General features: G+C 32.8%; 3 protein-coding genes across 4 annotated transcripts; 2 read left to right on the top strand and 1 right to left on the bottom strand.

The window, feature by feature from the left end:
- Nucleotides 1-16,321: 16,321 nt before the first annotated feature.
- Nucleotides 16,322-20,350, top strand: LOC7492033 (WAT1-related protein At5g64700). 2 transcript variants are annotated; one of them, XM_002300170.4, is made up of 7 exons: nt 16,322-16,607; nt 16,731-16,793; nt 16,996-17,112; nt 18,385-18,637; nt 18,975-19,133; nt 19,657-19,808; nt 20,003-20,350. In XM_002300170.4, the coding sequence occupies exons 1-7, from the start codon at nt 16,435-16,437 to the stop codon at nt 20,169-20,171; spliced, it is 1,086 nt and encodes a 361-aa protein (XP_002300206.2). In that variant the 5' UTR covers nt 16,322-16,434; the 3' UTR covers nt 20,172-20,350. The 2 variants fall into 2 exon arrangements, with proteins under 2 accessions (XP_002300206.2, XP_024437783.1); XM_024582015.2 differs by lacking the exon at nt 18,975-19,133.
- A 13,690-nt stretch (nt 20,351-34,040) lies between these two features.
- LOC18095210 (legumin B) lies at nt 34,041-35,803 on the top strand. Its single transcript, XM_024592589.2, has 4 exons — nt 34,041-34,376; nt 34,463-34,713; nt 34,802-35,287; nt 35,394-35,803. The coding sequence occupies exons 1-4, from the start codon at nt 34,046-34,048 to the stop codon at nt 35,781-35,783; spliced, it is 1,458 nt and encodes a 485-aa protein (XP_024448357.2). The 5' UTR covers nt 34,041-34,045; the 3' UTR covers nt 35,784-35,803.
- A 12,348-nt stretch (nt 35,804-48,151) lies between these two features.
- On the bottom strand, nt 48,152-51,449 carry LOC18095213 (terpene synthase 10). Its single transcript, XM_006369722.3, has 7 exons — nt 51,191-51,449; nt 50,712-50,979; nt 50,237-50,615; nt 49,409-49,627; nt 49,161-49,299; nt 48,810-49,058; nt 48,152-48,727 (listed from the first exon to the last, which is right to left on the bottom strand). The coding sequence occupies exons 1-7, from the start codon at nt 51,413-51,415 to the stop codon at nt 48,425-48,427; spliced, it is 1,782 nt and encodes a 593-aa protein (XP_006369784.2). The 5' UTR covers nt 51,416-51,449; the 3' UTR covers nt 48,152-48,424.
- Nucleotides 51,450-72,089: the final 20,640 nt, after the last annotated feature.

The raw sequence follows: 72,089 nt of genomic DNA on the forward strand, positions 1-72,089 counted from the left end.
ATGGCAAAAAACAACGCAAAATAAGATAAATTAATTTTCTATTTTTTAAAAAAACTTTTGAATCCACAATCCTAAAACTAAAACGTGTCAATAACCATTACCAGAAAATTGATATATACAAACAAAATATTGACAAAAATTTTTCTTCGGTATATTACAATGAACTTTATCAACAAAATTTTATATCCCTGTATCTATTGGTAAACACTGATAGAAAAATTTATTTGGTATATACTGAAGAAATTACAGTGAGAAAATAAGAAATGAAAAAAAAAGTCATCCTAACAATACAAGGGATGTGGTAGCAAAAGTTACAATAGAATAACTCTATCGGTAATCCCATTAATAATTTTTAATTTATGACTTGATGATCGATCCTTCTCTCCCCTTCTTCATTTCTCCTTCTTCGTTATGCATTTTTTTTTTGCAACAAATAAAAACCCACTCTCTTTCCAATCTTAACACAATTCAACTTTCCACAACAAATCCAGCCACCACAACACTTAGTTTGTCAGCATCCGTGTTCTGATTCAAATTTTATTGAGGATTCTTCATTTTAAGTAAGCACTATCCTTTTTTTTTAATTTGAACTCAATTTTAAAATGTTAATTTTTCTTGGATATTTTTGTAGTATATGTATTTTGTTTGGGTATTTACTTGTTTTATAATCTTTTCTCATACATATTTGTTAGGATTTATAATTTGTATTTGTTAGGGTTTGTTTTAGATTTTATAAAATTATATTTTTTTGTAAATTAATGAAACTTATGTCGAATTTATGACTTAAGTGTTGTGTGATAAAATAAATAATGACTTATTTATCGGGTACATTTTATATTCTGAAAATTTTATTGCCGAGTTGAAATTTTCGATAAATATATAGAAATTTGAATTCATGTAGATAATTGATAATGAATTAAGAGTACTATTAAAATAGATTAAATAAGCTTCAGATAAATCAATATTTTTGTAAATTTATTTAGTTAACGCAATTAATTAATACATGTTGTCATCATTATTTTATATAGGTTTGATATAAGTAACAGATGAACATTCATGAATGTATAAAGATTCATCCCAAGAATTGTGGAAGATTGATTATTGTAATGGGGTTCAGGATTATATTAATCACGCACTATCTAATCCAAAAATATTAGTGGAGGAGGTATTAAATGTTCATACAAGAGGTGTAAAAATAAAAAGTTTCTTGATCTAAATATTGTAACGATGTATCTTCTACAAAAAGACTTTATGGTGAAATACTTATGTTGGTATGCACACGGAGAACTGCATGTTCCTCACGATACAATGGTAGAAAGGATGTTTGGGTCAACTTCTTGTTCTAGCAATGTGTATGGAGTTGTAAATGAAAATAGTAATCTTATAGGAATATGGTTATGGATCTGATAAGAATGAATCAGGTTCATACTCGTCAATATCCAATCATAGATGAAGAACCTAATGTAGACGAGCCCAAGTTTTTTTTATCTTTTGAAAGATTCTGACGAACTATTATGGGATGGTTCACCATCAAGTCAGATAATGGGTTGGGTGAGGCCGGTTATAACATAATTATCAAATGGACGAGAAGCATTTTACCTGAATGGAATAGACTAAAAGAGAACTTTTATACTGCTAAATCAATGATGAAACCCCTCGATCTAGGATACTAGAAAATTAACATGTGTTCAAACTTCTACATGTTGTACTACCTTGAAAATACAAAGTTGATCGATTGCAAAATATTTGAGCATTCTTGTTATAAACTCATGATTAGCAAGAAAAGGACTCTTGTCACACATAGAAAACTTAGATACTTCCCAATCACACTTAGACTGTAAAGGTTATTCATGTCACCAAAGACTGCTGAGCACATGACATGACACCAATCACATGATGTAGTGGATGGAGTGATGGTACACTCTTTCAATGGTGAAGCCTAGAAACACTTTAACAATGTGCATCCTCAGTTTTCAGTGGAGACAAGGTACATGCGTCTTGGATTATGTACAAAGGGATTCAATCCATTCGGATCATTTGTTGTTTCTTATTCTTGTTGGCTGGTGATACTCACAATTTACAACTTGCCACCGGGGATATGTATGAGACCAAAATTTATATTTTTATCTACAGTCATACCCGATCCTAATAGTTCCGGTCAGAATATAGATGTTTATCTTCAACCGTTATTATTGAATGACAAAGAAATATTTATTTTATTATTGTGATGTGAACTAGTGCTATTGTGTTGTGTGTGCAATTGTGAATTTAAGTATTTGCAGGATGAATATATAAAAAATACAAATATAATTTGAAATCAGAAACTGTTTTACACCGATAGAAATAATGATAGATTGTACATTATATGAGGGTATACCAGCGGAATGTGTCTGTCGGTATATTCTAATGACTATGAAAACTGTTCCTCTTCTCCCTGATACTATTCATGATATTCATTAATATGAATATACCGATGAAATTTTTCTGTCAGTATATTTTAGAGATTATAAGAACTGTTCCCTTTCTCTCTAGCATTGCTCATGATATTAATTATATAGGGGTATATCGATGGAATATGTTTGTCGGTATATTTCAGTTACTACGAGAATTGTTTTCCTTATTCATGACACTATTTGTGGTGTTCATTACATACATGTATACCGATAGAATGTGTTCATCGATATATTCCAGAGACTATGAGAACTATTCCTCTTCTTCCTAGCACTGTTCATAAAGTTCATTACATATGGGTAAACCGATGAAATGTGTTCGTCGGTATATTCCAAAGACTATAAGAATTATTCCCCTTCTTAATACGCTAATAATTAATGTTCTTTTGACTGTTGATTTTTTTTTTCCAATGACATCACCAACACAATAAAAAGTCATCAGTAATATTTAGAGGGGCTTTTTAAAAATTCCATTTGACTTCACTAAAGAAATGGAAAGTTGTCGATAATTCTATCCGTAAAACTAAATGAAGAGACCAGAATCAAAACAGACAAGGCTTAATCTTCCTCTTTCTTCATCTCTCTTATTCTCTCACAACTCTCTCTCTCTCTCTCTCTCTCTCCCCCCTTCTAGGTTGAAAATCAAGCATTCTCTTCTCTTCTCATCCTCATGTATGTTATCTTTCTTCATTTTTCTTTTTATTTTTTTTTTGGTTTATTAACAATCTCTTTTTTCTTTAATTATCAGCAAAAATTAAGCACGCAAATAAGGTAAGAATTTTTCATTCATTTTTTCTTTTTTTTTTCTATTTTTGTTTTTGCATTATTTTTGTTTTATGTCATTATTTTTTAAAAAACTTTTATGTGATTAATATTTTTATGAATTAATAAATGTGTTGAATTGTAGTTGTTATTGAAATAATTTTTGCATTATTTGGTGAATTTTAGTTTTTTTTTTCAAATCTGTTGTTCAATTTCAATTAAATGTGTATGATTAATTTTAATTATTATTTTGTGTTTATTCCATTTAGAATAATATTTTTTTAAAATTTAGGGTTAAAAATGTTATCACTTATAAATAATTTTTTTGAATTTTTGTTGTTTTGTTTTTCAATTTTATTGTTCAATTTCAATTAAATGTGTAGGATTAGTTTTAATTATTATTTTGAATTTTGGAATTTTAGAATATATTTTTTTGTAGATTTAGGATTAAAAATATTATCACATAGAAAATGAAAATTTTCTATGAAATTGAATTATGCTAATTTGTTAGAAGAAATTGAATAAAACCAACTAGTTTATGACATATATATTGGCATATAAGTTTTTTTTAAATAGAAAACATTTATTTTTTTAATTGTTAATTTGTGTAGAAGCCTAAGAGAAAGTCTATTGCACGTCGTGATGATATGATCATTGTTAGTTCTTGTAACATTGATGCTAATGACCACAAGTCATTAGGTGTCGACCAAGAACAAGCACTTGAGGCACAAACATTGACTCATGATGCAGGCTTGTCGAGTGCAATGCCACAACATCGAAGGGAGGTCCTTTTATAGCGAGATCCATTTACCTGCAAGTACAAGACGTAGTGGAAGGATGACCTTTCAATATAAGTTTGTTTTGTTTTCACAACGACATGTTTAATAATTTTTGAAAAAATAATTTCATTTAACAAATGCAATTTTAGGTTTATAAATATTGAGGTTGTGAGAACAATAACATCGACCTTTAAATCATCAATGGAAATCTTATTGTTTCAATAGAGCTAAGTTTTCAAACATCCTGAATGAAAACCGCAAGTCGATGTATGGTTTTCAAGGTTAGTATTAACTTAAATACTTTTTTATGTTAATTTGGTTAGTTTATTGAAATTTTTCTTTTTATAAATTTTTACTTCAAGGAAAAATTTGAATGGGATAGAGATGATAATAATGTTACTAGAATCAAGTTGCAATTAGGTAAGATCGAATTTAGGATAATGTTTTTTATTCCAACTATTAAAGTTTTATTTTACTAATAAATGATTAATATGTATCATATAGGTTGCATAATTTTTGGTACGAGGCACAAAATAAAGCAAAACAATATGCGAAAGAAGAAGAGCTTCTAGGCTAGAATGACGTGGCGGTTTGGAAGGATTTTAGGTTGCCATACATCTTAGAGACTGCATAGGTGGAATACATTTAGCACGTGATATCCATGCATTTCATATGACGGTCACAATCCGGTTCAAGAAATCAGAATCGGAGAATTCATGGTCCTTTACCACGAATACCGACGACTCTGTTCCGTTCATTTTGCACGCGAAGTGAATTGTAGGATTTTTTTATTACATCCATTTTTTATTAATTGTTTTATAAATATATATAACTGAAAACATTTTTTTCTTGGAGGCTACGGTTTTTGGATGTGAGCCAAACCTGATGGAGTTTTTTATTGAAACACATGTCGAAGTAATGTCCACCAAAAAGGGGTACAACAATTTGTGGATAGCCGAACGCAACACTTTTAAGATATGTTGGTTTTCAACCATTTTTTTCTTAAGTTATTATTTCCTTGAATTTGATGATTTTTTTTTCAGGATACATATAACAGCCGGTTGAAGGAGAGATATGAGGAGGATCTTTCGATCCATCTAGATCTCGATCCTAATTTGTGGTTGCAGGCAAGATTGTCTGGTGGATCTAATAGAAATCGAGTGTACAAGCTCCCTAATAGTACGACCGAGAACTTGCAGACAACCCGTAGTGCTTCGATAATTAAATACTCGCAATCGATTCTGATCACTCAAACTCTGGAGTTTGCAGTGATGTTTAAACCAACGAGTACAGGCTCAAACGACTCATCTTAATGAAAAATATGAACGACTCACTACTGATTATGAAGAGTTCCACCAATTGATAATGAAGATGAGATCACATGTAGGTGGTACATATGCACCTCCTAATTGTCCCCACGGTCCCAACATCCTCCTCCTCCTCCTCCAGCATTGTCTTTATTTTAGATTTATTGTATTTGAACGTACAACTGTTTAAATTTGTAACAAATATTTGATTTTTATATTATTTTAATTATTTTTCTACTTCTATTCAATATTTTTTAAAAAAATATTTTTAAAATATTACTAACAGGGTTATCGACAGAACAACTCTGTCGGTATATTCCAAAAAGAGCTAAAAAAGAATTACTATAAATGTCACTACTACTGTTAATTCATCGATGAAATTACAGATAGTATTCTATCAGTGATATGTTATATTTACTGATGGATTTACCAACGGACAAATAAAAACACCGATAGCATTACACGATTTTCTTATCGGTGATATGTTAAATTTACCGATGGAGATACAAACGAAATAAGGGGGTAAATTTATTTTTGGCGTGTTTTGTCCATCTGTAAATCCATCGGTATATTTATTATTGACAAACTCACTGATTGATCATAAATTATTAACAAGAATTTTACCGATGACATATTTTTATCCATAAGCCCATCGGTAATATACATACCAACGAACTGAGTATAAATACCGATAGAAATTGTTATCGATAAAATTGTTAAATTTAGTAGTGAACTTTTTATCCATATTTTTTGTATGGTTAGTAACATCCTCTTTTTAGTTTCTACATCACTGGAAAATAAGTTTTTTTTTTAATTATTTAAAAAACACACATCTAAATCAGCCGAGGTGCATTTCTATAGCTAAGTGATATATGTGCGTGCCTTTTATGGAAATTTCTATGTTATTGTTATTCTTATGTGAAAAAACAATTCACACTACAGAATCTTGTGAGTATACAAATTTTGTAACCGACATTATAATTTGAAGTATTTTGATGATATTTCAACAGATATTTCAATTCTCAAGTTGTGGCAACGACCAAGGACACATGTTATCCAGGGAATTCATAATTCATTTCGCAATCAGTTATATATATATATAAAAGTTAAAACGTGCCCTAATTTGATGCCATTCATTTATTCATGGATTACTGGGAATTTCTATGGATATAAATCATTTCAATTAAAAAATTTAAACTTTATTTTTATTGATTTTTTTTTTCAAAAATTATCTTAAACTAAAAAGCCAAAATGAAGTTTGAAAAATAATTTTATATTAATTATCCAACAATAATATAGTTTTGGCTTATAAAAAACATAATTTTATTTTGCATTCAGGAATTACCCACAAATGCCGGTGTTCCTTGCATCAAAAGAAATTCCACCATTAACCTCTCTACCCTGCAAGACTTGCAACAAGAATATGCTTCACTATGGTTAATTTCCTACTGCAAATTTATCAGTCGATGCTGCCATGGTAAAGGAATAAATTAAAATTGTTCGACCATTTGATTTGTTGCTTTTGTGATTCTGTCATACTGAACTTATTGGTGTTCCTGATACGATGCAATCAAATTTCTCTTACAACAAAATCTTTGATCGATCTTTCATGAAAGTTTAATCACATTTGATGTTTCTAACTAACCATATATATTGTGCTGACCATGTTCAAACAAGATTTGGGGCCATACGTCCAAGTCCTTTTAATGAGAAAATTAATGAGGCAATATCTCGAAGAAAACATATTCTAATAATGTGTGTATATCTCGAAGAAAACGTGATCATTAAACTGTTTTGACATTTCAAAGAAGATTCAGGGATGAAAATCTTTTTCTGACCACTAGATGCTCTCTTGCTTTAACAAAAGATGTTGCTATTTGTCTCTCTATCATCCATAAAACTTGAGATTGACACCTCGAAGAAGAAGAAGAAGAAGAAAACTAGAAGGAGAAAAAAAAAAAAACTTGAGAATTTGAAGGCAATATTGCTGAATCTCACAACTACGCATTACATGATATGGCTAAAAGTCACACATGCAAGTGGGTGTCACCCTTGGTCCTTTGTTATAATATTTGATTAAATCAAGTATTTTACTTACAATTAAACATGATTTCCATTTCATTCAATTATTATCTAATTAAACGGATACTAAATGCTATGTATTATGATGTTATTGGATGTAGGGTCTTAAAAATAATAGTAGAGAGGTTTAGTTGACCTAAATTAAATGACTACACCTTTTTTCTTTTCTTTTTTCCATATGAATGTGCACATGTTTCATGGGTTTAATAGGGGTGAAGAGTCCATTTGTTCTTTATCTTTATTATACCACATTCATTGGATCTTGTTATTGATGAAGTCATATAAAAAACTTTACATAGAAAAAATAATTTTTTTGATTGGTGAATTGAGCTGATGAGTAGTTTCTATAAAACTAGTCCCCTATTGGGACAGGGGATACTCTAATATTTAAGTTAGTACTTGTACATATGTGGAGAAAATAATGGACAGAAAAAAAAAATATAAAAGGTGTAAAGAAGCATATCTAAGCGTTGTAGGATTGCGGACTTAGTATGCCAAAAAACATTGTACTCCTTGGTTTGGTGACTAGGTGTATCTATACACCGAAACTTGTAATTTCTTTATGGAGAAGGGAATCGTGTCATTGATCAACCAATATGGCTTATCAATTAAAAAATGTATTTGAAAGACTTAATAAACAAAAATGGGGGACGAAGACTTGCTTGATTTGTATAGATGTTACTTATACGTCTACATGAAAATATTACCATGAGTAAGCCCGCATGAAAGAAAAATTTACACATCTTTTATGTTATGCATGCATTTGGCTTTCGTTAATGTTTTGGGAGAAGGATGTTTGATCTTTATAAAGATAAGTGATCACAGAGACCTATAAAAGAATTCTTAATCCTTTTAAATATATTGAAGACATGTTTGGAGACATAAAGATTTCACTGTAGAAATTCTTATAGAGATAGTTTGGAGATATGAAGATTTTCGAGGAGATATAAAGATCTTGCAAAGAATATTTTTTTATGGAGATACATTTGGAGACATGAAGATCTCTCCATGAAGATACGTCATGAAAATTTTAATGAAGACATGGAGAAACACTATTGTTTTTTTTTTTTTAAATCCAAAAAATAGAGATACAATTTCCTGGAGCTAATGTGGTGATTTATATGATCTTAGATAGATCATTAAGTTTGTAGACTTCTTTCCGTTCATGCTCAAGTTTTTTTCTCTCCATAAACTGGTCATGATAGCCTTTAATGATCAATCTTTTCATCTTTTTTTTTCAGGGTGTGGAATTCCTCAGTGTCATGCCATTGATCTCGGTAAAACAAAAAACTTGTTAGGTTTCCTCGTGTTCATGCCACTTTCACGAGAGAGGTATGCATTACACAAATTATTTTATTATGATGGCAATTAGCACGTCAAACCATGTGGTGGTTAGAGATGTAATCATAAGCTCATAGAATATAAGGTAATCATGGATGTGCCCTTGATGTTTTTTTTTTTTGGATGATCTTATAGGAGACTTTGGAAACAAAGGTGTCCTTGTCCGGTTAGGCTAGCTTTTTTTCACTTTGATATAATTTCCCATTGCGTGTTTGATGCTGAAAAGATTTTGCTTAGGAAGAGTATACAACCTTTCCCATAAATAATAGTCATAGACTCTATGAATCAAAACTTCTATGGCAATCAACTCGAGTCTTTCCATGTTAAGCATCTCTTCATTAAACCTTTAGATATAGGCCTTGATGCTTTCATCTTCTCATTGTGCTTTTTTAGCCTGAATGCTTGTGCTAAAATAAAAGATGAGTTTAGAGCTGAGATCATGAAAGTGGAGATTAAATCTGTGGTACCATGCTTGTTTGGATCCATAAAATATTATTGAAAGAACTTTACACATAACATCACTATCTTGTGTGACAAACTCTAGTATGCTTTTTACATTTTGTATGTACTCTCAGGGGTTTGTGAGTCATTTGTAGTTGTCTAAGTTAGCCTTTGCAGAGAGAAGGTATTTGGAAAGTTGAGTGTGCAATATTCCATGAAAAGTAGAGATTTTCCCACTTGATAAAGGTTGTATTATTGCTCACAAACTTATGAAGTCATGGAGCTTGTATAATGCCTAGGTATTTTTCTTGTGCTTAAGTGAGACTTGAATGGAGATTGATGATGACTAGATTATTTGAAATATTTTGTATAAGAACAATATGTGTAACACTTTCTGAGTGTAGAAGTGTGAGCATTACTCGCTTACATGTTATTCTACCCTGTCTTTTCAAGGAAATAGAGTCATCATTGCATATTTAGTGGTGCTTGTTGTTGTGTAAGAGAAAAGGTGCAAAATATAATTGTATCAACATAACAATATAATTGAGCATTTGTACCTGTTGGAAGAGTTGTTTGAGATTTAAGGGAGATGGAATCCCTATGGTAGGGAGATCAATTACTTTCCCTCATTTTGAAATTTCATCAACCATGAAAAGTGTTTCTGATGAAGAGTGAAAGGGAATGAAATAACTTTTTATTATGTTTTTCATAGACGACGCCACTAACATAGTCATAAAAAAACTTCACATAGAAAAATTAATTTGCTTGACTAGCAAACCGAGTTGATGAGTGGTTCTTGCAACACTGATTTCTTGTTGGGATAAGAGACACTCAAGCATTAGACTATCCGAGCATTGTAGCATTATAGACTTGGTGTGCTAGAAAAACTTTTCCTCCTTGGTCAAGTAATCAGGTGTATTTATATATCCTTGTAATTTCTTTATAGAGAAGGGAATCGTGTCATTAGCTAACTAAAGTGGCTCATTGGTTGGTGTGATCTTTGCTATGAGTTCTATGCTTGGTGTGTGATGAGAAGAGAAGTCAGTATGCCATGTTTGTGTGCTAGAGTATATTTATTTTTATTGATGTTCATATGGGCTGGTAGACGCATTAAAAATGTAGTTATTGATGATAGAAAATGGTGTCTATCTTACAAAACAAATTGTGGGTGCGAGACCAAAAAATTGTATATGTTGCGTATTAAAATTGTGAGTATAATATAAGAAAAATAAATATGAGAAATAAATGTGAGAGAAAAGAAAATTACACTAGTCTCCTAGGCCTAACAACTAGTAGGTCTTATCATCTAGGCTTGAGCAGGCGCAATGCCTAGTCACTTGAGCTAGGCCCAAGGTGACCAGAAGGGTTGGTCGCCTAGACCAGGCCTAGGACAACTAGGGTTATTTGGATTGAGGTCCAAATAATCTATATATATATATATATTAATTAGTTGTGTTTATCCATTCACTAAAAAAAACAATTGGATTTGAAATTTTTATGTGAAAAATGCACACTTGCACACTTGATAATTGATACAAGTTATGATTAATGTGATATGAATATGGTTGTCAGGTAGATACCATATAAGATAACTTAACGGTAATGAAATGAAGGGAGCAATTTAATTTGACTCAATTATCAACTATTAAGAAAGCAATAGCTCTCTTTTAGACTATAAAATTCAAAGTGACACAATTATTAAACTAAATAAAGATACGTGGGAAATTTTTTATATTACTTTAAAAGTAATATTTATTAATATTTATTCGTGAAAAGTTAGATAAAGACAAGAAAAAAGAATAAAATAAAGTATTTTCATATCAATGTAGAAATTATAAATTGTTTTTAGACTTTAGAGTATCATATTATAGATTTCTTCTTTTAATTGTGTCGATCTTTTTTTCATTAAGTAAATATTGAGAATTACTTTGAAGTAATATAATATTTTCAAGACATGAAATTTCAAGCATTGCCATGAACTCATATGTGTTAAAGAATCAATTCAACCCAATAGCTTAAACTATTAGGTGAGGTCCCATAATATGATTTATATTATTTTTTAACATACCCCCTTAAGTAAAAGCCTTTTGAGATTGAAACTTGCATATGCCCATATTATCTTGTGCTTGATTTTTATCAAATAAACGAGGGTGATGAAATTCGAACTCGTGATCACTTGATCATCAAGGCTCTGATAGCATGTTAAAGAACCATCTCAACCCAATAGCTTAAACTTTTAGATGAGATCTCAGGATATGATTTATATTATTTTCTAATATGAATAGTTAAAAAAATTAAAAGTAATTGAAACATGTTTCTTATTCTTGAAGCCTCTGAAATATTGGTGTCATCGAATTCCTTTTTTCTTTGTGTAACTTTGAAAGTTCTTTATGATATGTAATGTGGCCATTACATAATTAATAATAATAACTATCATGCCTTATAAAAAAGTAATCTTATAAAATCGGATCCTTATCAAACAGCCACACGAAAAGAGGGCATCAGGAATTCTAATCTTTAATTACTTTATCAATCACGTACCAAAAAATATGCATAAACATCAACAAAAGCAGAACATTTCACCCCATGTAAATCTTTTTTATTAAATAAATTTTAGTGCATGGTCTACATTCTTTAATATAATAATTTATACAAGGAATCATATAAAATGATAAAATATGAAGAAAGGAAGAGATCTCATATATTGATATAAAATAAAAAAGATGCATTCTATAAAGAAATATTTCCTGTGTTGAGTGGAGGCTTACAGATTTTGAATCAGTTTTTTATCGCAAATAAAATAAAGATTATGTTTGATTTGTGTTTTAAAAATATTTTTTTATTTTTTTTATTTCAAATTAATATTTTTTTGGTGTTTTCAGATTATTCTGATGCGCTTATGTCAACAATAATTTTTTTAAAAAATAAAAAAAATATTATTTTAATATATTTCTGAACAAAAAATAAAAAAATATTATTTTAATAAAAAATATTAGTCAAGTTAACCTGATTTGACTCAAGATTTTTTTCTTTTCAAAATTTGTTTTTATGAAATTGATTTTTGTCACTTTCATTATTTAGCATTAAATTATTGGCCTTTAAACTTTGTGATTCTTTCATTTTTCTTTTTATTAGGTTATTCCTGGTGCGTGTTAGTTAAATTAACTCGAATTAACTTGAGTTTTTTCAATTATTTTTTATTAATTTAACTTCAGTTTTTTTTCTATGCTTTTTTGTTAAAATTAAAATTTTTTTATCTTAGTCTCACATTGCGTGTGGCAGTTAGTCAACTTTACTTTGGTTGACACAATATTTTTTGTTTGATGATATCTTTTTTATTTTCATTGTTTGACATTAGATTATTAAGTCTTGAGATTTGTTTTTTTTTTTTCACTTTTATTTTTGCAGGGTTATCTTGATCTCATACCTGAATCACATGTTATTAAAGTTATTCCAAGTTGATTCAGGTTATTATTGCCTAGACATATTTTTTTTATACTAGAAAAATAATAACTCAGCCCGCAATTTAGTGCAGGCCATCTATCTAGTTTGTTTTTTTATATAGTAGACTGATTTGGTTGTTGATTAGATGTGTTGAATTTTTTTATTTTTAAAATTTAAATTTTAGAACAAATATTTAAAAGAATTTATTTAACTTTTTTAAAATATAAAGATTGCTTGATTAAAAATATTCAAGAAAAAAAAAACTTAATTTTATTAACATATAATGTTATCGAAGAATACTTCTTGCAATCAAATAAAAGAAAAAATATCTTATTTTTTCCTTCTCTTTTAAAAGATTGGTGTTTGTTGTTGCAAAAGGGATGCGTGAAAATAGTTTTAACTAAGTAGGAGATTTTGCCTCCATTTCCCAGTCACAACAGCTACAATGGGACGAAACTAGGTATATTGTCATTAGACGACGCTCATATGCACCTTTAGTTCTAAACTATAAGTGTCAGCTGTTGCAAGTGTTTTTTTTTTTTTTAAAAAAAAAATTAAGACTCCAGTTAATGACTTAATTGTGTTTAATAACCCGAATAAAAGAAAATATCCAGTGAAAAATAAAATGAAAGAACAACAACTAAAAAAAAGGTAATAAATAAATAAATAAATTGAGCCTATTCGGTATGCTAAATATGCAAGGTCATGCCTCTAGGGTAACTCTATTAAAATTAAATTAAATAAAATCATGAAGTTTAATTATCAAATACCTCAATATCGAAGGGCAAAACTGAAAAGAATTAAAAAAAAGAAACTCCTTCTCAAGTCAAATTAGGTTAACTCGCTAACCCCATAGTCATAGACATAAAATTGAGATAGCCTCGTAGAAAAGAAAGAGAGAAAGAAACATGAATACCACTTCCTAATCAATCAAATACCAAAGAATAAAATTGAAATAAATAATTAATTTTAAAATAATCAAATGTTGAAGGATCTTATCTGAAAAATAAAGGAAAAAAATTAAATAAGAATACGATAACTCCATAGAAAATAAAATAAAAAAAAACTCAAATTAATTTCTAACAAACAAAATATTGAAGGACAAAATTAAATAAAAAAATAATCCAAAAAATGTAAAAACAAAAACCCTACTTCAGCTCACTCGAGTCAGTATGAGCTTAAAAATAAATATTAAAAGATGAAACTGAAAATACATGAGCTTAAAAAATAGAAAAGAAAAACCAAAATTCGAACGGATCTCCTAAACCCGGTTTAATTTTCCAAATTTGCAACCCGTAAAATTCTAGATTTGAACTCAATAAAAAAACTCAATTTCCAACCAATTTAATGTTGAATGATACAAAAAAAAAATTCAATTTAAAAATTTGTTAAGGTAAAAAAAATAGTAATAAAAAAATAAGGATAAAATCTGATAAGAAAAAAATAAAGAAGGTTGAAATAAAAAAATAATTTAATTTTTAAAATTATCTCAAATAAAATAAATGACAATAAAAAAAATAAAAACTAGATTTGATATATGAAAAAAAAAGAATGAAATTGAAAAAAATATATTCAATTTTATAAATTATTTCATATAAAAATAATAATCAAAATAATATAAACCAAATCTGAAAAAAATAAATTAAAGGGTTGACTTGAAGTTTTAAAGGGTCAGCATGTAAATCAAGAAAGAGAAAAAAAGAAAAGAACAAAAAAAAAAAAGAGCTATCAATGCCAAACTAGAGGCCTATATATTGACCACATGTGTCGCCGCATAATAGAGAGGATGTCAAGATGATTCAAACACTATCGTGAAAGGTGACACTTAGTTCCCGAATAGAACCACATGAATTTGACACTTTTCTTAATAATATTTATATTTATTAAATAGTTATTTAAGCGAACTTGATAATAATAAGAAAAAACATAATGACAAGATAAAAATGCTCTTGGACAACAACTTAAGATTTTTTGAGTTTAAAGATAATTAAGTCATTTCATTATTTTTTAAAAAATAAAAAAAAATCTGTATGCAAGTTTAATATTTTTTTGCTAAGGATAATTAAATTATTTTACTGTGTTAAAAAATATAATAAGGTGAATTTGTCTAAATAAATTTTGAAATGACCAATAAATTATATGAGAAAGACCATATTATTCCTGAAAGCTAGGCTGTTTTTTTTTTAGAAGGACAAAATAATTATTTCAGTGTTCTAATCTATAGTAAATTATATCTTAGTGAATAAAAAATAACTTTTAGTTTTTAATTAATTTTAAAGAAATATTTTTTTAAAATCCTTCTTGTATTTCGGATATGAGGGAGATATTTTTAGATTGATTAACTTTGCTTGCACATACAAGGTTAATCAACTATATTTAATTGAATCAATAGTTAATTTTTTCTTGATTAATATTTTTCTTCAATTTATTCCAACGTCATTTGGTTTCATTTAATTTTTATATAAAATTTGGTTTTTTTTCTTTTAATTGCTATTTTTTTATTATTTTCATAATTGAATTTATTTTTAATTTCATCCCTTAACATTTGATTTTGATTTATTTTTATGTCAAATTTGTGGTTCATTCTTTTATTGCTATTTATTTTGTTTTGTTTTGTTTTAAGTCCTTTTTTTATTGCTTTTATTTTCAATTTTTTATCCTTCATCATTTTGTGATTGAGAATCATACTTTGTTATTTTTTAGGGTTTGCTTTCTATGATGTTAGTTTTAGGCTCATGATAAGAGTCACGAGTTTTGAATATTAACATAAATTAACTTCAGTTTTTTTATGTTATTTTTCAATTTGATTTTTTCCTATCTCATCCTTTAACATTTGGTTTATTGAGAATTGATTTTTGATCCTTTTCTTTTTGCTTTTCTTTCTATAGAATTATCCCAATTCTATGTTTATGGTCACAGGGTTAACAAGTTAACCCAAGTTGATTTAATTTTTTTTTCATTGCTTTTTTTTTAATGAATTTGTTTCTTGTTCTGCCATTCAACATTGAATTGTTTGATATTTAAATTTCATTATTTTAATCAATTTATTTTTTTAAGTACCTTAATATCATGATCAGGTCGTAAATTTGACATACTAGCTTGGATAGGTTCAGGTCGGTTTCTTTATCTTTTTTCGCTATCAATTATTTTTGTCACTCTATTTATTATAGTTGCATTTTTTATTTGTATTATGAAAATTATGCAAGCTTATTAAAAATAATGAAGTCAATGACAAAAATCTCATTTTTTTTTTAAAAATCCTACATTATCTTATTTTTTCTATACTGTTAAAAAAATTAAGATAGCTCATAGCATAGCAGGTGGCAACTATCTAGTTTTCTCTGAAAACCAAGGAGAAGTAGGTCCCTCTTGAGAAAAATACAAATGCACTATGGATGCGGGATACAAATGTACTCACACGATGAGCTGAGAAGCTGGAATTATAGTAGTATATAGTATATACCACCAAGGCCCTCGTGAAAAGAGAGGTTTACTCAAGTTGCTATCAAAGGTTCCAATTCGAAATACAATCGCTGCATGGGTAGTGAATAGAGACACCATTATAACAAACCTTTAGGTGGTCCCTTGTTATGGTAATAAAGTAGCCTCCTATCTTGGCCACACACGTCCCCATAGAGAAGGGGCCAGTAGTTTTCATCGGATGTTCTCATTATTACCCTTTGAATGTTAAACTTATATAAACCTTGCTCAACATAACCAAACATGCAAATCTTTCAACATTTGTTGTAGCTTTAACCATATTGAAGTTCTAGCTAGCTTATATAATTTTGTTTTGAAGCTCTGATATATACATATTTTCATTGAGTAATGGGTGAAAAGAAGCCTTATTTGGCTGTGCTTTTAGTGCAATCAATCTATGGTGGAATGTTCATGATCTCAAAGGCTGCTTTCAATGGTGGTATGAACAACTATGTGTTTGTCTTCTATAGACAGGCTGCGGCAACTCTTTTCTTAGCCCCTTTTGCCTTCTATTTCGAATGGTATAATTCTATTCAATTCCCATGTTTTTCTTTCTCTTTTTTTTGGTATGATCATCTTGGTCTTTATTAATTAAGATGTTGAAATTAAGTTGACAATTATTTAATCTTGAATTAATTTTATAGGAAAAATAGACCACCACTATCGTTTGTTACCTTCTGCAAGATTTTCTTCCTCGCTCTATTTGGGTATGTATTCAAATTCAGTTTACAACTACTTTTTTTCTAGAGTACGAGTCCTTGCCATGATCAACATGCATGACCCTGGTTTTAAAGCAATTTGAATATATATTCAATGTTCTGAGAGTATTTCGATCTTTTTCTTGAACAATAAATTAGTGTCTAAACAATTTGAAAATGTTATTTTCTTTTGTGGTTTCAATTTGATCAGAATTAGTTTCTGCTTGGATATATTTGGTATTGGCATCATCTATGCAACCGCGACATTGGCTGCTGCAATTTCAAACTGCCTTCCTGTCATCACTTTCTTCTTGGCACTTCTACTCAGGTAATAACAGCCAAACTTCCATTATTAAGTACAAGCAAGGTGGTGTTCATCAACACAAACGAGCTTCGGAGTCCATATATAGATTTTTTCTTGAAAAAGCAAGAAACGCTGATTCTTTTTAGGTTTCGAGTCTCACGTTCATCTATACATAATACATCACTAAAAAAAAATTGATGTTCACCACCTTGGCACGACATAATGTTCATGTACACCTTCAAAGAAATTTCATGTTTTCCCACTTCGAGACCTACCTACAAGCAATTTGCTAGTGCTTGGAGATCTATGATCTCATGGTGCTTCTTCAAACTGTTGCTAGAGCATCTAAAATGAACAATGACACTATCCCATTTTGGTAAGATTGCTTTGTAATTTCTTATTCGAATTTAGTTATGACGTTTAACCCTACCACTAAACTTTGATGGGCATAAATTCTGTAGGAATACCTTAAAGAACATTTATTAAATAATAGATGGATAATAATTAGTACACTATAGTAAATAAATTAAATGGATATTAACACTTTTTCTGTGCTTATATATATTTGATGGATCGAATTGGATTCAAATGTTAGTTAATAAAGTGATTTGATTCAAATGTATGTTAATAATTGCTTTGAAAAATATTGCTCTTTAGCTTTTATTTTTTCATGATATCAATTATTTATCAAAATTCCCCCCTTTATTAACAATTTAACCGTCCTTTTGATTGTCATTATTTTACCACGAACGTCTACACAAATTATACAATCAGCTTGTTATTCTCGTCAACTTTGCTTTTATCCATTTTAAATCAAGGATTCTTGTCAATTTTCTTCTCTCCATTAGAAATCTAGGATTCTTATACTATAGCTAGCACCTCCATCAGAACTTACTTTACTTTTTCGTCAACTATAGCTAGCTAGTAATCTCTTAAGAATTAATCATCATGCATGGAGATTGGCAAGCTTGTTTTATTTGATTTCCACACGGACCCAATTGCAAGTTTTTAGTTTTAATTATATATTCCCCGAATTTTTTTTTATATAGAAATTGGACCAAATTTGTAATTTGAACACGTAAGACTTGATTGATTACAGTGACCTTGGTACGTATTATAGTGTGGGGGCTGTGGACTGGAGAAGCATATACATCATATACCCATTGTAGTTTAGAGCTAAGAAACAAAAGCAATGAAATTACTTATCATTTCATGTATTTGCAAATTGGAACTTTTTTTTTTTTGTGATTAAACTTTAGGTTTCTTTGGATTAACTTATATAGTATGGAATTACAGGATGGAGGTGTTGAAATTTAAGACAGTCTCAGGGATTGCCAAGATTGCAGGGATAGTAGCATGTATAGCTGGCGCAGCAACCCTGGCCTTATACAAGGGCCCTCACTTTAATCTTATGTGCCTTCAGCACCTCTCTGGGAGTCATAACAGCCAAGGAATTATTAGTCATATTCCTTCTAGCCAAACCAGGATAAAGGGTTGCTTCCTCTTGTTCTTGTCCAATATTTTATGGGGCTTATGGCTAGTGTTGCAGGTACTTTTTTTTTTTTTTTAATTTTATATATGAAATGTTGCAGGTAACTCTACCTACGTTTTTATAATTCAATAAACTATATTCCAACCCTTGTACTTTATACAAGGTTCAACTTCAGCCCTTAATAGTTTAGGAAAAAAATGATTATTGATTGGCTTCCATTAATTAGGTTTTAACCACGAAAGGCCATATTGAAACTTTGCAGAAAAGAATGGTTAATATTGTGAAATTTTAATTTATAAGGGCTGAAGGAGTATATTGTGAAACACAGGGTCTAAAACCTTTTAGTTTTATGTATGCATTTTTCATCATGGCTTTGCTCACTGTTTTGAGACAGGTAAGAGTTTTGAAAAATTACCCATCAAAGCTTCTATTCATAACTCTTCAGTGCTTTCTAAGCACAATTCAGTTATTTGCCATTGCCGTTGCCGCTGAAAGAGATCCTCGTGAGTGGGAGCTGGGCTGGAACGTCAGACTTCTTGCTGTAGCTTACTGTGTAAATTATCTATCCACTCTTTATAGTGTCTTCTTTGCCTCACATTTTAGTCACTAAGGTGACATTATACCATGTTATTAAACATTGCCTGGACTGCTATGTCAATCTAGTGATCCTCTGATCCAGGATTTATCTTAGGCTGGATTTTATATTGAATTAAATGAGAATTGACCCGGTAAATCAATTTAAAACTTGATTTGATTTGTTTTATTTTTTTAAATAACATTATTTTAATTTTTTTTTTTAAATCTTGAAATGATGCTATTATGACTTGACTTTCCCAACTATGACACCTAAAGCTTGAGTTAGATTATTCATCAACTGAGTTTTATAACTATGAATTATATATATTTCATTTCACATTTTTTTTATAATATTACGAGGTACTTGTATTTTTTGGACTAAATAATTCGTTGATACATGCTTCACTAAGATCGATGGTTTTTTTTATAATTAATTCAAATAAGTTGTAGAAAATATATAAGTACCTATATGCTAATATAACTTTTGCGAATTGTGACAGGGAATTGTCGTGACTGGTGTTACATTTTACTTGCAAGCATGGGTTATAGAGAAGAAAGGGCCAGTTTTCTTGGCCATGTCAACTCCATTCACTTTGGTCTTTACAATGATTTTTTCTTCTATTCTCCTATGCGAGACCATCACTTTGGGAAGGTACTTAACCTCAGTTCTTTGTAATCCACAGGAAGAAGTCTTAACCTTAAGTTATACACTAATATTTCTCAATTGGATCCCCTCATCCATAAGTATTAATATAGTGTTTTCTGTCTCAAGTATCAATTTTATGCTCTAAATTAGCCACTGATCTATTGTTTTTAATTTCTTTTGTCCACTTTCTTGTGTTGTAGTGTTTTGGGTGGGCTCATGCTGGTCGGAGGACTTTATAGTGTTCTATGGGGAAAAAGAAAAGAAGAGAAAATGAATGATGAGAACAGTTTAAAAGCTGAAGCTGACAGAGAATGCTTAGAGTTGAAACAGGCAGTGCAAGCGGAACCTAAGGGCCCATTGTTAGTGTAACATTTAGGTTCTTGCTTTTCATGCATGCTACCATTCCCTTGTAAAGGCATTAATTATAAAAAAATAATTCCAAGTAGATATTTGGAAGCCAATTGCATCTTTCTCCCCCTATTGGAAGAGATGGAGAGGGGGATTTTAACTTGTAATATCCTTATAATAAAGCTACACTTTCGTCTCCACCATTATAAGATAAGGTGTGATTGTAGCCCGGAGTGGTATTAAAAGCTGTCGAGCACAATAGGTGAAGAATTAACCATCGATGAAACGCAAATTAAACTACAAATTCTAACAGTTCACCATTGTATAATTCAGCAATTACACGCCTGGAAAGGAGAATTATTTATATAATTCTTCGGTCGATGAACGGAAATGCAACCATTATTTCTTTCCCGCTGATATGCTTCTAGGCATGCAATTAAATTACAATGTCATGAACTATAGCATTACAAAGATTAATTAATCTACACAGCGCTACCTTTATTGACTTCAGATTGAGGGGTAACAGCAACCTCTGGTGATTCCTGATCAGAATTGTTTGGCAACACTGCAGGTTGCTTTTTGTTCTTCGCATTTTTACTTTTCCCCCACAGCACGGTGTATAATCCAGTTATTATCAACACTCCCCCCAATATGCTGTGCCATCAAAATACATTGACAAGTGAGCTGCATTAAATGTTAGGGATATTTGTCTAAGCGTGGAAGAATTAAATGTTAAGAATCCTTGTGTGGTTAAAAGAAAGTTCAAGCACCTTCCCAAATGAAGTTTCTCTTGAAAGACCAGGGAACCTGCCAATGCCACAACCAAAAGCATCAAGGGATTGAAGATGGCTACATATAATGGGCCTCTTTTAGCTATGCACCATGCCATCAAAGTGATATTCAGCCCAGATGCTAAGAACCCCTGCAAACCAAGTCCATCAACATCAAGGGATTAAACAATTTTGTAGGAAAAAAACCCAATTCTCAACTTTATATACTACTTTTTTTGGATGAAATCCCATGTTTCATCGTGGTTTGCTTCGGTCAGGATATAAAATCATCTAGTCCATACAAAGGCACTAGAATTTCCCTAAATGTGATTGGGATTGGATCGTAATTAGATTGCTTGGAAGGCATGAATTACTCGACAAATTTAACTAATTATACATAATATAAGTTGTTCTTTTCTTAGGGAGGCATGCACTATAAGGCATCTTAATATTTATAATGGTACTTACCAAGTAAATGACAGAAATGAGGCGGATGTTCGATTCAAGCTTCCAGTCAGACCATTTCCTTTCAAAGCAAAGTGCATAAATAATAGCCTGAATTGATCCCATCAAACTCATCAAAGCTGTACTGGAGTAGAAGCATGGGTACCTCTCATTAATTTTCGCCTGTCATTAATTAAACCCAACATAAGAAATATAAGTAATATGGTGACTTGTTACCATAATTATACAGATCGTATAATTTTAAGAGATGATGATAATTTTATGTTAAAAAATAATATAAATTATATCTTAAGACATCACCTAATAATTTAGGTTTTCTTGATTGAGATAATTTTTTAATATAATATTAAAATTTTGCTAACCAAACGATTACAAGTTTCAATCTCACCACTTTTATTTTTTCTTCTAATTAAAATTAATTAATAACACAAGTTAGAATAAACATATATAAATTTCAAGTTTACTTGAGAAGATGTGATAGAGAATAATATAAATTATATCTCGAGACTTCACCTAATAATTTAAGTTTTTGTGTCGAATTAGTTTTTTAGCATTTTAGTCCCCACGCTCTTGGAAGATTTTATTCAAATCTTCCTATAATTTTACAATTAAGGTTCTTGTATAATATTTATAGGAATAAATTAATGGTGAGAAAAAAAACCCGCATGTATCACCCCAAAAGCAATTGCTTTACTTGAGCATAAGGGCATATATGTGACCAAATCATCTAAATCTATCTTACTTTACCTGAAGTATCACCCAAAAAGCATAAAACACACATGCAATCAGAGAAATTGCCAAGCCAAACATTTGTTGTTTCACTGATCCTACAGTGTTCTGGTGATGATTATGATGATATTTCAGAAGATTAATGTTGGTGTGCCAGATGTTGATCTCAATGCCTTTGTAAAATGTAAGCAGCATTGCGCCTCCTATGCATATTGCAGTGCCTGCCACATTAGCTATCCCCCGTGCATTATTTAGTGACAAAGTTTCCATCCTGAAGAAACAACGAAAAAGTTATTTTATGTTGCCTTTCTAGTAAATTATGGCTACATTTGGAGGTCTAGTTTTACCGTATTTATAATTTTATGGTGATCAAAACGGTAAATATTCATTTTAAAAAAAAACAGATAGAAGAAAAAGATAGAAACAAGAAAGAGAAAACAAAAGAAATATTTTTCAATATAAATAGAAATGCTCTTATTTTTTTTTTTATAGATATTAGATTTAATTTTCTTTTTCATCATCTATCTATCTTTCTTCTTTTTTTTTAAAGGGAAGAAATAACTACTTAACACCATAAAAAATTCTGCAACAGTGAGGTTTCTTCACTGGTACTTTAACAATAACAAATTATCTTGACTTGTATGGAAGAACCTGTTGTCTCGAAAATCATGATATTCATAAAAAAAGAAAAGAAAAGAAGAAGCAAAAACCTGCTGATTGCTTCTTCCTAAATAAAAATTAATTGTTTTGCTGCTACTTATTTTATTAAATAAACAAAAAGATTAATAATAGTAATAATAAAACTCACCTGAAAAGGAGGGCAACTATGTACGTAAATGCTGGGCTAAGATTGTACAAAGCTGCAGCAAATGTCATGGATGTTAAGTTTAAGCTTGCCAGGTATAAATTGTGGTATATTGATCCCCTGAAAAAAAAAAACAATTCACCATCTTTTTCATGATCAATGCTATAATGTCTATGAATATTTCGGAATTTTTTTCTGATTTAAACAAGGTGTAACTGGTTTGAAATATAAAATAGAGAAAACCCTCATCGATTCCTAAATTCCAAATTCATTCTCTCAAGATTTGAACTTAAGATGTTTTGTTCAAGAATCCCAAAGCTAGATTTTCTGGAAACGACATGAGAATATTTTAATATTAGTTTAATTCTACACATGTCAGCTATGGTCTCTTGTTCACACACACACGCGTAGGGCCATACCCGAATAGAGCAAGGAAGAATATCTGAAAGAAGACAACCCATGTCAGCTTTGGTCTCTTGTTCCTGCCATACAAAATTAAAAGGATATCAACTGAATCAAGGGTAATAATTTTTTTGACTTTCATAATGTAGTTTTCTTCTTTGTTTCTCTAGGAATTGTCAGGTTTTAATTAGTAGCAATAAAAATGATTTACCAACAAATGCTTTATAATAAAATGTGGATTCCATGTACTTTAAATGATTGAGCTTCTATGAAAAAAAAAAAAAAAACTTCAAGTGTGTGTATATAATTTTTCTTGTGGGTGAGTGACTAGGAATGATATATACCATATATATATACCGGCCGGAATGGATATGGATGAACGGTTCATACGAATATATACGAGTGACTTACATTCCATGTACAAGTCATTTAGATTCCTGTAACGTATGTATTTGTCCTTATGAGACAAGAAGAATTGATTTGCGTGTCAACAAAATGGTCCATGGATACAAGAGAAGAATTAATTAGCATAATACAGTATCTTCCTAAATAGCAATAAATAGTGTTGGAATTTCTATGCAGGTTGTTTGGAATGAATAACTCCTCGACTTGAATTCAATCATAATATTTCATGTGAATTTAATTAAAAAATAAATTGAATTTAAATATTTGAATAAGATATAATTCAATTCAATTAATTTTTTATATTATTCTTGTTATTAATTTTCATCTTATTTCTTTAAAGTTTTTTTTTTTTAAAAAAACGAGGTATTTTAGAAAACTTAGTTTTAATATTAATTTTTTTTTAGAATTGTAAATTACGTACAGGGTTGACATCTAATTTATTTTTGTATTATTTTTAAAAATTAAATTTTATATAAAATTCAATTTTTAATACTCAAAAACTTTTGAGATTTTATTAAATTCTCCGAATTGATTCTATTTCAATTCAGAAAGTTATAAATATGCTATTAAATTGACTAAAATGGGTTTCTGAAATTTCCCATATATTTTTTGTCCAAGCAAAAGGCAACAATATTCATTTTTTTCAGTTTAAACAAAAGTTTCATTTAATTAACCAATTAAATATTACGTGCTTCTTCAAAGGAGAGAACCATATATATATATATATATATATATATATATATGCATGCCGAGAGCAAAGGAGCTTGAGCACATACACACACATATTTTACTATATGAAATTAATTGTTGAAGGTGTGACTCGAATATAAGAGTTAACGTTATGCAAGAAGCAAGAGTACTGTCATTGAACTATATATAAGTTTATTGAAATATAAAAATAAGTAAATAATAACCATTAATTACGTACCTTTCAACAATGAGAGCAATAGGACACAGGAAGGCTGCACCAAAAAGCAAGCGATAAGCAACTGCTACCCTTATGCTCATGCCATCATTGATAACCAGCTTGTAGAAAATATTGATCCCTCCAAACACGATCTGAACAAATATCATGGCAATACCTGGGTGAACACTACCGAAGCAAGTGCATGCCATGATCTCTCTACTCAGTTATTTTCCCCTCTCAAGACAAGAAACTCTTTCTCTCCTTCTCTGTATGCGGGGGTTTCTGGTTCTTGGATTGTGGTAGTGCAATCCAATTTTAGAGGTATATTGTAGGGCTGCATGCAGCATGATACCCCGTACACTTGGAACCAAACCAGACCGGAACTTTGACTACGAATTGCTATATAATTGGCCGTGTTGTGGAGCATTAATGACGGTTTAATTATGTATCTAACTGTCTTCTGTACATGGTAGATTCCATTTTTTTGGAAAACGTATCAGCTGGGTGTGTGTTTCGTGGACACTGATACAAGCCATATCAACGCTGTACTAACTCATGGTGCACTAGTTTTTCTATAAAAATAAAAAAAAAAAACAAAAAACCAGCCGTTCTTGCCAGTCCAAAATTCCAGCCCAGACTGCTAGAATTCTTAGATTGACACCTGATACTGACATGGTTTGTTCAATCTTGATCTGATGGACATCTTTTTATGTTTTTTTCTAATTTTCTTTTGGATTTTCAGCAGTCACATACACAATTTTTTTATATACACAATTTTTTTTATAAACATATATACAAGTTTTTTTATACAAAACACATGACACAACAAAAGCATGCATGTCATAATAATTATGACATCATATAATTAACTAATGACCATTATGACTAACCAATAGTAACATACCAATACATTCTCATTTTTCATGAAAAAATTCTAAGGCTCGAGTATATAAATATAACCGGTCACAGGGCACAGGACATGGAAAGCCGAGCCATAAGTTAGCCATGCAAGGGTACATGCCACCCAAGTTGTAACCATATAAAAGCTAGCCAAAATCAAGTCAAACTATCTAATTTCTAGCCATTAGACATAGATATGCACCCCCTTAACTTTTCTTACATTATTCTATTTTTTTATATTTATTGACTTAAATATTTTAGTGTTTATATTTTTATAAAAAATTAATTTTTTAAAAACAACTCAGACGAGACAAAGATTTGCTTTATCAATCAGGACACAAGTCATGGAAATCACAAATGTCTAAATTTTTTCCAAAAATGTATATACAACATTAACAAAATTCTTGCCTTTTCTAAATAAATTTACGACATTTTTTAAGTTTTTTTTTTAATTTTTATATATTCTTGTATATATTTCATTTTTTATATATAGATATCCTTTTATTTTTGGACAAAAATATTTCTTAAATTGACAAATGAAAAAAAATAGAACATAAACAAATAAAAAAATTAATTTTATAATTTAAAAAAAACACAACTTAAAAATCTTGAAAAAAATCGGAACCACCTATAGTCAATTTTTCATTATTATCTTGCAATGGGATAATATCATCTTAACATCGCTACTCTTATTTATTAATTACAACAAAAAAATTAGAAAAAGATTTATTATCTCCTCTCTCTCTCTATTCAAATATATCCAAAAAATTCAAATCGCCATATTCAATAACAATTGACACTACTAAAAAATATAGTAATTAGCAACGGATCACTCCGTTACAAATAATACTAAAATCCGTTGCTAAAATAATTTAGCAACGAAATCAGCAACGGAAAATATCGGATGCAAATTTGTCGTTGCTAATTTCTCAGCAACGGAAATTCCGTTGCTATTTTTGTGAATCAGCAACGGATTGTCTGTTGCTGATTGATGAATTATTTATAATCAACAACGGAAAATCCGTTGCTGAGTATATTATTTTTAATAAATTAATTTTTATTTATTTATTTAAATGGCTTTTAATTTATTTATTTAATTATTTATGGATATTTTAAAAGTTGTAGAATATATAACCAACATAAATTAATATTAAAAATAATTGCATCACTAATACAAAATGGAATAAAAATAATATTCATATTATAAAAATTCAACAATTTCCAATTACATCCAAGTCAATAATACATGCACAAGAAGGATTCGATGGAAAGAGATGGCCTTAATTTGAGCCTGGATTGATAGCAAATACAAAACGACCATGAAGGTTAAAGGCTTCAAAGACATTAGAACAAATTCACTGATACAAGGATTGCTCCAACCAATTTCTAACTGGATTGTATTTATGCTTTTGGAACATTCTCAACCATGAACAATACAAGCTGTTTCTGTGAAATTTTCAAACCATATTCACTGCTCTTTTATCCTCTTCTTCTGGAAAAACAATTTTCACAGGTTTATTAGAAAGAGAATCAACAATTTCCAATAATTTTCAATAACACAGAAATAAACATAATTGAAAACAAAATGTTAAATGGCAATGGGCAAACTCAACTCTCACGGGTTTATTAGAAATAGAATCAACAATTTCTTATTACATAGACTTATCAGAAAGAGAATCTGATTTCGTTTATCTTATTGCGTAGCTAGCCTTTGAAAGCAAATAGAATTGCAAAACCACTAGAAAAATATTGAAAAAACTCACACAGACTTCCCTATCAGCAGGTTCTAAAGTCACAATCCTTCCTGGATACTCTGTTGTGCCTCTATGGTCAGTGCTGCCTATTACCAGAACAAAAAACATCCACCAATACATTTCACTGACAAATACTCCCTCCAATATATTTGTATTTACGAGTAAGAGAAAGAAACCTTGGTAAAATACACGGCGATATCCTTTGATGAAGCCAACGATACGATCATCGTAGTTAAAGCCTGCTTTTCATATTGGAGACCCATATATAAATACCCACAACGACCCATTTTTCCATGTTTCTCCTGCATAACACAAAGCAAAATAAAAGGTGGATTATTGCAACGAAAATGATCTGATTGGGTGGTGGCAATGGTGCTGGAGGTTGTTCCCAGATTGAGACTTTGTTTAGAAATTTAGTTGAAATGGCATTTTTAAAAAAATTTAAAAATAAAATTATTTTAAAATAATTTTTTTTTAATATTTTCAAATCTAATATAAAAATAATTTTTTTAAATAAAAATAATTTTTTTAAATAAAAATAATATTTTAAACCGTAACATCTACTGTATTTTCAAACACCTTCCGAATAAATGGTTGTTGCCCTTTGTGATTGGTGAAGACAACGGGATTTGCTCATCGGTATCATCAAACAAAAGATAGATCTAATGTTGCAGGTGATGCAAGAAGTAGAGCGGTGGGAAAGCGGGGACACAGGATAGGCAAATACTTGAGAAAGAGTAGCATCCAGTGTGGTCAAAACTCCAGCACTAATCGGTTAATATTGAAATTAACTTAACTTTCAAGCACAAAACATAGAACTCACACCAAACAAGTATCAACGCTATGATGGAAACTTCTCTTCTTTCTTTCTTTCCCGAAGGGGAGAGAAGGAAAAAAAAGAATCCCAAAAGAAGAATGAATTGAACTGAAGGGGCGATGATGGATCTGGTGCGATGTTGCCATGGGTCTGTGTTTTTGGTGGTTTACAGAGAAAGATTTAAACTGTTAAGATGAAGGAGAAGAAGATGAAGAAGAAAAATTAGAGATGTTGAAAACGAATGAAAAGAAAATGAAAAGTTTAGGACAAAGGAAAATCAAATCGATGAAGAGAGGGTGGTTTTTCTACAGCTATGCATGTTATTAGGGACGAAGAAGATGGGAAGTTAATTAATTTTCAGTTGTTGGTTTTGTTGTTCTTTGTTTATGTTTCTAAGGGTGTGGGGGTGGGGGGCGTCCTGTAGGTTTAGAAAGCAATGGAGAGAAATTCAATGGTTGAGATTTTATTTTATCATAAGTAATCAACGGTTTCTATAATTTTGGTTTTATATTAAGATTTAATTAATTATTGTTTTAATTAGCAACGGATTATCCGTTGCAAACTTTATGTTGTCTTTAGCAACGGATTTTCCGTTGCTAAAATCTGTTGCTAATATTAAAAAAATAATATATGTCTAATCCGTTACAAATCAGTTACTGAATTTAGCAACGGATATTTCCGTTGCTAAATTCAGATGCTAATAGCTCTTTTTTTTTAGTAGCGTGAGACACCATTTTTTCTCTTTCTATTATGGGATGTGTTTTAAAATAGGAAAATATTATGTTTCTTGTTATATAGATTTATCTTTTGTAATAAGTTACACCATAGTTTTGAAACCCGGCCCGGCCCGGGACCCAGGGCTGAAATCAGGCCGGGTTGAAGAAAAAACAGGGGAAGAAAAAACCCTGTGTGACCCGGCTGGTTGACCCGGCAAGACCCGGTTGCAACCCGTTAATTTTTTTTTATACTAAAATGACGTCGTTTTGATTTAAAAAAATTGACTCGGGCGACTCGATGACCCGGTCAAAACCTGGTGACCCGGTCAAAACCCGGAACCTAGGCCTTGGACTGAGCCGGCCACCGGGCCGGGTCTAAAAACTATGAGTTACACCATAATAGATGTACAATGCTCTAATCATATAAATAGTAAAGGAGCCTCCCTAATTAAGATGCTAACTAAATTATTACAAAACTGTGTTTCAACTTGGTATCAGAACCTCTCTACCTTAAACAAGTTTAGGCTTTCTTCTCCTTCACGTGGTCGGCTCAGCCGCAAACCTGTTCTGATTTCCTATGCCAGGTTCTTCTACTCTCTGCCAAACCCTGTTCTTCTCCTCTGCTACAAATAATTTTGTTTGTAGACCTTGCTCGGCCAACCTCTCCTCTCTGTCAAAGACATGATCAATCAAGGCGTGCTCATCTTCTTCCTCTCAATCTGTTTTGTGTGACAGCTCTTCGCAGGATTTTCAATTGGTTATTGCTACTGCCATCTTATCTATCACGATTCAGTTTCTGTCATCTTGCCACTCTTCTCTATCACGGTTACTGTTATAGATCCATCGGTTAGTGCTGCTGCTGACATTAATGTCAGCTGTTCTTCACCAAATTCATTCTCTCCTGTTCCTGGACTAACAACAACAACCAACACAACCAACAACAACCAACACAACCATGGCTCCTTCTGCTGCAACAGTAGCACTTATTCTCTCTTCTCTAACACCCAGCAGGTTATCAATCTCAAACTCATCAACAATAATGATTTGTTTTGGCATATGCCGATGAAGCCGTATCTGGTTAGTTAAGGAAGTTCTTCTTTCCGATCAGAGTAAAGATGACCTTTTTATCATTTCATAGTCTTCATTGACTTGTAAACAAAATCATACCAAGATGGAATAAGATTTGTAGCCTCTAATTCATTGCCCAATCTGCAATTTCCTTATCAATTTGTTAGCCAATTTCTTATGCAAAAATCATAAAGACAGGTATTTCCAAAACCCAGAGTCTGCCCAGCATGTAACATACCCTCCACCTCAGCATCTTTGCTAATGTTCGAAGTTTCAGCTGCAGGATGATCAGTTGAGTGTTACGAATGTTACCTTGACGAATGCCAAAATCCATGGAGCATGAGAAGTCGTCATCTTGGCCAGCCATTGCCGGCTGCACACTACTAGAAAAGGTAATGAGTTTAATTTTGGCCTTTGTTTTCCGTAAAACCATGTGGTGGACGTACGTTAGTGGGATGCTCGCCGTTCCATTCTTCCTCGTGTATTATGGAAGAATTACCTACAGGGGAATGTTATTCATCATATAATAGTGGGCCGAAAGGAATTCATGACTGTGACTGTCGGCTTTCATCGTGGTCTGGACTGGTTTCAGGCTTGTGAGATGGGCTCAAGCTGCCTTTACCCTGCCTGTTGGATCCTGAACAGGCGACTTATTTGAATGCAGAAGTGGTTGAATGGGAGACACTTGAACATAATCTCTTTTACATTATGTTTTTAAAATACCATGTTCAGTATAAAAAATTAAAATAAAAAATCATTTTGCATGATTGAGCATTGCAAAAAAAATACTTTTAGTCACTGAAAATATATAAAAACAAATATTTATCATTAGAAAAGGAGATTTCATTGAGGTTATTAATAAAATATACAATAAACTCGTATATATGACAAGAATTGAGTTTTGAACCATTAGAGTAGCAAAAATAGGCTTTGACACTTTTAGTCAAAAAAAAATCTTGTCACTTGAGAATTTTTATTATTATTAATTTATTCTGAAAAAAAAAATGAATTTTTTATTTTTATTTTAGATGGAAACCCAATAAAGCAATGTATTTGGGGCAAGCTTTTAATAGGAAGTTTATCAAGATCAAAATGAATGATAATGAGATTGAGCATTATAAAAAATATACTTTTCCCGAACAATTACTTAGAAAACTGAAAAGTATAGTTTTTTTTAATTACTAGATAGTGACTCTAGTTTTTCATGATATACATTTTAATCCCTGTTGCGATGTTCTTCGAGGTACGATAAAATAACAACTTTATTGGGGACCTTAGGGTTAAGTCCAATTACTTGTGTTTATTCTCTTAATTTTTGTTCTTTTAATTGCTAAGTTATTTGTTTATGAATTTTATTGTAAATATTTTCTTTTATTTATTTTTAGCATTATTCATGTTATTGTTACATGTATATGCATATTTATTATAAATGCTTGCATAGTTCACGAAAAAAGCAATAAAAGCTCTGGATCAAAACTTGTCTTTTTTAAAGATTAGATAGGGAGATTTGATGAAGAATGTGACTTATGTTCATTGATGATCATTCAGACTCCTGCTTAGATTGGAACTCCTCACTAGTAATTCGAACAATTTGAAAGCCTAAAAAGTATTTAGGAGTAGACAAGTTGAGACCAAATCCTTTATGGAACTCCTCACTAGTAATTCGAACAATCTGAAAGCCTAAAAAGTATTTAGGAGTAGACAAGTTGAGACCAAATCCTTTATGAGTTAGATCTTATCTTTTAAGATGACCCATTTATAGGACACGAATAATAACATACCATGCCATACATCTTCATCTTATATTATAGAGATATTGCACTCATATCCCTCCACTTACCCTTATTAAAAAAAGAATTTCAAATGCTTATCAGTTTTATCAAGGTCTTCCATTTTTTGCTTCTAGCACCCTAAGATTGTTAAAATCTCAAGCAATCATACCTTAAAATCTATATAAAACAACTTCTAAAATCTAAATGGCCCAAACACCTTCACCCTCATTTCAGCCTAGATATCATACTTTCCAAAGCATTTAAAATCCAAGACATTAAAGAAAACACCATGAACAATCATCTTTTTTTCTAGTTCCTATCATCAACATTTACAAACACCTTGTGAATACTCGTCTGATAGCACCTCTACAACTTGAAAGACGATGTATTCATCATAACCATAAGTTAGCATCAATCCATTAAGGGTGATGACTTATCTAATCAACTTTTAGCCAAAGATATATGCTAAGAGCTAAATGTTAACAGTTTTAGAAGATTCGAATCTCTGAATTTATTAATATACAAGAGCTCAATTTTCAGAGACCCATCTTAAAGTATACTACATTAAAATGGCTGGAGTTATTCATGATGAGCAAATTTTGATCCATGATTTTCATAAAAGCCTGGTATGACCTACTTTTAATTAACTAGTACATGGATTTGAATAACTTTAAAATAAAGAAGTGGAAACATTTGGCCAAGGTAATCCCAACAAGGTCTAACCTTTAAAAAAATATGGATGCGAAGTAATTAGTTAATCAAGGAATATACTTTGATGAAAATACATGCCGTATATTTTTAGCAATTTTAACAAAAATCTTTTTTTAGCACTTAACGTTAACACCTTTAGTGAGCCTCCTATTTTTAGAGACTTATATCATTTTTTAACGTGTCTAAAGACCAGCGATAAATTTTTCACAAGACAATTAATTAGAAATAAAAAAAACTAAAAACAATGAGAATAATTAATGGCAATCAAAAAGATAAATTTAGGAGAAAACACATTGTAAAGATAACTTTTCGTAAGAAAGGATGTTGTCAGGATGACGTTATTCATTCCTTAAGCATAAATAACCCCTTCACTATATCTCTAAAACCGGTGCACATTTTAGGATCCCTAGTTTCCTTGAATTAATTACTAGATAGGGACTTCAATTTTCCATGATATATATTTTAATCCCCAACGCGACGTCTACCGAGGTGTAACAAACATAACATTAATTAAAGATTTTTTTATTAAGTGATCATGAATTTGAATTTTATTATCTTACATTTTAATTAATAAATTTTTTTTATCTAATAACTTAAACTTTTAACCTTAAACTTTCAATTAAATAATTAATTAAGAATCATATGAAAAACTAGCTAGGTTCAAACAAAATTACAAGCCAAGTGAAGAGAAATTTACATGCATTTGAGGCACCCTTTTCATCAATGGAGTAATACATGTTCTGATACTGTTCTGGTGTAAAAACCATAAAAGATAGAACTTTCACACCCTATGGAATCCATCAAGGGTCACTGCCACTCACCACTCTGAAAATCTGGTATAGATGCTCTAAATGCTCCTTTTGATTTTTTTCTATATATCAAGATGTCATCAAAATAAATAACAACAAAGTTTCCAATAAAAGATTTAAATATATGTTTCATTAGATGCATAAAGTAAAGTGCTTGGAGTGTTAGAGATGCCATTCAAGGGTATAAAGGCTAGAAAATATAGAATTTTCATATGCTATGAAATCCACCAAGTATCACTACAACTCACCACTTTCTAGAAGAACCAAAGAGATACAGAAATGGAAAAACAATTAAGGAGTCTAAAAGCTCTCAATTCAATATATTCCTGAAATAACTCATATCTGATTACAAAGTAATTGTTGACTTGTAATAATATTAGAAACAACCTTTCAAGTGAAGGTTTTAAATGAAAACTCATAATTTTAGATGAATAATTAAATTCTAGTGAGACCTTGACTACATTGTTGAAGGCAAGTGTACGGTAACAAATATGGACACACATCTACAGAGTAGAAGCTCAAACAAACATTAATTGAATAAACCAGGAACAGAACAAGTCCATAAAACAGTCCTTGTACATCCTTTCAAGTCCTCAAGCCCTCATTGAACCAGATGCACACCATAAAAAACAAAGATCTTCGTACACCATCACTTTCTCTAACACGTAGCCATGAAGAAAATATGTGTAAGCAAGAAACAGCATAGCAGACATGCAAAAGAAAGGACAAATTTACATGCAAAAATAAGAACTCAGCAAACCGATCGAGTTTCCACGTCCCAAATGCTAAACCAACAATTTTGCATATAAATACCAGCCCACTTCACCTTGTCACTCCACACCACTATAAAATAACTACGATAAGCATGGGTTCTTCTTCTTTGTTCTCTCTTATCTTTTGCTTTCTGGTTCTCTTCAATTGTTGCTTTGCACAAATAGAGCAGGTGACCTCACAACATGGTCAGCAACAACAGGGACAACGACGCTCTCAGCAGAACGAATGCCAATTTGATAGGATCAATGCCCTCGAGCCTGCTCGCAAGTTCAGATCCGAGGCTGGTGTCACAGAAATTTGGGACGAGAATGACCAGCAATTTCAATGTGCTGGTGTTGTAGTTATCCGCCATACGATTAACCAGCGAGGCCTCTTGTTGCCTGCATACTCTAATACACCTAAGCTCATATATATAGACCAAGGCATGCAATCAATTATTTCTTCTCTTTCAATGATAATAACATTTCATATATAAACTTGTTAATCTTTCGTTTTGGTCTCATTGTAGGTAGGGGCTTTCATGGAGCTGTAATCCCAGGTTGTCCAGAGACATTCCAATCATCAGGACAGAATTCTAGAGATCGAAGAGAAAGCTCCCAAGACCATCATCAGAAGGTTAGACAAGTTAGAGAGGGTGATGTTGTTGCCTTGCCTTCAGGAGTAGCTGATTGGTTTTACAACAATGGTGATTCTCCTCTTGTTCTTGTCCAACTTCTTGACACTAGCAATGCTGCCAACCAGCTTGATCAGGATTTCAGGGTAAGAATCACAAAAATTCATGCTGGTGATGTCATATAATAAGTAAACCAGAATTACTTCAAAATCAAACATTGACCTGCCATTTCAGAAATTCTTCTTGGCTGGCAACCCACAACAAGAACTACAAAGCCAAAGAAGCTCATACCAGAGTGGCCAACATGAAGGCGAAAGTCGAAGACACAAGCAGGAAAGATATCGCAACATCTTCGGTGGCTTCGATGAGCGATTACTCGCAGAAGCTTTCAACGTTGACACCAAACTAGCAAGAAGGATGAAGAATGAAAATGATAACAGAGGCATTATTGTCCGAGTTCAGCATGAACTTCAGGTGGTAAGTCCACAACAAAGTCGAGAGGAGGAAGAACGAGAACGAGAACACCAAAGGAGACCAGGTGGTAGGGGCAATGGTCTAGAGGAAACATTCTGCAATGCCAGGTTGAAGCACAACATCAATAATCCAGAACGTGCTGATGTCTTTAATCCTCATGCTGGACGCCTCACTACTGTCAACAGCCTCAATCTCCCTATCCTTCGCTATCTCCAGCTTAGTGCTCAGAGAGGCGTCCTTTACCCTGTAAGAATGTACATACAACATTCATAAGAAAAGCAATTCCTCGTATATCATACACACTTTTATAGCAGTTTTGATGATAATCTACATTGAATATGAACATGTGTAGAATGCTTTGATGTCACCAAATTGGAACATCAATGCTCACAGCATATGCTATATTACTAGAGGAAGTGGAAGGATTCAGATTGTTGGAGACAACGGGCAAGCAGTATTTGATGGACAAGTTCGAGAGGGTCAAGTAATAACAGCACCCCAAAACTTTGCAGCAGTCAAGAAGGCAGGAAGCCAAGGACTGGAGTGGGTATCATTCAAGACTAATGACAACGCACAAATCAGTCAATTGGCAGGACGTATCTCTGTCATCCGTGCCATTCCTGAGGATGTGCTTGCAAATGCATTCCAGATCTCAAGGGAAGATGCTAGGAGGCTTAAGAACAATAGGGAGGAAGTTAGTGTTTTTAGTTCTTCCCAGCAATCACAATTTGGAAGGGATTAAAGCTAGCATCTATGCTATAGAGAACCAATAAATAAAGCTAGAGGCTGTATGTATGTAACTGTGAATGCATGAATCATTAGCTTAAGAATAAGTCTTAGTGGGCATGAGGACTAGTTTGATCCTTGTACTATGAATGCATTATGCGGTTAATAAGAAGTTTTCTTTTGTTTTTAATTTTTTCAGCAGGCCGTTCCATTTGTGACAGTGAAGAAAATGAAGTCTTTCTAGCTTTGATTACGACCAAATAGCTATAGTATTGTTGACATGGTAACTAGCAGGAAAAGGCTATAATAACATAAATTCATAACACGGTTATACGACTTCCAAAATGCCAAACTACATTATGATCTTTTAATTGAAAAAATGTATATAATTGAGGAAAAACAAGTAGATATTTGAAATAACATTATAAAAACAAATAGAATTTATAGTTAAGAAGCCCAGTTGAAAGACAATATAACATTATAATTAATTATGAGGTTTTAGAAGCATAAGATCGTCAGCTATAAGACAAAATAAAGGGAAAGATTAATTATAGCTCTCTTGTAGAGAGAGACCTAATTTTTTTTTTTTAAAAAAATAATTCAATCCCTCTCTAATTTAATTTGATGATAGTGGTATTGAAACAATGATAAATCTATGCAAGACAAGAAGATTATATATATTAAAATGGTGATCAAGTTTAGTTTAAAAAATGTTTCATTTGATAAGAAGTATTTGATGGTGGTGGTTTTTGGGTTTAAACTAATAAAAAAATATATTAGTGTGTGGAAAGATTTGTGGTCAAAGTTTGATTTTTTGCTTTTTACAAGTTATTTTTGCAACTTTATGAAACCTCTTTATTATTTTTTTTTGTGCGATTAAGTTTATTTCTAACCTTTTTTTTTGCAAGATTAACAGTTGAAGAAGATAGAGAGACTTCAGCAAGGTCCGCAGAGAAGATCTTGTCTGCATCAAGAAGGCGATCTTTGTTTATTAACTTGAGTGGAGCCATGAATAGAGAAGAGATGGAGCATGACCCCCATCAACATAAACGAGCTCACTATTCTTAAGGACTATGTTCCTGAAAAAATAATGGCAGGAGCCACCACCCCTATAGAAATATAAGTTGAAGGAAGTTGTACTCTCCTAGCTGGAGGTTAAGCAGAATTGACCCCCCTAAAGTAATTATGAGTATTGTTGCTCGCTTTAAAGGAAAGAGGATTTTTACTTCTATGGAGATTGGTATTCTAGCCTTAACTATAGAGGCTTCTTCTATGATGACGATCACTTTGCCTCCACCCCCAATTTCAGTTGTAGAGGCTATAACTGCTGGGACCTCTGCCCAAGGTTTTTCTCAGGAAGTTGAATAAAGGTTTGAGGATGTTTTTGTTGGTCTCGTCCTTGGTTAAGCCTTTTTCACTTTCCCACCCTAACAAAAAGGAAAGGCAAGCCATGGAAGGCTGTCGTTGGTGGAAGGTCTGGTCTTAAGGAGACTGACTTAGAGGTAGTGAAGTAGTTGGAAAGGGTTCTCACCATTCCTTCAGACATCTTGATGATGTCTTATGAGAGCTATAACCATCATCTAGCCTTACAGGACAAATGACCTTTAATGTAAGAAATGTTTTTTGTATAACCTTTTTGTTTAGTTTTGTGACCATTTTTTCTAACAATCTTTTTTGGCAGGCTTTCATGATGTGCACCCATTAAAAAAGGTGATAGATTATTGAGAGAAGTTAGGTGAAGGAGGTTATTGCTAAGCATAAGGCAGACCAGACTGCTAGTCAATGTCTAAAAGAGGATAAGGCTATTATGGAGGTTGAAATGAAGAACCTCAAGGTAGCCTATACCTCGCTGAAGGATAACATGCAAGGCATTTTTTTTCTTTAGCTGGGCTGTACTGAAAAATAGCTTTAGACAACTTATAATGAAGTAGACACCATGAAATAGGGGATCCTTGAGGCAAAGGCCACCCAAGATGGTCTGAGGGCCAAGCTCTATATTGCGAAGAAAGAAACCCAAAACTCTTTATTAGTGATCAAGATTTTTGGAATTCCAAATCTACAAGTGATGTTCTTCCATAAAAAAGGAGATGACCTTGTTAGTGGTGATATTTGTCAAAGTTTTTGCCTCCACCCATTTGATGATGTAGTCCATAGCCACCATAATGAATTGTATGTTCCTTACAGCCTTTGGAAAGAACCCAATATGTTCATTCCCCATTCGGGAAAAGGACATGGAGAAGATAAGGTTGTCAATTCTGTATAGGGTTGTCTTGAGACTAATAGAAACATTTGATATTGATTACATCTTTTCACCAAGATGACTGCATCGTTCAGGATTGTTGGCTAGTAAAATCCTATCCTGGTGACCTGAGTGACAAGAGCTCTAGAGCCAGTGTGTAAACCATAGATTCCTTTATGGATTCCCTCAAAACATAAGAGCTTTCTCCAAGAGATAAGCACTTGAATAAGAGAGCTGGGAAAAATCATCTATATAAGACCCCATCCACTAAACAATACTTAATTGCTCGCCTAGTTAAATGAATGATCTCATTTCTTTCCAGAGGCCGAGAACTCCCTGGTGAGCAGATAATCTCTCAAGGAAGTTTTACAATCCTCTTTTATGTCGATAGGGACAACCATTAGCCCTTCAATACTTGGATTTTCCAAAATTTCAACCCATACCTCCAAAAAGAGTTCAACCAAATTAGATATTGCATGATGTTATGTCAAGGATTTCATGATTTCCATGGTCACGGGGTTTACAGATTAACCTGAGTTGACTCATATTTTTCCATTGTTTTTTAAAATTATTTTATTATTATTATTATTATTATTATTTTCACTACACCATTAAACAGTTTTACCGACAGATTAATTCTATCGATGTAAGGCACGTAATCCGTCGGTAACATTTTTACCGATGGCCTCACCCACATAATCCGTTCATCGGAATACTGATCGTCGGTAATTCCATGTTTCGTCGATGATTCTGTTAGAAATAAAAAAACCAACCACCGACAGTCTTACAGACGGCGAAGCGCGCCAAAAAAAAAGTTCCCACGAGAACTTTACCGACGGAATAATTCCGTCTGTATTTTCAACGGTAATCACCGACGGAAAGCCCGTCGGTGTTGTGGCATGGGCGGTAAATATTTCAGAGCTCTTTGTAAAATACCAATGGAATATTCCGTCAGTAATAGTAACGGTAAACACCGATGGAATATATCCGTCGGTGATTGTGGCATGGGTGGTAATTTTTTTGCAACTCTCGGTAAAATACCGACAACTTGGTTTCGTATGTAAGGCCGTCGGTATTGATTTGAAATATTAAAAAAACAATTATTTATTAATAAAAAAAAACTAATTAACCAAATAAAATTGTATTAAACATTAAAAATATAAAAATAATGTTAAATAATATTCATCCAAATATTCATTACAAATTTAATGTGTTTGAAAAACAAAATTAAACTAGAATAGCGGCGGAGCGGGAGGAGGAGCAGGAGGAGGAGGTTGGTTGTTCCCGGGACCGTACGGCCAAAAAGGGGCTGCACATGTATCATCACCCATCCTTGATCTAATCTCCATGACCATTTGATTGAGCTTATCATAATCCATCGAGAGTCGTTTATATTGTTGTTTCAAGGCCATGAACTCCTCAGACTGGGTGCTCGATACTAATGGAGAGTTCCCAACAGTTGAGACACTACGGGCCGACTGCAAGTTTTCGACCGTAGTGTTGGAGAGCCCATAGACCCGATTTTTATCAAGTCCACCGAACGATCTTACTTCCATCCATAAATTTGGATCGAACTCCGGATGGGTCGAAGGACCGTCCTCATATCTCTCCCTCAACTAGCTATTATAAGTCTCCTGAAAATGGGAAAAGAAATCATCATATTCAATTCAATAAAAATAATAACGAACATACCACAAAGTGTTGAGCGCGGTTGTCAACGAATTGTTGCACCCCCTTTTGGCGATCTTGACTCTGCACGTGCGTCTATACAAACAGCTCCACTAGGCTCGGCTCACGTCCAAGAGACGTAGCTTGTAAGGAGAAAAAAAGGTTGCAAGTTAAATATATTTATAAGCAACAACAAATTAATTAACGATATATTTCATTTAAATTAATCTTACCATCCGCTTCGCATGTGCACTGAACGGGATGGAGTCGCACCAGAATTTGCCAGTTCCGGTTGTCGGCACCAGAATGTGAGCGTTGTGTGAACCGCTCAGACGTCACATGCTCAATATATGCCGTCCATATGAATGGTGGTTTGAATTCCTGCCAAACCGCCACTTCATTCCATCCTTCAAGACCGTTATCCCTCGCATATCTTTGCTTTTTTTTTTTTTGTGTATCGTACCAAAAATCACGCAACCTACTTCCATAGTAACAAATTAGAATTTAGAACATAAAAATATATAACAAAAATAAATATTATTTTCGATGTTACCTAGTTGTCGCGTGATTCTCCCATACCCTCCTCACAACATTGTTGTCTGCGCTATCCCACTCAAATTTATGACGTGTATATAAATAATTCATTTAAAATAAAAATAGTACAAGAAATAAAATTATAAAAATAATTTATTAAAAATAAGCTGGAAATTAAAAGTTAACACCTACCTGAAATCATCGAAATCATGCATCGATATTAGGTCTTCACTTAGGATGTCTGAAAACCTAACTCCATTGAAACAATGGAATCTCCATTGACGATTTAAATGGCGATGTTATTGTCCGGGCAACCTTAATGTTTGTGAACCTGAAATTAAATAAAATTAATAAAATATTAATTAGTTGTTCATAAATTATGTTATAAGTATAAAAAAAACTAAAACCTAAACAAACTGACATTGAAAGGCCATCCTTCCATTGTGCCTGGTACTTGCGGGTGAATTGACCCCGCTGTGAAGGCACACCGCCTCTGCGCTGTGAAACCGCACTAGAAGAGGCAACATCACAAGTTGACGCAGATGTCTCGCCGTGATCAGCACCTAAGGATTAGTCCTCCTCGCTGCGAGAAGAACTAGCTGCAACTGTCTGCTGACGATGTGTTGTAGATTTCATTCTACGCATCTACATAAATTTATATGAATAATTAAATAATTAACTTCGATTATTTAAAAAACATTTGACAGCACCTTCCCTATACTGGAGACTACCCATAATTTTCAAACCTGCAAATCTTCACAATAACCACAAACCAATTGACTCAATTGGAAAATCTTATATACAACCTAACACCTATAGAAATTCAACATCTATATATTTTCAACTAACATCTATAGAAATGCATAAATGACAATTAAAATTAATGGAAATAACAAAAAAACATAACAATCAATAATATAATAATATTGAGATAAAACATTGAAATTTAATTCTTTATTTCCAATTACCATTTCCATGGAAAATTCAACAATAACAATTAAAAGAGACTAAATTATCAAATAATTATTACAATACAAACAATAAAATAATTAAATTTTCATTCAACACATCTACACAAATTTATACGAATAATTAAATAATTAAATTCAATTATTTAAAAAACATTCGCTAGCACTTCCCCTATATTAGAGACTACCCGCAGTTTTCATACCTACAAATATTAATAATTACACAAATATTGCAAAATCAACTCTATACAACCTAACATCTATAGAAATTCAACATCTATATATTTTCAACTAACATCTATACAAATTTATAAATAACAATTAAAATTAATCGAAATAATAAAAAACATAACAACCAATCATATAATAAAATTAAGATAAAATAATTAAATTTAACTCTATATTTCAATTAATACTTTAAAGGTAAATTCAAGAATAATAATTCAATTTAACAAAATTTTCAAGATATTAAACAATAAAATAATTTTAACAAATAAAAGAAAAAACTAAACACTTTAGGAATGAAAAATGCTTACCTTAATAGTGTCTTGATTTTAAGATTTTATCTACAAACAATACACAAAACAAAGAACACCACAAAAATAATCATAATTAAAATAAATAAAAGAAAAAAAATACAAAGATAAAGAAAGGAGAATACATACATTTTAATATGTTTAAAACTACAATCAAAACAATAAAAACTCGCACCAATTCTTGCAAAAACACAACACAAACAAAGAGGAGAATAGAAGATGAAATGAGGAGCGGAGAAAAAATGAACCACGGAGGGGGGGTTTTATACTACAATTTTTCTGATGGAAATACCGAGACAATAGAATAATTTTTTTTTTGCGGTGGCATTAAATTCCATCGGTAATTTCCGTCAATATTTAATTGATTTTCGCACCAAAATTTTGAAAATCCCTCCAAATTTTTTGTGTTCGTCGGCAAATATGTCGGTAACAGTGTGTTAGAGCACGGACGCATTGGATTTGCCGCGTTCGTTGGCAAATCCGTCGATAATTGTGCCGACCGACCAGGAAGTCTGACAGTCGTGTGCGTTGGAATGTGCGTTATCCATCGGTGAAGGCGTCGGTATATCTATCGGTGAAGGTGTCGGTATATCCGTCGGTGATTGTGGCAAAATTCTATAATTGTTTTGCAACTCTCTGTGAAATACCGACGGGTCATAGGCTGTCGGTATTGCTGTCGATGATTGTGGCAAAATGTTGTAATTTTTTTGCATGTTTTGATTGTACTGCTTGTCTATCCTCCTGCACAAAAGTTTGAATTGCAAGCTTACAGAACGCACAACACAATATCAAGAGCAAACAATTATAAAAGAAATATTTCATATTCCAAAATATCATCCATAATATTATGTTTTTTTTTAAAAAAAAAGGCTTTACAGCATATTTAGTCAGAATTTTCATCTTCGTCCTCAATTGAATTGTTATCAGCTTCATCGCACTCTTCAATGTGGTTACCATCTTCTTCATCAACATTCTCTAGCCCACTAGAGCTCAAAATAACATTCAACTCCTCTACGTCAATATCAACAAGACTATCATCGAAAACACGAAAATTGGAATTTTCTTCTAAGTAAATTAACGGAGCAACTCGGTATGGTTCAACCAACTCACCAGCTTTTAAGACTTCATCTATCACATTTGTGTTTTCGTTCTCATCCTGAACAACCTCGACACGACCCCTGGGTTTGGTTTTTAAAATGAATAACCAATTAACTCTTGATCGGTCCTTTCTAAAGGAAGGGGTGTATGTGTAATAAACTTGTTGGCATTACTTTGCGAAAACAAAGACATCGTTTACGTTGTGGTGTCTAGCTTTTGAGTTGATTTCAACGAGACCATAGTGAGGATCTACTATGATTCCTCTGTCAATTATGTCATACCAATAGTATTTGAATAAAAACACTCTATTCTACTCGCTATGATATTGCATTTCGATGACCTCTTCCAATCTACCGTAGTAGTCAACTTCAAACTCACTAGAAGTCGATCCCTTAATACAAACACCGATGTTGTATGTCTTTCTTCCATGCCTGTATTCTTCAGTATGAAAGACATATCCATTGACAAAATACCCATTATAGCACTTGACTTTTCTTTCAGGGCACAAGCTTAGTAAAGACAATGAAATAGCAGCACAACCTCCCATTTGATAAACCTTGTATATCAAATACAACAATAATCAATAAATAGATATTCTGTAATATTGACGTACAGTTAATTGAGTTTGTGATAGGACTTACATGTGTTATAAACCACCCAGAAAATTGTTCATTTTGTAATTGAAAGATCTGGGATTCGGTCAGCTGTGAGTTATTGGACAATAAGTATCGTCGATGTTGCCTGGAAGGTTGTTCCAAATTATATGAGTTTATGATATCACAATATATAAATAGTACACTTTTGACAAAGTTTAAGTCAAACATCTAAAGTTTAAGTCTTAGCTCATCACAGTTAAATATGACATAATTGTATGTTTGTCTGAACTCTATTTCAGACAAATATCTTCCCCTTATGGCATTTTTAGGTGTGGGTCGTTCATGATTGGAGAATATTATCAAGTTCCCACTTGAAGGCACTTCACCACCATCATCATGTCGTGGAACATGGTTGATCCTCGTTCTCAAATGAGGTTCGAAATAGTATGAGATAATTGTTAAGATCTCCTCAACAATATATGCCTCACATATTGACGCCTTAACAGGCGCCTTGTTCTTAATCTTTTTTTTTAAAGATTGAACAAGTACCTGCATATATAGAATTAATAAAAAATTATCAATTATAAAAAAAATGTTTAATTATGAATTACATAGCAACTGTAATATCTAACCTCTCGAATGGATACATCCATCTATACTGGACTGGTCCTCCAACTTTTACCTCAAACGGTAAATGTACGGGTATATGCTCCATTGAGTTAAAAAATGATGGAGGGAATATCATCTCAAGTTTGCATATTGTCTCGATGATATTCGTTTCAAACCTTTCAATGTGATCAACATTCAACTTGTTGGAGCATATATCTCTAAAGAAAAAACTGATCTCCGTGAGTGCATCCCATATCCCCTTTGGCAACAAATCATGAAAAGCTAATGGGATGAGTGTTTGCATAAACACATGGCAGTCATGACTCTTCATTCCATATAATTTGCATTCCTCTGTATTAACTAGCCTCGATATGTTCGAGGCATGTCCATCGGGAAAACGCAGACTCTTAAGCCATTTGTAGACTAGTAGTTATGCGTTTTCCTCTAACACGAAGCTTGCTCTTGGTTTTGCGACCCGTGACCCATCACAAACCAACTCCATATTTTTACGGTTATAGAACAACGCTAAATCCAATCTAGCCTTGATGTTGTCCTTTGTCTTTCCCTTCACATCGATGACAGTGTTGAAAATATTCTCAAACACGTTCTTTTCAATGTGCATGATGTCAAGGTTATAGCAGAGAAGATTGGTCTTCCAATAAGGAAGCTCCCAAAAGATACTTTGCTTAACCCAATTATGGGTCAAACCAAAACCAGAAAACTTCTGCTTACCTGATTGGAGACCAAACACAATGTCACCGTACTCTAACACAACATCATGCAATTCTTCACCAGAAAGACACGGGGGTGCAACATCCTTTTCAACTCTGCCAACAAAGAAATCCTTTCTGTTCTTTCTGTACCTGTGATTCGGTGGCAAGAAACGACGGTGATAGTAAAAAAAAGAAGCTTTACCCCCGTTTGTTAACGTGAATGCCTTGTTGTTCTCCATACAGTATGGACATGCTAGTTTTCCATGCGTGCTCCAACCAGAAACCATTCCATAAGTTGGGAAATTATTGATAGTCCACATCAAAGCCGCTCTCATAACAAAATTATGTTTCCTCGAGATATCATAAGTCAAAGCTCCGGAGGACCACAGATGCATCAACTCATCAATCAACGGTCGAAGACAAACATCTATATTCCGACCCGGACTACTCGGACTTGGTATGAACATAGATAAAAACATGAACTCCATCCTCACAAATCCCTGGTGGCAAGTTTTAAACCGTCAGTATGACCGGCCAACAAGAATAAAGAGCAGCAAATGACCCGAATAGGTTAAATCCGCCTGTACACAACCCAAGATGCACGTTCCTTGATTCAGCTGAAAAGTGAGGATTAATACTGTTAAAGTGTTTCCATGCTTCGCCGTCAGAAGGATGCACCATCACTCCATCAACCGCATCATGTGATTGGTGCCATGTCATGTGCTCAGCACTCCTTGGTGACATGAATAACCTCTGCAGTCTAGGTGTGATTGGGAAGTATCTAAGTTTTTTATATGCCACGAGAGTCTTTCCCCTGCCAGTTCTGGGTTTGTAACAGGAATGCCCATATGTCATGCACTCGGTCAGCTTAGCATTTTCAAAGTAGTATAACATGTAGAAGTTATGGTACATGTCAATTTTCTGGTATCCTAAACCGAGGGGTTTCATCATGGACTTTACAGCATAGAAGTTCTCTTTCAGTTTGTTCCCTTTAGGTAAAATGCTTCTCGCCCATTCGATAATCTTGTCACAACTAGCCTCACTCAACCCATGATCTGGCTTGATGGTGAACACCTGTGCTACGACCAATAATTTACTATGGTTCGTGCAGTCATCCCATAATGGTTCGTCAGAATCTTTCAACAGATCAAAAAACCTTGCTGCATCTGTATTAGGTTCTTCTTCTACGATTGGACATTCACTGACATTACCTTCACTCATTCTCATTGCATCTATAACCATATTCCTGTAAGGATTACTGTTGTCATTTCCAGCTTCATGCACGTTGCTAGCACTAGAAGTTGACCCAACCACCCTTTCTACCATGCTCTCATTAGGAACAAAAAGTTCTCCGTGTGCATACCAACACAGGTAATTCTCCATGAACCCTTTGGTTAGAAGATGCATCGTTATAACATCTTGATGCAGAAACCTTTTATTTTTACACTTCCTGCATGGACACCTAATACCGCCATCAGTAAAATTCATCGGAATAGATGTTGCGAAATTAATAAAACCCTGAACCCCATTACAATAATCCATCCTCCGCAATCCTTAGGGTGAGTTCCGATACATCCATGAACGATCATCCATGACTTCTATCGAACCTCTATAAAATTATGACGACAACATGTATTAATTAACTATGTTACGTAAATAAATTTACAAAAATATTGGTTTGCCCCGACATTATCCAACAAACTAAAAAAACACTTATGTTAAATATTCATTATCAATTATCAATTATCAACGTCCATACAAATTTATACATATATAAATTTATGGAAATCACAACTTTGCAATAGAATTGATAAAAATTAAAACGGATCCGTTAAACAAGCTATTATTTATTTCATCACAACACATCTAATTCGGTGTAATTCAAACAAAGTTTCAACAATTTACAAACAAATACAATTTGACAAAATCTAAACAAACTATAACAACTATAAAATTATATATTCATAATACAAGTTTCTTTGACAAATAACAATCAAACAAGTACATACGTTAACAAAATACATATACTAAAAAACAATAAAAAACAATAAAATTGACATTTAAATGTTAAAACTAAAAAGGATAGATTTACTTACAAAAAATGATAAAATCCACAATAAATTGCTCAGAAAACGGATGTTGTAACCACGTACGAAAGTATAAAAAACTTGAGTTGCTTGTGGTGAGAAGAGGGGGAGAGTTGGGATGGGTGGTTGACTGTAGTTTGGGAGGGGAGAGTTGGGATGGGGAAGAAGAAGGAGAAATAGAGGAAGAGAGTACTGTCGGAAGAGTGGGTATGTAATTATATATAGGCTGTTACCGATAGAATCACCGAAGGAATGTTTTTGTCGGTATACCCGTCGGTGAGTCCGAAGGTGACTGTGCGACGTCACTGTACGGAGATCCCGGTTTGAATCCCTCGGTCATTCCGTTGGTAAAACCATCTGAAAAAATCCATGTCATCACACCGTTGGTATATACCAACAAAATCAGAGACGAAATTATTTTCGTCGGTAAAAATTACCGACGTAAAATTTCCGTTGGTTTTCGCCGATTTTCTGGTAGTGTTTTGTCCTTCAACATTAAGTTGTTCGATAATTAAGCTTCATGATTTTATTCAATTTTCTTTCGAACACAGTCACCCAGGTATCATAACTAGGTCAGAGAATTTACGTCTTAACTTGGGTGGGCTCGAATCGAGTTTTTTTTTTAAATTATATCTTTTTTCTTAATTTTGTCCTTCAACATTTTATTTACTAGAGATTGAGCTTCACTTTTTTTCTTTCCAGTTTTGTTTTTGTGAAGTTATCATGTTCTCATTTGATTTATTAGGAATTGGTTTTTGATTTTTTTCTCTTGCATTTCTTTATATGAGATTATCCTGCATTTCTTTATATGAGATTATTCCAATCTCATATCCATAGTCGTGAGGTTGTTTGCAATTTAACCCGATTTAACTGGTTTTTTTTTTGTTTTTTTAGATTTATTAGGATTTTTTTTTTAAATCTTTTTTCTTTGTTTTTTTTCTTTTGTTCATTTATTGTTGTTGTTTTTTTTTAATCATATTATTTTAATTACCAATTAAATCAATGGCTTAGGTATCTGATTTTTTCCTTATCATTCTTTTTTATGTTAGAAAAATTGGACAGCCCCTAAGCTTAAAATTTTATTTAATTATATTGCTTAATAACATAATAAAGGCCTATGATTTGGAAATGGTTACATTGTTGAACAAAACTCACGTGGGTTTTTCTTTAAGAAAAAACACAACAGCTTACTTTTTCTCTTTATTATTTTCTTATGTATATTATGGATGTTTAAAGCGACTTTATATAACCTCACAAGTAGTATTAAGATTTTTATTCTTATCTGACTAAGATTTATCCTTATTTAACCACGAAAAAAATCAATCAACTAACTAGCTTTTAATAATAATAAAACTTTAATAAATATTAATTTTAATATTATAAAGTTCTAACAATATTATAATTCTTGCTAACTCTAAATCTTATAAACAACGTACTCTAGCGTGGCATTGAATTCTAACACACATGACTTGAAGCATTGCGTTTTATAACGAAACCACTTCGAGAGAAAAGAAGCATTTTGCAGTGACAAGCTGAAGCAAGCTAAGCTGAGAGCCTGGGAAATGGCAGCAGACACGATTCACAGTACCGTTTGAATGACTTCTGGTAACTATATATCTTGGAGAGGAATGGGCTTAACAATCAATGACGCCAGGCGACCATGAGTCTCCTGATCTTGAATTCCATACGCATCTCCATCTTCATAAAAACACTGAGCAGTCCTTGCAAGATCCATTGGAATTCCCATGAATTTTTTAGAAAAGGGATATGGCTTCAATATCTCTACATTTAGCTTTTTCCACGTCTCGTATATCAAATATCGTACATGCTCACGAGCTTCTTGTTCAGTCGCTCCAGTTTCATGCATGTAACACTGAATTGATTTTGGATTATCACCTCTAGCAATCTCATCCTGATTCCAAAATGTAGAAAAATCAAAACCCTTTTAAAAGAAAAGTATGAGTGAAAAAATTTGAGAGAAAAAAATTATATACCGAAGATGTTCCTAGGTCATCTGCGAGTCGTACAATCGTTGACGAGTGACGAATTAAGTCAGGATATTCCATGCAACATCTTACAGCCTCCTCTGTCAATTGATTTGTAACCAAGAAGAAAGCATGCCCTAGTATGACTTGTCCGGATACTGACAACCAAGCATTATCAAGGTATTCTTGTAGAGTTGGTGTGTATCCAGCGTAGTACCACTTTGCCTCTTTAAGAAATGCTCGACATAAATCTCCCCACTAGTTCATTTGAAATCGTATATGTCAAAAACTATGGAAAGAAAGTTTTTCAAACTTACAAAAGCAGGGGAAGATCATTTATAGAGAAATTAAAATCAATACCAATTTCTTCAGGGAAGGAACAACATTTATTCCTTGTTCTTTAAGAATGTTGTAACCGATTTCATTGATGGACTGGAAGAGAGCAAAGAAAGATATCTTCATGTAGTATGGCAGTTGGTCCAATGCATTGACATCCCAGCTGAAGGAAAATTGCATAGTTTAATGCTTAATATTTCAGGTTTAATTTCTCCAAGAAACAAGCAATCGAAAAAAGTAGCATACAAAACAGGTCTACTGATAGTACCAACCTCTCAATAACATCTGTGAAGACTTCAAGTTCTTCGAGGGTGCCATACACATCGTAAGCATCATCTAATGCTGTTATTAGAGCAGTAATCCTGGTCGCCATTTTTCGATAATATCCAAACTGAGGCTCAAATACCTCTCCTACCGCCCACAAAGTGTTCTCCATCAATCTGTCCCTGGTGTAGAACAACTTGTTTCCTAGATCCATACTAGTCCACCACCTAACATTAATGGAGAGTATAGAGCATTTTTTTCGTTAAGAACATTTCATCATTATACTTTATGAAATACATGCTTCTCCTAATTGTATACTTTGATGCTTGTCATATATCTTCTTGGTATTCGGACTTTATGAATTCACTATATGTTATAGTAAAAAACACCTTCTGAATCATTTTGTTTTTTATTTTTATTTTTATTTCAACTTCCAAGCTACAGAGTGCTTTGATTAACACTCTTTCTGTTCTATAATGTAATCCAGTCCCTCATTAAATAACATGTAGGTTGTATATGTTCCTTAGAAATAACAAACTACCATATAAGAAATTGAGATAAAGAACATCAAAAAGTTTAAATTATGTAAATATTACGATAAAAACAAGATTTATGTTATTTTAATATTATTAAATCCTTGATATATGGTTTTATGACTTTTTGGTGACTTGCTAATACTTTTCAAAGAAAATATACGACTTTCATGTGATATTTAAATTTAGCGGAATGTAGTAGAAGAGGTGTCAATCATGACACTTTTTGCAATTCATAAAAAAAATAATCAAATGAGCTATTGGTGGGGTTTACCCCACTTTTCGCAATTACTAATTTTATACCTTGATGCATGTCTTATGTCTTCCTGGTATTTTGCTTGAACCATGTTGAAATCCAATCCAGCAAACTCTAGAAGGATGGGGTTCAAGTCCCTTTTTCTTCCATATGCATCTATGAACCATCTTGCTTCCATCCTTTGCATCCTCCAATGCAGTGGAAGTTCCAATGAATGATTCACCAACAGTGAAAGATAATGATCTTCATTCTGTTCCTTGCTATATTCCTTGAGATGTTTTTCAGAAAAATCTCTCGCTTCTTCTAAGATACTCTCACCATTTACTAGATAATAAGAGGCTTCATATAGATTTAGCATCCCTTTGACATCATCGCGAAGACAATTCTTGAAGTTTCCTTGCTCATCCTTGAAGCTATTGAAAACATCTGCAAATAAAAGAATTGCTTGATGAAGGTCGTTTAAGCTAAGTTTAATTGATATACACATGCATATAACTATGACTATATATGTATAAAGACAACCTTGAGGCACATTATATCCATGCTGCCTTAGCAGTCTAAATTCAACAGAAGTACCATACAAGTCCTCTTTCATCTCTCTGTTGTCTTTTTTATAATCATTCCACCTGCTTTCCAGAATGCTCTTTATCTCAAGCTCGAAATGATAAGCAACTCCAAGTCTTTGGAGGTTGTCAATTAGCTCCAGTTGATATACAGCATCCAATGGTTTCTCAAGCATGTCCCTCACAGTTTCCTTCAGTTTGTTAGCTTGTCCTGTGTATGGCTCTCCCTGCATAAATATTTATAAAGGGTTTTGTTAGCTTTCCATGGTTGGAAATAACTGCGCTCCTGAGATGTCTAAGCATTATTAGAAGTAATAATGGTAATGGAAATTTCTAAATGCCTGGAATACGATCAGATCCATAATGACTACACTACTCATGAAAAGAAAATTATAATAATAAAGGTAATGGAGCACATATGTATATATATATATTTACCACATATTCACTTGTCAGTGACTGAAGAAACTTATGATCCCAGAAGGGAGTGGGATAATTTCCAGAGCGCCTGGCAATGCTTTGATCACAAGTTTCGGTCGCTACCATGCACCGAACTTGGCTAGGGAAACAGCCATTTCTTGATGATCCTAGTGAGTTGCGACTTGAAAATGTCCGTTTGGTGACAGTACTAATAGGGAACAGAGCAAGTTGGTAAAGAGCCATTTCAGAAGTTTTTCTTTTTTCCAGGAACGCAAATTGGATTTTACGAGTGGAGAATGCAGATCTAAACTAGCGGCCTATATATATAAAAAGAAAAGAAACTTCATTTATAAAAGATATGGAAAACAAATATGAGTCAACTTGGGTTAACTCGCAAACTCCAATACCATGGAAATTGTAAAATCTTTGAATCGGGTTTAATCAACGAGCTTAATTCCCAACACTATCATGAAATTGGCAAATACAAACGGACATACTGATGAAATTTTGTCATACGCATATTGCGGTGACATTTATCGACGGAATTGTCCATCACTAAATCTATCAATAAACAACGACACGATCATTCCCACCGTATTTGCCAAGGGAATTGTAGTGGGAAAAGTAGTTAAAAAAAGACAAACAGTACGGTGACATGTAAGTTTTACAAACATAGTTACCAATAAAATTAAATGTCATTGATACTGTTAATTCATCGAAAGACTTATTCTATCGATATATTCCAAAGAGTTGGAAAAACATTACTGTAAATGTCACTACTACTGTTAACTCACCGACAAAATAACCAATGGTATTCTGTCGGTGATATGTAAGTTTACCGATGTAATTATTTATGGTTGTCCTGTCGGTGATATGCTAAATTGTACTGAGAGAATTACCAACAAAATCAAGCGGGTAATTTTTTTTGGTGCGCATTTTTCATTTGTAAACCATCGGTAAATTTATTAACGGCAGACTCACCGACAAACCAGAAATTACCGATGAATATTTTTCCGACAGATAGTGTCCAACATGATCCTGTCAGAAAAATAATTACAGACGAACTATTAATGTAAATATATACAGGAGTTTCTGTCTGAAAAACTATTAAATCTAGAAGTGCAACCAATTTTATTTTGAAATAAGAAATTATTGAACCTACTCTGATTAATTTTCCCAATCAAAGTCTTTCTCCTAAAATAAATGTGAATTAAAGAACACAACCTGCTGAATTATTGAAGTCCTAGACCGACAAAGTCGGGAATACTTCATCAAGATTAGGTTGTCAGACAAAATCTTTCACATTTGTATCATGATAGAATTCGAAATATTATATATGGAGTGAGATTATTCTGCACATGAGATTAAGGGGCCCACAAGCATTCCACTTGCCATTCTAAAATTTTTGAACCCATAATTGGATAAGTATTACAGGGATGGTGGGACAAATAAAATATGTTTTCTCTTACTTTCTATTTTGAAATAAAAAACAAAATAATTTTTTTGGCTTTAATTTTTTAATTAAATATGTTTCAATCACTTTTTCTAGATGTACTAACCAAACACTACACTCAAATTAATTAAGCCTTTATTTTCCATGGTGACATACACGTGTGTGTGTGTATATAATTACATACATACAGATATTCATAATTAAAATATATAATTCTATATCATCACTATTAGATTAGTTTTTTAATAATTAGTTAAAAACTTAGATAGAAAATGAGAAACTTTATTGATAGAAAGTATAATAATAATCAATCAGTTAAAAGGTATACATAAAAATACAATTAAACAATTATGAAAATAAATTACAATCTTTTATTATTAAATTTTTTTTTCATCTTTTGATATAGCACTTGATTTTATCCATATTAATTATATTAATAGGATTACAATATAAAATATATTACCTTATTTGTTTTCTCAACAACTTTACATATATATTTGTTTTCTTTTCTTTATAATTTCTAAGGTTGACTAGTGGTATTTTATTAGTTATTTTTTCATCCTATTTTGAACAAAAAACATAGAGAATATATCCCATTAAAAATAATAAAAATATCTCCACTAAAGATTTTTCTATGATAGTTGTATTTTTTTATTTCCTTAAAATGGAACCTATAGAGTATTAGAATGTTACTAATTACTCACTCACCATCATAAAATTACTCCAAATCATCCATTGAGATTTTCCTCAATTTACTTTGTTGTTATCTACAGCTAATGAATTTGTTAATTTAACATATGATTTGCATACTAATTTTAGTACAAAACTAAGTCTTTCTAAAATATTTTTGCGTTAAAAACAGCACTTCTGTTTGCCTGGCCTTTTTAACACATGACTATGACTAAAATCTCTTTCAATATATTATCACTCATATGCAATACATTCATGACTCATAGCTCCAAGAGATTTTTGTTAATGAAATTAAGTATTTTGAGCAAGAGTTTTGCACCGACACCTCGCTAGAAAAAAGTTAAAAAGACAAGCTCGAGCATGTAAGATATTTTAAAATTAAGATGATTTGCAATACAATAAGTGAGCTTTGTTGGAAAAATTTCGTCGGTATTTTATCGAGAGTTGAGAAATATTTACTGCAAATGTTATATTCACTGATGTTTATACCACGAATACAGTCTGTCGGCATTTCACTGAGAATTGAAAAATATTTACATCATATGCCATTATCACCGACGAAATATTGTCGTCGGTATAGTTCCAGCTAAAATTATTTTTTTTTATTGATAGAAATATTCCGTCTGTAAAATCATCGGTATTTTTTTTCAATAGAATTAGCGACATAATGTGGAATTACCGACGAATGCTATGCCGACGAACTGTATCCGTCGAGGATTTAGTCGGTAAAAAATTTACCAACAAATTAGCAATCTCACACCGACGGATTTTGTCCTTTCCTCATATAAGTTGAATTAACTTAATCTCTTCTTCTGTTGGAATATCTTTTGCTTTGTTTCTTCTTTTACTTGAAACTAATTTTGCTCATATATGATATCGAAATATAGTTTTAACAAGTTATTTTGGTATTTTTTTAAGAGGAAACTTGAGTTTGAAAATCAACGCATAGTCACATGCTAGAAGTCGAAAAATATAGATCACATAAGAATGAAGAGTCATTGGAGAACTTGGTTTTTTGGCAGGTGATGGAAAAGCAGTAAAACAGAAGGACTGACTTGTTAGTTTGAAGATTGTACTGAAATTACTACCATAATTTGAGGACTAATTTGTAGTTTGACCTTATATTAAACCTCACTGCTGTTAATTTTCCCAATCAAAGTCTTTCTCCAAAAATAAATGTGAATTAAAGAACACAACTTGCTGAATTATTGAATTCCTAGACCGACAAAGTCGGGAATCTTCATCAAGATTAATTTGTAAGACAATGTCTTTCACATTTGTATCATGATAGAATTCGAAATATTATATAATATATGGAGTGAGATTATTATGAACATGAGATTCAGGGGCCCACAAACTTTGATAGAAAAGGAGAAACTTTATTGATAGAAAGTATAATTATAATCAACCAGGTAAAAGGTATATATTAAAATACAATTAAACAATTATGAAATTAAATTACAATATTTAATTATTTAAATTTTTTTATTTTATCTTTATATGTAGCACTTGATTTTCTTCATAATTAATATTTGTATTAATTGGATTATAATATAAAATATATTACTTGATTTGTTTTCTCAACAACTTTAAATGTACTATTTTTATCTTTTCTTTATAATTTTTAAAGTTGTTACTTAATTTTTTTAAAAAAATTTATGGTACTCATAGAGTAACTAGTAATGTCTTATTAGTTATTTTTTAATATTATTTTTAAAAAACAAAAAGAAAATAACCCACTAAAAATAATAAAAATATCTTCATTAAATTTTTTTTTATCATAATTATATCTTTTTATTTCTTTAAAATGAACCCTACTATTAAAATATCACTATTTATTTATTGAGCACCATAAAATTACTCTAAATAATATTTTTGCGTTAAAAACATCACTCCTGTTCGCCTGACCATTTTAACACATGACTAGGATTAAAATCTCTTTCAATCTATGATCACTCATATGCAATACATTCATGATTCTTAGCTACAAGAGATTTTTGTTAATGAAATTAAGTATTTTGAGCAAGAGTTTTGAACCAAAACCTCGCTAGAAAAAAGTAAATAAGACAAGCTCGAGCATGTAAGAAATTAACGAACCTTTTTACTATAGATTAGAGGGTTTGATTGATAGATAGTGGACTCAATTGAGTCATGGATAATAACTACAAGATTTTTGTTTTCTTCTTCTTTTTTTTTTTTTTTTTTTTTTTGATTTACGTGGGGTGTCCGGGCCAGCTTACGCGCACCACGACTATTCCCCACGGCTCGCTGGACATCCTGCAAGCCCAGGAGCAGGTAAGGCACCGCGGGGGTGACAGGCGTACACATAGAGGGTCGAACCCGGGACGGGGACGGAACAAATCACACGAATTGACCACAGCAGTTAAACCCTCAAGTACTGGGTACACACGAGAGCTCGAACCAGGGCACTCAGGCAGGGCAAAGCCTGCCAAGGCCACTGAGCTACAAGCCTCGTGTGTTTTTTTTATGATTATTCGGTAGGCAATCAAAATCTGCAGTATGCACTGCAGTTTTGACTTGTTGAGGTAAACAAATTTAATTATATTAGGTTAACCACAAATCAATTATCTTTTTGTATTTATTTTATTTAAAAGATGAAACGCATTAGACTCTTTCTAGCGAGGTTTTGGTTCAAAACTCTTGCTCAAAATACTTATACTATATTTTAAAATTAAGATGATTTGCAATACAATAAGTGAGCTTTGTTGGACATAATTACGGGAGAAGGTAGGAAGGGAACTTTAACTTATACTATATTACTCTTAAATGTGAAGAAATCTCTATAGACTTAAACTTGGATTTAAATCAAAACTCTTTCAATACATATATTTCTATTACTCTAACGATGGAATTATGGACACTTAATCAGATAACCACATCATTAATGGAGGATGCTTTGAATTTGGGCTTCAAAATTAATTCCAACGGGCTTGGCTCAGGAAGAAGTGTTTATCATGTTGCAGGATGCTGAGGAACTGCAATATGTCTGGGCCAAAAATATGTATCGGAAACAATTAGCCTGAATTAAATCTTGCAATATCCTGTTTACGTATCTCTTAATTCTTTGACTCTAATACTCTTAAAAAAAGATTTCTCAGTGGGTTTTTGGGTTAATATGAGCTATACTCTCTGGTAGCTTTAGTTTCTTGTGGAGGCGCTAATAATAAACTTAACTCAAAGCTGAGATTTTTATTGTTTGCTGATATGCCAAACAAAATGACATGAATCATGCTTATTCAGGTATCTAACAAGCAACTTGCTCGCTGGGAACATCTCTGACTGGTTTGATGGTCTAGATGCTAGCTACTACGATTTTTTTCTTAATCTCTGCATCTGTTTTGTGGAAAATCTTGGTTTATTATATGTCCTACATATGGATTGTTTTGGTTTACTAATCTAGGCACAGTGGCATACAGTGACAGCTTAGCTATGATGTTTGCTTGGTTCTACATGTAAATTCGAGACTCTGATGGAGAGTACTCTTACCTCTTCAATTTTAATGAGTGAACTGATCTGGCTGCCACACTTTGCTAGCCAGTGTAATTTCTACGGATGATTGATTGATTTGCCGTCAGCTAAGACTTTAAAATCTCAGCACAGCTATATGTGGAAAATTTTGAAAACATCCAAATGCAATCATGGTTACCCTTCACATCAACAAATATTGGGACTCCAATGCCAACATAACAAACAATTCATCTGAACTGAGAAGGAAAAAAGCTCAGAATTGTATACTCAACAAATATTGTGACTCCAATGCCAACATAGCAAACAATTCATCTGAACTGAGAAGGAAAAAGGCTCAGAATTGTACACAGGGGCACGCCTCACTCCTCTTTCTCTCAAATATTACATCCTTTTTTCCTTTCTTTTTTTGGAAATGGAGATTATAGAGTGACGCCGCCAAAACTAAGAAAATCTAGATTGAAAGGGAGGTGAGGATGGTGGAAGAATTATCAAAAATGATGATTTTCTATTATTCCAAAAAAAATACAGCCTAAAACAAGTCAGTCAGCAAAAATTAAGCAAAGATTGAAATATATCCCGTGTGTCTGTGACAGAACCTGACTTGATGAGCTGTGTTTGTGTAGGAAAAAATTGTTTTGACGGATTTTGACATCTTTAAGGCAGCACAAGGGGCAGATAATATTTTCATCAAGGAAATTAAAGCTTTTGTTAGAAGTGGAGCTTTAGAGATCCGATTTCATTGGGACGGAAAAGGGACAACAGCCTTACCAGTACTTGAATACCCTGTGTGTATACTGTAGAAAGTAATCTTGCTATAGTTGCTGCTCATTTCATTTTCAAATTTGCTTAGATTTCAAGCCTCATATGAGCCATAGGGAGAAATATTCCATCGTGGCCGGAGCAGTACTCTCGCTGCTATTCCTCGTTCTTGTTAATCTAGGCACAGTTTGGCGGAAAGGTTATTTGGATGGATGGATGGGTTTTGAGAGAACAAGGTACAGCTAGCGTCTACACTACCTTACAGAATAGTAACATCACATTCAATGACCATGCTATTTCAAGAACTCTCAAAATTTTGTTGTCACATAAGTGGAAGTAGATAATCTTTGTTTGTTTTCTTGTATCTATAAATATAATTGTCAGCAGTATAAGTAAAAACCTATTCAAGCAGAATGCTTTTATGTATTAATTAAGTTCAATATATATACAAGATATATTAGGGTTCCCTGTAAACTAGAAACTGATAAAATATAACAGCTAATTGAATGTAGATTGATACAAAATATTCTTACGTATCTTTTCTACTTATCTCAAGATATAACTTTCCTATTTACATCAAAACAATATTAATATAATTTCCAACACTCTCCCTCAAATTGGGGAGTGAATATCAATAACTCCCAACTTGCACATGAGCTGTTCGAACTTCTCTTTTCCCAAAGCTTTTGTAAACACATCTGCTAACTGTTGTGAAGAAATCACGTAGCGAGTAGCAATTTCACCTCGTAAAATTTTGTCCCGAATAAAATGACAATCCATTTCAATATGCCGAGTTCTTTCATGAAACACAAGATTTTTTGCAATGTCTAAGGCAACTTGATTATCACAATGAAGAGTAATAGGATCTGAAACTGGCATATGTAAATCTGTTAATAAATGTCTTAACCAAGTAAGCTCACAACATGTACCTGCCATTGCTCTGTATTCAGCTTCCGCACTTGATAAGGAAACTGTCTTTTTCCTTTTGGTTCTCCATGAAATTAAAGAATTTCCAAGGAATACACAATATCCAGTGGTGGAGCGGCGAGTGATAGGACAACCTGCCCAATCAGAGTCACAAAATGCCCTTAAGTGTAATGAGTTATTTGAATGAAGAAGCAAACCTTGACCAGGAGTTGATTTTAAATAATGAACAACTTGAAGAGCAGCAGCCATGTGAGGTTGACGTGGTTCATGCATGAATTGGCTGAGAATGTGAACTGAATATGTGATATCAGGTCTAGTGATGGTTAAGTAAATTACTCGACCAACTAGATGCTAGTATATACAAGGATCTTTGAGCAATTCTCCTGTATTTGAAAGTCTGCATTCTTCCATAGCAAACTCAACTGGTTTGGCACCCAAGTATTCACTGTCTTTGATAATTTCCAGAGCATATTTGCGTTGGGAAATGTAAATGCCTTTCTTGGAACGGGCTATTTCAATGCCTAAGAAGAATTTCATATCATCAAGGTCTTTGATGTGGAAACGAGTATGAAGGAACTGCTTTAAACCTTTGATGGATTCAATGTTGTTCCCGGTTATCAAAATGTCATTCACATGGATCAATAGGATAGTAAGAGATGTGCCGTCTCTTTTGATGAACAAGGAATAGTCGATTATTGACTGAAAAAAACCAGCAGCAAGAACAGCTTCTGTGAACTTAGAGAACCACTGTCGAGATGCTTGCTTAAGGTCGTATAATGACTTGTGGAGGCAACACACAATGTTCTCCCCCTGTCGCCGAAGACCAGGAGGAGGAGACATATATATTTCTTCCAATAAATCACCATTTAAGAAAGCATTGTTAACATCTAGCTTGGAAAACTCGATGGTTTTACAGACAGACAATGCACGCCAAAACAAAATTATCCGCTGGAATATACCAACAGAATTATTTCGTTGGTGATTGGCAATGGCATCTGCAACAATTTTATTCCAACTCTCTGGAATATACTGAATGAATAATTCCTTCGATGATGTAATAGTTGAAGTGGCATTTGCAGAAATGTTTTTCCAACTCTATAGAATATACGAATGGAATTATTTCGTCGGCAACCCCGTCCATAATAATTTAAAAATAATTTTTTTAAAAAAATCTATTGAACAGAAAAAGAAAATTTTAAAAAATTAAATTTGTATAAAATTCATGTAAAAATAAATTATCTTAATATAAAAGCCAAATATTTATTACAAATTTATATATTCAAATACAATGAAACTATAACAAATATGGCGCTGGAGGAGGAGGAAGCTGATTGTTTCCAGGACCATAAGGCCAATAAGGGGGTGCACATACACCTACCCATTTGTGATCTAATATACATGACCATTAGGAGGAGTTCTTCGTAATCCATAGAGAGTCATTCATATTTTTCATTTTGATGAGTCATATGTTCTTGCACTCCTTGATCTAACAAGGCCGCGAAATCCAGATCCTGAGTGCTCGTTATCGATTACGAGCTTCCAACTGTTGAAACACTATGGGTCGTCCGTAAGTTCTAGACCGTAGTGTTAGAGAGTCCATACACTGATTTCTATTCGGTCCACCAGATGATCCTACCTTATACCACAAATCTGGATTGAAATTCTGGTGGGTTGAAGGATCGTTCTTATATCTCTCCTTTAACCAGCTGTTATTTGTCTCTTGGAAAATAAAATAAAAATCATCAAATTCAAGAAAATGGTTGAAAACCAATGTACCACAAAGTGTTGAGCTTGGTTGTCGACAAACTGTTACACCTATTTTTGGCAGTCTTCACACCACACATGCGTCTCCACAAAAAGCTTCATTGGACTTGGCTCAAGCCTAAGAGCCATAACAAAGAAAAAAATGTTGCTAGTTAAATATATTTATAAATAACAACAAATTAATTAAAAATATATATGATTAAAATAAATCTTACCATTCGCTTCGCATGCGAAACGAATGAAATGGAGCCGCTAGTGTGTGTGGTAATCAAACCGTGAATTTGCAGGCTTCGGTTCCCCGCACCGGATTGTGAGCGTCAAGTGAAACGCTCGGACATCATATGCTAAATATATTCCGCCCATATATTCTCCGGGATGTATGACGACCTGAAATCCTTCCAAACCACCACATCATTCTAGTCTGGTAGAGCATTTTCTCTAGCATATTTTTTAGATTTCTTTTGCGCCTCATATCAAAAATCATGCAACGTATATTGTACAAATGTATTATATACGAGTAAATGACAAATGAAATTTTAATATTTAAAATTAAAAAAAATATCGTATTGTTTTCAATGTTACCTAGTTGCAGCATGATTATCTAAAACCCTCCTCACAACATTATCATTTGCTCTATCTCACTCAAATTTTGCCTTGCAGGATGTTAGGAAACCATGCATCGACATGTGGTTTCCATTTAGGATGTTTGAAAACCTAGCTACATTGAAATAATGGATTTCCATCTATGATTTAAATGTTGATGTTATTATTCGGGAAACCTCAATGTTTGTGAACTTGAAAATTGATAAATTTAATGAAATATTATTTGTTCATAAATTCTTAAACATAAACCAACTCAAAGCAAAACAAACTTACATTGAAAGGTTGTCGTTCTACTGTGCCTTGTACTTACGGTTGAATGAATCCCGCTATGAAGGGACACCTCCTTTACATTGCAGAACCGCACTCGAAGAGGTAGTGTCGTGAGTTGATGCATGTGCTTCAGGTGCCTCTTCTTGGTCAGAACCTAATGACATGTTGTTTTCATCATCGCTGTTAGAAGAGCTAGCTATGATCATGTGCTCACTACGTGCAATTGATTTTCCCCTATGTATCTACACAAATTTGATGAATATTTGGATAAACAATTTTGATTTAAAAAAAAACAATTTGGCAACATCTCCTCTACATGGGAAACTACCCAAAATTTTCAATCCTGCAAATAAACAACATGTACGCCACGAACCAGTTGATTTTATTTTATTTCTACCAACAATTTTGAATAATTCAATTTCATAGAAAATTCTTATTTTCTACGTGATAATATTTTTAATCCTAAATTGACAAGAATTTTTTGTAATTAAATTTAATCCTAGATATTCAATTGACATTGAACAACAAATTTGACAATAAAAATTAAAATTCAATAAAACAATAAAACATTATTGCAATATAGACAAAAACATAGACAAAAAAGAAAAAATAATACAAAACAAATCTAGGCCTTAGGAATGAAAAATTCTTACCTTAATAGCGTGCTTAATTTCAGAATTGAACTATGTGTTATACAAAAAAACAAAAAAAAATCAAAATAAATTGTTAATAAACCAAAGAAAAGAAGAAAAATAAGAAGAAAATATGTCAAAACATTCACCACATATACTTGTTGATTGTGTTGAGAGAAAGAAAGCTTGATTTCTAGCCTTAATGTTTGAAAGACAAAATGTAATTGTAAAGAATTGAGGAGAGAATTTGAGAGAGTTATTTTCAAGCCGAGAGAAAAAAAAATGAAGTTCTGATGCGCTCGTTGGGTTCTTATAATATGGTTTACAGACGGAATTATCAACGAACTATTAAATATTATTATTTTTAAATAGTCCATCAATGATTCCCTCATTAACATCCCCTTGAAATTTTTGTTTTGCACTAAAAATTTCAAAAATCCCTTCAGTCAATTTTTAGTTTGTCCGTGATTATGTCGATAAAATTGTTAAAGTAAACAGTCAGAAATGCATTAATTACTGGTGCATTGGAATTCGCAGTCCGTCGGTGATTTCATCGAAAAACCTACCCTCTTTTTTAATAATAATATAAAATCAGACATGAAGGGGAATCTCACTCAATTAGTAAACTTTAATTGCCATCACCAACATGTGAAGGGAACAACACTCTGGTTTTAACTTCCATCCAAAATGCCAGGCTTTGGGAATTAGTCACCTTGGTTTTGTTGATGATATTCTTTTGCTCTGCCGCTGTGACATGGTCTCTGTTAGCACAATCCTCCAGCAGCTTCGAGTCTTTGGGGAGTCCTCTGGACTTGTAATTAATGCAGCCAAGTCCTCTATTTTCTTTGCAGGTGTAACGGGGGATATGAAGCAAGCCATTCTTAACCTCTCCCAGTTCACGGAAGGAACCTTTCCCTTTAAATACCTCGGTGTCTCTCTCAGCCCTCACAGGCTCCTTGCCAGTCAATTCTCTCCCCTCATCCAACAGTTAGAAGTGGCTATCCAGAGTTGGATGGGAAAATATCTCTCGTATGCAGGCCGGCTGGAGCTAATAAAATATGTCTTGCATGGCATTGTGCAGTTTTGGATTAGCATCTTCCCTATTCCAGCTGCAGTTATCTCCAAGATTACCAGCCTATGCAGAAACTTTCTATGGACAGGGGACGTGCTTAAAAGTAAATCTGCTCTTGTTGCTTGGAAGCAGGTGTGTCTGCCAAAGGATGAAGGGGGTCTGGCGATCCTTGACATCAAAGCTAGAAATAGCAGTTTCTTTGCCAAGCTTCTCTGGAATATTCACATGAAGTCTGACTCCCTCTGGATTCAATGGGTTGATCATTACTACATTTCACATGCCTCCATCTGGTCCTTGGATGCAAAGAAAACTGACTCTCCTTTATGGAAGTCAATTTTCTCCCTACGTGACAGATTGATTGACCTTTGTGGTGGGGTGGCTCCTGTGCAACAGCTACTCTCAAGCTGGGACTCTGGTTTGCATTCCTTTACAGCCAGTGCATATGATTTCTTCAGATATAAAGCTGAACCAGTCCGGTGGGCTAGTGTAATTTGGGAGCAATGGTCTCTTCCAAGACACAGTTTCTCCCTATGGCTGGCAATGTTGGGCAAGCTACGAACAAGAGACCGTCTCCAGTTCCTCTCGCCCGATCCTGTATGCTCTCTCTGTCAGAATGCAGATGAATCTCATGCCCATCTCTTCTTCAACTGTGACTGGTCGTCTTCCCTTTGGAGCAAGGCCAGATTTTGGCTAAAGATTCATAATAATATGCACCAGAGCCACCTTAGCCTTACAAAACAACAAAAAAGGGCTGCAACCGAGAATGAGAAGAGTATCACTTGCCATACTTGTGTATTTGATATGGGAAGAAAGAAACAAGCGCATCTTCAACAACACTGTCAAATCAGTGGATGCCATCTTCACGAAATTTCAAATTTTGTTCTACACTATTTTGTATTTTCATGAAAATAATCCCCTAGCATACAGTGTTGCTAATTGAGGGGAACCTCTTTGCTCTTCGGTGAAGTTTGGACGTGCATGGTCTGCATGGTTTTCTCGTCCCTGATTGATGAGCCTCTGCTTTCTGTTCTCTGGCTGGTACACAATTAATTGGGTTTTGCTGTTTTAATGGCTGTGTCTCTTTGCCCTCTGCATGGTTTGTCGTAGGCCTCCACGTCCTTGCATGGCGCTCAGGGGTGGCTGATGGCTAAAAGGTGTCGAGGTGTCGGTTGATTGAGCTGATGGGAGGCTTTGGCTTCTGAGCTGTCCATTGCTTCTTGGCTGCGCTGCCTCCGGGATGGTCCACCTCTCTGCATAGTTGACAATAGCTTTGTGTCTCTGTATGAATGGCTGGCGTAATCTCTATATGGCTGAGCTGTGTCTGTATGGCTGCTTTATTATGCACGGATGAACCATTGTTTCCTTGGCTTGCTCCTTTGTCCTGCTTGGCTGGGTGAGCTGTTGGGGCTTGTATTGGCTTGGCTGGCTGGGAGAGCTGATGGGCTGTTTTTGTCTCCTTCTCTGTAATTGTTGCTCTGCATGGATGCTCTGCTGGCACTATTCTTGGCTGCTAGTGTTTGGGTTTCTCTTTGGCTGATCTATGGTGATGTGTTCTGCATGGTTTTGCTTAGGTCCCCTGCTCCTGTGCGGCTGTCCTCTGCTTTTGGTTTTTCTCTCTGGCTATGATAGGCTGAAGCTGCTCCGATGCTTGGAGAATGTTGGCTTATGTTATGCATGGCTAGGCTCGGCTCTAGCTATATGAATTGACTTTCCATGGCATGTGCAGGTCCCCTAATTTTCTCTCAATGTGCGGCTGTTTTGGCTTTGATAGGCTGAAGCTGCTCTAAAATTGAGTGGATATCAGCTTGTGAATCTACATGGCTCGGCTTGGCTGCTGGCTCTATGATTTGGTCTCTTCTGGCTCGTATGGGCTCTATATCTCCACTGCAAGGTTGCTGTTTTACTTGCTGGAAGTGAGTTCCGTCTGTCTTTTTGTTAGCTCGCAGTGTGGTTTTTGTTTGCCTCGTGGCTTGTCTATTTTTGGTTTTTTTCTCGGGAGCCTGTTCCCGGGTTTCTTTTGGTTTGGGTTCCTGTTGTCCTTTTATCTGTATATATTTTGTTTGTTACTTTTGTAGCATGTTACTTTTGATCTTAATATATTTTTACATTTGATAAAAAAAAAAAAACAATTCCCTTTACTTCTAGAATACATCGACGGACATAAATCATCGGTATTTCCATCGGTGTGATGTTCCATGAATAGTGTTGGGGGGAGGGGAATAATTCCTTTCGCCTCTGGAATACACAGACGGACATGAACCATTAGTATTTCTATCGATGTGAAACAGTGTTTGATGTCATAAAAAGTTTGTATTCCCTATCTATCCATCTTGTAAATACTTAAATTAAAAGTTGCACTCACAACACAATAACACAAGTTCACAAAACAATAATAAAATAAATACTTCTTTGTAAGGAATTTCATCAATAAATATTACATTATATTTTATAGATTACACTTTCATGTTTTGATAGTTAGTCAAAATTATCTTCTTCTTCTTCAATTGACTCATTGTCAGCTCCATCGTAATCTTCTACGTTGATTTCATTGTTATAATGATCTCCATCGACTTGTGCTTGTCTGCTGGAGCTCAGAACAACATTCAACTTCTCAATCTCAACATCAACAAAAATATTATCGAAGATGCAAAAATTTGAAGTTTCTTCTAAGTCAATTAATGGAGCAACTTGATATAGATCAACCAACTCAGTAACTTGAAAGACATCATCTCCTATGTTTGATTCATCGTTCTCATCCTTAACAACCACGACACGACCCCTGGGTTCGGTTTTCAATATGGATAATCAATCAACTCTTGAACGATCCTTTCTAAAGAAAGGGGTGTATGTGTAATAAACTTGTTGGCATTGTTTGGCAAAAAAAAGACATCGTTAACGTTGCGAAGTCTAGCTTTTGAATTTATTTTGACCAAACCATGATGGGATCTACTTTGATTCCTTTGTCAGTTGTGTCATATCAATAGTATTTGAGCAAAAACACTTTATTCTACTCACTATGATATTGTAATTCAATTACCTCTTCTAATTTTCCATAATAGTCAACTTTAAACTCATTAGAAGTTGATCCCTTAACACAAACCCCACTGCTATATATCTTTTTACCTTACCTATATTCTTCAATATGGAACATGTATCCATTGACAAAATATTCATTCTAACACCATCTTTCTTTCAGGACCCAAACTTAATAAAGACAATGTAGCATTAGCATTCCCTCTCAATTTATAAAGCTGGTACATAAAGTACAACAATGAATAGTGAACAAGAAATGTTTAAAGAAATTAAGTATCCTGATTGATAATGATAATTAAATAGTACTTATATGTGTTTTGAACCACGTGGTAAATTGTTCATCTTGTAATCGAAAGATTTGAGATTCGATCAACTGTGAGTTTTTAGATAGTAAATATTAACATTGTTGCCTATGAGGTATTCAATAATGTATAAGTTTGTAATATTACAAGAGAGAAATAATTCATTAATAACAAAGTTTAAGTAGTGCACTTACTGAATAAAAGGTCTTAGTTCATCGTAGTCAAATAACATATAATTATGTGCTTGTCTAAATTCTATTTCAGAAAAATATCTTCCCCTGACAATATTTTTTTGTACGAGTCATCTAAGATTGGAGAATATTGACAAGTTCTCACTCGAAGTCACTTCACCACCATCGCCATGCCTTGGAACACGATTGATTCTTTTTCTCAATTGAGACTTGAAATAATACGAGATAAATGTTGATATCTCTTCAATAATATAGACCTCACATATCAAAACCCCAACATGTACGACAAGAGTCTTTCCCCTGCTAGTTCTGGGTTTATAAATGGAATGCCTACATGTCCTGCACTCGGTCACCTCAGCATTTTCAAGGTAATACAGCATGCAAAAGTTTGGACAAATGTCAATTTTCTAGTATCCTAGACCAAGGGGTTTCATCATGGACTTAGCAACATAGAGTTCTCTTTTAGCATTCCCTTCAGGTAAAATGCTTCTCACTCATTCGACAATTATATCATAACCAGCCTCACTCAACCCAAAATCCGACTTGATGGTAAACACCTATGCAACGACTGATAATTTACTATGATTTGTGCAACCATCCCATAATGGTCCATCAGAATCTTTCAAAAGATAAAAAAACCTAGTCGCGTCTGCATTAGGTTCTTCATCTATGATTGGACATTGATCGCTATGACCCTGATTCATTCTCATCGCATCCATAAGCATAGTCTTATAAGGATTACTGTTATCATCTACAACTCCACGCACGTTGCTAGCACTAGAAATTGACCCAACCATCTTTTTTATAATGGTCTCGTGAGGAACAAATGGTTCTCTGTGTGTATATCAACACAAGTATTCCTCTATGAACCTTTTTATAGAAATTGAATCGTTACAACATTTGGATTGAGAAACTTTTTATTCTTTCACCTTTTGCATAGACACCTGATACCGCCTCCACTAATATTTCTTGGATTAGATATTGCGTAATTAATAAAACCCTAAATCCTATTACAATAATCCATCCTCTACAATCTTTGAGGTAAATCTCGATACATCCATGAACAATCATTCATCACTTCTATTGAACCTATTTCAAATAATGATGACAACATGTACTAATTAACAACGATAACTAAATAAATTTGCAAAAATATTGGTTTAGCTCAAGATTATTCGACCTACTTTAATACTTCTCTTAATTCATTATCAATTATCTACGTAGATATAAATTTTTACATATTTACAGAAATTACAATTCGGCAATAAAATTGATAAAATATAAAATGAACTTGTTAAACAAGCTATTATTTATTTCATCACAACACACCTAAGTCGTTAATTTGACATAAGTTTCAACAATTTATAAACAAATATAATTTTACAAAATCTAAAACAAACCATAATATGTACAAAATCATAAATTCATACAACAAGTTTGTTTGAGAGAAAACAATAAAACAAGTAAACACCTAAACAAAATACATATACTATAAAAATATGCAATAAAAAAATTAACGTTTTAAAATTGTGTTCAAATTAAAAAAAAAAAGAGGGTAGATTGCTTACTTAAGAAGAAAAATCCTCAATAAGATTTCAATCAAAACACGGATGCTGTCAAACATAGTGTTGTTGTGACTGGAAAAGTTATGGGATGATGAGTTATGTTGAGACAAGAGGGTGATGGGGGTTGTTTTGTTGCAGAGGTTTTTTTTAAGGAAGAAGTAGAAATAAGAGAGAGGGAGAGGAGGGTCGAGTATTAGGTCATATATTAAATATTACCACTAGATTTATTGATGGAATTATTCTGATGGTAACTCTATTAGCAATTCTGTCACGTCACTATATAGTTTGCTTGTTTGAATCCCACTGTAATTCTGTCAGCAACGGTGTCTGTAAGAACTTACATGTCATCGTATTGTTTGGTTTTTTTTATTCCTTCTATTCTGACTGAGATTTCCTCGGTATATACCGACGACATATTTCTATCGGTGTTTACCGATGGAGTTAGCAATGGAAAAAATTTGGTAGGTAAAGATCACCATAAAATATCGACGGAAACAATTTATCAGTATTTTTGTTTGTATTCGTTGATTTTATGGTAGTGAATTTTCTTAGGAAAATTAGTTTTTTTTTTAATTGGACCGCTTATTGGTGTTTAATTCAAAGATTAGTAGATGTGATTTAATGATTGGATATGTAAAACGCGCTCATAAAATTGTAGTTTGATTTAATGATTACATTAGAAATTACATTCGTTATCATTTTAAAAAAAAACCTTATTTGATACATTTACATTTATTTTCATAAAATTTTAATTTTATTTAATTATCAAATTAAAAATTACACTTGCTTTCATCAGAAAACTCATTTGCTACATTTACACTTTTTTTAAACGTATTAATATATGTCCCTACATCATTAATGAAGGATTGGACCATTCATTGGTGTAATTCAACTACTAGTAGATATGACTAGTTATATGACCCGTGCTCCATCACAGGTCAACTATTTTCATTTTCTATAAAACATTTTTAAGTACAAATCAAAATTTTATGCATACATGTAATCAAATAAATGAAGAACTATATATGCGAGTATATAAATAAAAAAGATTATCCTAAGCTCTTCTAAGGGTCCTAGGGATAGCCTTATGACCCAACATGAGGCCAATAACAACCATCGACTATATGTTTGGATCTAGAATGATTATAAACTCAAGAATTTTGATTATGGTATCTTTACAAACCGAAATGCGCTTATACTCAACGCATAGCCGAGACCAAAGGAATTGAATCTGGCATCTTGTCAGACTCACACATATTTGGGGTCCGCATGTAGCCGAGCCCAAAAGATTTGGATCTGGCGTCTTTCCAAGCTCACAGGTGTTTGTGCTCAACATGTAGCAGAGCCCAAGGGATTTGGGTATGGCGTCTTGCCAGACCCACATGCGCTTGAGCTCGAAACATAACCAAGCTTAATGGAGTTAGGTCTGACATCTTGTCAACTCTACAAGTGCTTAGGCTCAGCATGTAACCAAGCCACATAGAGTTAGGTCTTACATCTTGTCAAGCCCACAAGCATTTTGGCTCAGCGTGTGGCCGAGCCCAAAGATGATAAGTTTGGAAATAAAACTAAACTCATGTTGCCTAAGCCTGGTATTCTGTCAAGCTTATGCATGTTAGGTCGTCATCCTATCTTTGGCCCTTGTATTCATGGATCTTTTAAGCAAATGAGTTGCGTATAGAATATGTTGATCTATCAATATATATTAGAATTTTCTAACATATATAAAAGAAATTTTCCATCACACATTAACACAATTCTTGCCTAGAATAATAACAAATTTATTCATACTCAACTAGAACTTTCCTCAGAATATTTGAATTAACTTAATCTCTTCTTCCGTTGGAATATCTTTTGCTTTGTTTTTTCTTTTTTGTTATACTAATTTTGTTCAAATATGATATCAAAACATAGTTTTAACGAGTTATTTTTGTGTTAATAAAAGTTCTTTTTTTACAAAAAAAAAAAAGAAGGAAACTTGAGCTTGAAAATCAACACATAATCACATGCTAGAAGTCGAAAAATATAGATCACAATAGAATGAAGTGTCATTGGAGAACTTGGTTTTTTGGCAAGTGATGGAAAAGCGGTAAAACATAAGGACTTTTTAGTTTGAAGATTGTACTGAAATCACTATCATAGTTTGAGGACTAATTTGTAGTTTGACCTGATATTAAACCTCACTACTCTTAATTTCCCAATCAAAGTCGTTCTCCAAAAATAAATGTGAATTAAAGAACACAACTTGCTAAATTATTGAAGTCCTAGACCGACAAAGTCGGGAATAATTTGTTAGACAAAATCATTCACGTTTTGTATCATGATAGAATTCGAGATATTATATATGGAGTGAGATTTTTATGAACATTGGATTCAAAGGCCCATTCGTGATAGAATTCGTTATTAGTGATTAAGATTTTTGGAATTCCAAATTTACAAGTGATGTTCTTCCATAAAAAGGAGATGACCTTGTTGGTAGTGATATCTATCAAAGTTTTTGCCTCCACCCATTTGATGATGTAGTCCACGGCCACCATAATAAATTGTTTGTTCCGTGCAGTCTTTGGGAAGAACCTAATATGTCCATTTCCCATTTGGAGAAAGGAAATGGAGAAGATATGGTTATCAATTTTGTATAGGGTTGTCTCGAGACTAATGTAAACTTTTGACATTGGTTACATCTTTTCACCAAGATGACCACATCGCACAGGATTCTTGGCTAGTAAAATCCTATCACGATGACCTGAGTGACAAGAGCTCTAGAGTCAGTGTGTAAACCATAGATTCCCCTATGGATTCCCTCAAAATATAAAAGCTTTCTCCAGGAGATAAGCACTTGAATAAGAGAGTTAGGGCAGATTGTCTATATAAAACCCCATCCACTAAACAATGTACTTAATTGCTCGCCTACTTAAATGAATGACCTCATTTCTTTCTAGGGGCAACTTCGTAGTGAGTAGATAATCTCTGAAGGAAGTTCTCCAATCCTCTTTCATGTTGATAGGGACAACCATTAGCCCTTCAATACTTGGATTTTCCAAGATTTCAACTCATACCTCCAAAGGGAGTTCAACCAAATTGGAGCTTGCTTGATTTTATGTCAAGGATTTCATGATTTCCATGGTCATGGGATTTACAGGTTAAACCGGGTTTACTCATATTTTTTTCCATTATTTTTTTAAATTAAATTTCTTTTTATATATATGTTTTTGTCATTCAACATTAAGTTATTCAATAATTAAACTTCATGATTTTATTCAATTTTCTTTCGAACGCAGTCACCCTGGTATCATAATCGGGTCAAAGATTTTTACATCTTGACCTGGGTGGGCTCAAATCGAGTTTTTTTACCTTCTTTTAAATTATATCTTTTTCTTAATTTTGTCCTTCAACATTTTATTCACTAGAGATTGAACTTCACTTTTTTCTTTTCATTTTTATTTTTGTAGAGTTATCATGTTCTCATTTGATTTATTATGAATTAGTTTTTGATTTTTTTCTTGTATTTTTTTCTATGAGATTATTCCAATTTTATATTCATTGTTGCAAAGTTTGCAATTTAACCGGGTTTAATTGAGTTTTTTTTTTTTTTCAGTTTCATTCTTCAGCATTAAGTTGTTTCATAACCTGGTTTGGCTCAAATCGGGTTCTTTTTATCATTTTTTGTTGTTATTTTTTTGTCTACTTATTTATTGTTGTTGTATTTTTTTAATCATATTATTTAAATTAATAATTAAACCAATGACTTGAGTCTAGATGTTTTCCTTATTATTCATTTTTATGTTAAAAAACATTATTGTCCAGCCCTAAGCTTAAAATTATATTTAATTATATTGCTTAATAACATAAAGGTTACATTGTTGAACAAAACTCACGTAGGTTTTGTTTCAAGAAAAAACACAACAGCTTACTTAATTTTCTCTTTATTATTTTCTATTGTATATTCTGAAAGTTTACGGTGATTTTATATAACCTTACAAGTATTCTGAAAATTTTTATCCTTATCCAATTAAAGGGGTTTTTGATAGTGTAATAGTAGTTGCTTTTTAAAATATTTTTTACTCAGAAATGCATCAAAATAATATTTTATTATTTTTTAAAAATAATTTTTATATCAGCACACCAAAAAGATTTAGAAATATTAAAAAAATATTAATTTGAAATAAA

This window comes from Populus trichocarpa, chromosome 1 (genome assembly GCF_000002775.5).
Source record: "Populus trichocarpa isolate Nisqually-1 chromosome 1, P.trichocarpa_v4.1, whole genome shotgun sequence".
NCBI classification, from domain to species: domain Eukaryota; kingdom Viridiplantae; phylum Streptophyta; class Magnoliopsida; order Malpighiales; family Salicaceae; genus Populus; species Populus trichocarpa.

What these genes read in the sequence shown, in the direction of transcription:
- LOC18095213 (XM_006369722.3), bottom strand. Translation starts at nt 51,415, where the DNA reads ATGGCTCTTTACCAACTTGCTCTGTTCCCTATTAGTACTGTCACCAAA. An exon ending in TTCACAGATGTTATTGAGAG is followed by an intron (nt 49,300 to 49,408) that starts GTTGGTACTATC and finishes ATTTTCCTTCAG; the next exon opens with CTGGGATGTCAATGCATTGG. An exon ending in TTCCTTCCCTGAAGAAATTG is followed by an intron (nt 49,059 to 49,160) that starts GTATTGATTTTA and finishes CAAATGAACTAG; the next exon opens with TGGGGAGATTTATGTCGAGC.
- LOC18095210 (XM_024592589.2), top strand. Translation starts at nt 34,046, where the DNA reads ATGGGTTCTTCTTCTTTGTTCTCTCTTATCTTTTGCTTTCTGGTTCTC. An exon ending in GCTCATATATATAGACCAAG is followed by an intron (nt 34,377 to 34,462) that starts GCATGCAATCAA and finishes GTCTCATTGTAG; the next exon opens with GTAGGGGCTTTCATGGAGCT. An exon ending in AGCTTGATCAGGATTTCAGG is followed by an intron (nt 34,714 to 34,801) that starts GTAAGAATCACA and finishes CTGCCATTTCAG; the next exon opens with AAATTCTTCTTGGCTGGCAA.
- LOC7492033 (XM_002300170.4), top strand. Translation starts at nt 16,435, where the DNA reads ATGGGTGAAAAGAAGCCTTATTTGGCTGTGCTTTTAGTGCAATCAATC. An exon ending in TTCTTCCTCGCTCTATTTGG is followed by an intron (nt 16,794 to 16,995) that starts GTATGTATTCAA and finishes CAATTTGATCAG; the next exon opens with AATTAGTTTCTGCTTGGATA. An exon ending in TTCTTGCTGTAGCTTACTGT is followed by an intron (nt 19,134 to 19,656) that starts GTAAATTATCTA and finishes GAATTGTGACAG; the next exon opens with GGAATTGTCGTGACTGGTGT.